This window comes from Peromyscus maniculatus, chromosome 11 (genome assembly GCF_049852395.1).
Source record: "Peromyscus maniculatus bairdii isolate BWxNUB_F1_BW_parent chromosome 11, HU_Pman_BW_mat_3.1, whole genome shotgun sequence".
NCBI lineage: Eukaryota > Metazoa > Chordata > Mammalia > Rodentia > Cricetidae > Peromyscus > Peromyscus maniculatus.
In genome coordinates this window covers 47,041,206-47,113,294 of record NC_134862.1, presented here as the reverse complement: position 1 = coordinate 47,113,294, position 72,089 = coordinate 47,041,206, and the positions used below count along the sequence as shown (strand labels likewise).

At 41.2% G+C, this 72,089-nt stretch overlaps 1 protein-coding gene across 3 annotated transcripts; it reads left to right on the top strand.

Annotated features, from left to right (window-relative positions):
* Positions 1-55,809: 55,809 nt before the first annotated feature.
* Positions 55,810-59,204, top strand: LOC143267791 (uncharacterized). 3 transcript variants are annotated; one of them, XM_076547511.1, is made up of 3 exons: positions 56,050-56,450; positions 57,265-57,706; positions 57,997-59,204. In XM_076547511.1, exons 1-2 carry the CDS (start codon positions 56,159-56,161, stop codon positions 57,414-57,416), a joined length of 444 nt encoding a protein of 147 aa, XP_076403626.1. In that variant the 5' UTR covers positions 56,050-56,158; the 3' UTR covers positions 57,417-57,706; positions 57,997-59,204. The 3 variants fall into 3 exon arrangements, with proteins under 3 accessions (XP_076403627.1, XP_076403626.1, XP_076403625.1); XM_076547512.1 differs by lacking the exon at positions 57,265-57,706 and having other exon boundaries at positions 55,810-56,450; XM_076547510.1 differs by having other exon boundaries at positions 57,265-59,204.
* The last annotated feature ends 12,885 nt before the right edge of the window (positions 59,205-72,089 follow it).

Below are 72,089 nucleotides of genomic sequence, written 5' to 3'. Positions count from 1 at the left end.
ACAATTAGTTTGTATAGAGAAAGAACTTCCTCAACTTCTAAAAGAAAAGCCACTCCCCCCCCAAAAAAAAAAGTGAAGTGCTTCATGGGGAGGAGTGTGCTACAAACAGATATCCCACTTATAACTGTGCATTCCATACTCTTATTCTCTGCAGTTGTAGGTCTCTCTGTGTTAATCACTATCTACTTCAAAAAGAGATTTGTCTGATGATGTTTAAGACATGGGCTAACCTGTGTGTATAAAGATTAGAACTTAGGGGAATGGTTTATTATTATGTCCATTTAGCAAGATGATAGTATTAGGATCTTGCCTAGGGCCTATGACCTAGCCAGTTACAGATTTTTGTCCTAGTTAACCATACTAAGCATGAGTTCTGTCTAGTGGAATGGGCTTTAAATCCCAACAGAAAATAGTTGGTTACTCCAGTCACATCCATGCCACTATTGCCCCAATGGACAAATCTCGCCAGGTCAGTCATCACTGTAACTCACAGAGTTCTCAACTGTGTCAGGCTGTTGGTTACTTTTTCCCTGATCACATTCATGGAACCCTCTAACACTATGAAAGCTAGCCAGTATGGATGAAACTTCTAGGTCAGCATGAGCTTGAGTCCTCCATGTTCTATGACTAAAGTTGTGTGGTGTTTTCAGCTCTAGGATTTTAACCATCAAGATGTGAGGGATAATCAAGAAAGAGAACAGAAAAATGATAAGATTCAGAGGTAGCATAGGTTTTCAGTATTTGCTGGATGTGACTGGGCTTTTTTGCACATAAACTCACAGCAGCACGCACAGACCTGCCTGAGATCAAGCCAACAAAATCTCATCATGGATGGAGGAGCTCATGGGGCCCACCCCTGGCTGAGGAACTATTAACAACTGATGGCTACTAGAAGAGAAAGATTCAGTTTTCTTTGGATGTGTGGCCCATAGGAGGCTGCCCATGCTCCAGTAGATGGCCCTACAGCCATACACACATAGGCAACACTGAGTACACTGTGTGCCTTTGTTAAACGAGCACATGAATTTGAGAGTAAAACATTAGGGGGGGTGAGTTGGATGAGAAGAATGCCAAGGCCTGGATTTGATTAAAACACATAATTCACACACACACACACACACACACACACACACACACACACACATATACATATATATGTATATATATATACATATATATATTTCTCAAATTATTTTTAAAAGTCATCATGAAGAAGTCTTATAGCTTAACATCATACTTAATGTTAAGAGGCTCATTGCTTTCATCCTGGGTCTAAAAACAAGGTAAGGATATTTCTTACTACTTCTAATAAATATCATAGAAGAAATCAAAAAATAGAACATCAGAAGACAACCTAAACAACATCAGTCCATCCAACAAGTTTGATACGTTGTTTTTTTATTAAAACTGAAAACGTCTGCTCTGTTAAGTGCATTCTTAAAAGAATGAAAAGATAAACACATATTATATGGATATATTTGCAAAACCTTCATGTGTTGAATAATTTATATCTAAAATATTCAAAAAATATTCTAAAACTCAACAATATATAAGCAAGCCACTCAAATTAAACCAAAAAAATCTGAATGGGTGCTTAAAAAACATACACCACTGGTAAGTATGAATATGAAAAACTGTTCCACACAGATGATTTGGGGGCTGCCATAGCAGAGAAACAATGAGGCACTAACTATATACCTGCTAGAAGGGCTACAACCAACAAGAACAACAATTTTTAAAAAACAAAGTGTTGTTGACAACATGGAAAACAGGACTCTCTCACTCAACGCTGATGGACAAACTAAGCTGCCACCGCTTTGGGCATCTCACCACTTCTCCACAAAGCTACAGTTGTATACAAGGCAGCAATTGCATTACTAGATATTTATCTGACTGAAGGTCCACATAAAAGCCCTGAGCATGAGCACTTGTGGTGACTTTACTCATAATTGCCACACACTGGATTCAAGAAAGAGATTCCTTAGGCAAGTGGACATGGAAACTGTAGTATGTCTACATAATGGCCATTATTCAGCAAGAAAACAAATTGAGCTGCCAAGCCATGAGAACATGGGGGAACACTAATAAATGAACAAAGCCTTGTGGAAAATCTGTATGCTGATTCTAATAAGTTCAAAGTAAAAATGATGAGTGGATTCTAACATAGATAGCAACAGCAAAAATAGACTCAGGAATATATGTATATGTGTGTATGTACATATATGTATATGTACATATACATTATATATATTTATTTGTGCATACACATAAGTATGTATTACAATATTAATTAAAAAGAGGCTACCAACTTTAGAGTCAGGGCATAGGGAGGTTTTGATGGAGGGGAGCCTAGTGGGCCAGAAAAGAGAAAAGAGAAACCAGAGGTGAAGTAATTCTATTTTGATTAAAAGCATAATTAAAACACAAAATGAGTGGTTTCCACATGTTGGTAGATAGAATGATGAAAGACTAGGTGAGCACATCCTAGTTTAGAGCACTATGAACACTATGAACACTATGTATGCTATCACAATGAATGAGCATGGACATTGCTTATTTATTAACACTAAATTAACTTATTTATTAAGAATAATTAACTTATTTATTAAAACTAAAGTCTATAGATATTTATTATAACATAGCAGTATTAATTATCATAAATGTGTGACAGTGATCCATAAAAGAAGAAACTTTGTTGGAGGAAGGAGCCTACAAGAATCCTCTGTGTATCTGCCCTACTTTCCTATTAATATAAACTGTTTTTAAAATTCATTCTATTATAATTAAACAAACAAATAAGATGGAGCTAAGCATGATGGCAGGTATCTGTATTCCCAGTGTTTGAAAGGCTGAGGCAGTGCAAGAAATATTTTGTATGTCAAGATAACCTTAAATGAATCCAAAAGTGTTCAATTAGTTTCAAAAGTCCTCAGGAGACAAATTGAAGTGGCTTTCCCTAGCACAAATTCTTTAATTTGCTCATCAACAAAAATAATAGTTGCAGTGCACTGAAACATATTAGCATGTTTGTTTTCATGAAGGTATTACAATGTAAACAAAGAGTGTAATGAGTCCTCCTCACATGCTAATATATGTATAATGCAATTTTATATGTATATATACACATATATATATATAACACAGTATGTGCAATGCTAATGTATATTATGTTACATTGAAAATGAGTGAGTAAAATCAAACCTCTCTTCTGCCTTTCTCATACTAATGTGCTGTTGGTTAGTCTAATGGTAGGTCAGAGAGTTTGGATGAGAAAGGGTGGCTAGAAAAAAAATCACCATTTTACTGAGCAGGTTATATATAGGAATATATGCATATTCTTATACAGCTATGCATGCAATAACAATTAGTAGGGAGATGCTGTTGAATACTACTACTTTTGTACACTGGTTTAATAAAATGCTGATTGGCCAGTAGCCAGGCAGGAAGTATAGGTGGGATAAACAGACAAGGAGAATTCTGGGAAGAGGAAGACTGAGTCAGGAGATGCCAGCCCGCCGTCCAGGGAGCAGCATGTAATGGCACAAGGTAAAGCCATGGAACACGTGGCAACATACAGATTAACAGAAGTGAGCTGAGTTTAAATGTAAGGGCTAGTCAATAGTAATCCTGAGCTAATGGCTGAGCAGTTTTAGTTAATATAAGCCTATGTGTGTTTACTTGGGTCTGAGCGGCTGCAGACCAGGAGGGACACAGGAAACCCTTCAGCTACTGGGAGACAAGGGCCATGAATTTGAAGGAAAGTGGCGAGGGGTATATGGGAGGATTTGGAAGGAAGAAAGGGAAGGGAGAAATGTAATTAATCCTTAAAAAAGAAAACTCACCCTTTTGTCCTTCCAGTAAATGACTTGCTGTAAGCAGTGGGTATCTAAGTCTGCTATTACACAAAGGGAGAGAATCAGGCATGTTTTGCCTTCTGATAGAACACTCCATCTGCAAGATGGTCTTGTAAAAACCAAACTGAACATAAAGCTCATCAAAACTCTTGGCTTAACTGCTAGTCCCCCAAGTACACACTACACAGACGGCAGAGAAAACTGCTCCAATACGTAAAACAACAGGGCTTTCTTTCCAACAAGAATCAGAAGAAGCAGAAAATAAAGGAGAAAAAATATGAAGTGGAAAAGGAAAGAAAAAAAGTAAAAGAAAGTTTTTTTTAATCATTTGCTATAAATGGGTCCATTTGAATATTGATTTAAGCAAAATAGAAAATAAATCCACACGCGACATTAATGAAACACTGATGATCTGCATGGTTCTTGGATCTTCGACAGATGAAGAAATTGTTCTTTGATTCAGGGTTTAATTCTATTTTCTTTATATTAATAAGTGAGTTTTGTGGAGAGATACTGAAATGCAGAGAGATGAATTAAGGTGATTTCTGACACTTGCTTCAAAATTTCAGGCTGAAAGTGGATGTACAATGTGTAGCCGGGAATACAGAATGAAATAACTGAGAAGTACCAGTCATGTACTAGGTCCACGGGATTTTATTACTCTATTCTTGTTCATGCATAAAACTCTTGATAGTGAAATGTTTATTTTTCTCTACTTCTGGATGGCGATTTTGTTCTATTCTCCAAGACTTCTTACAAATGCCCCAAGAGTAATACCATCAAACCCTTCAAAATGTTCTCCTCCTGGAATTGGAGACTTGTTTACCCACAAAGCAGCTCACTGTCCTCTTAGCCAGGCTCACATCTGCCCCAAGGAAACAGGAGACAGCGCTGAGGCAAGAATAGCTGCACCCTGGTCAGGGGTTAAGGGGAAAGAGAATTAGAGGTAGCGGCCCTCCAGGAACCTCACTTTCAAGAGTCCACAGACATGAATCTAAACTAAAGTATTCATGATTGATTTGCTGCATGCGTTCAGGAAGGCCCAACTCCCACCTAGGCCTAGAGCAAGTCCGCAGAGGGACGCAATAAATATGGGGACCTGGAGTTCTCCATCGGAAGTCCGTGCTTAATTACTGCACCGTCTTCATTACTATTCCTTAATATGGAACTTAAAGATCTAGCTACTTTAATTGGTGGAGGGGAAACCTTCCCTCATAATTTAAAACACTAATTTGATGTTTTTCTCTCTACTCTCCTAAGCTCTGTAGATAATACTTACTATGTGACCTTCGTAAAGATAAGAATGCTTAAAATTATTAAAAGTTCTGTTCCACTACCCCAACCTAAGATTCAGAGTTCACTGGGACTTTTTGAATCTCCTTTCTCTCTTCCTGCAGTGGACAGCTGCAGGATAATGTTGGCAACTCTGAACCCGGAGGGGAGGGCGTCTCTCTTCCTCCCTTTCTCCCTTTGGTCTTCCTAGTCTTTTTTTTTTTTTTTTTAAAGTAACTCCCTCCTATATGAGATGTACCACACCATTTGTTCCAGGGTGCTTTGCATGATAATGGGTCCCTTCAGTTTCCAGGCTCACAAAGAATCCAGTTGCTGAGGGAACCAGGCAGTAACATCAACAACAAAAAAGAAAATTGCCCGTTTTGGGTTTTTTTTTTTTTTCCCACTGAAACTGCTCTTATTCTTCATCTAATTTTTCAAGCAATTTTATCTTTTTAAATGTAAATACTGGTAAGGATTCAGAAAAGCCATCCAACTATTAACACTTCAGGTGTAATTAGTACCTCTTCCTAAACTCTACCTTCTCCGTGGAGCAGACTCCTTTAGAAGTATTATTACTACGTTCCTTCTTGTGTGGGCCCCTAGACATCTTCAACTAAATGTCTGTAGGTGGGACTCTCTGATTACAAAGGCTGAGTGAAATTAATGTTATTAATGTACCAAGGTGTGAAGTAGTAACTGCAACTGGCTTCCTGAAGAACTATGTAGATTGCGCCTTGGAAGCTACCAATCTGTCCAAAGTGGCGCTGTGACATCGTTTTTTTTTTTTACCAGCTACGAAGAAAATGGGCAACGTTCATGCATTGTGGAGTCGCAGTGCTGGAGAGCAGCTTAACCGAGCTAATGATAGCTACAGCAGCCAGAATCACGGGGCTCTTACACATCTGCATTTCTTGTTCTTTTCTTTATCCTGCCCTCAACTAAAAAAAAAGAAAAAAGAGAAAAAAATGCCTAGGAGCTTTGCCTCGGAGCCGCTGGCTGCCTTTGTGAATCTTCCTTCGCAAGGGAGGCTTGGAGGAATGTGCAGAATGCTTTCTGTTTCTTCTGTGTTTCCCTTACAGGAAGGACAGTCCTGTAAAGTGCTCTTCACGAGCTCTTAGACACGTCTTCTGAAGCCTTCAAACGATGCAGCCTTTGGGGTGCTGATCTAAAGCTACGAGTGATGTCGACAGGTAGATCCTCCTTGGAGTCAAAATTCCTGGAGCTCTTCTGTGTTCCCCCAGCCTAGATCATTCTTGCCAAATTTAGAAAACTGAACTATGTTCAACCCACATCAGTGATCTCAATCATTAATTTAATCACTCATCCATTCATTCAGTTAAGAGATCAGTCAAGAGGATTTACTGACCATCTGTTATGGGCTACCACTATATTAAGTGATGTTCATATAAAAAAAAAGTAAAATCATCCAAACAAAACTCACAATCTAGGGAGGATTCGAACACAGCAGCTTAGACCCAGAGCTCTGACAGCCAGGGAAAGAGTAGAAGGTATTTTTAGGCCATGGAAGCAGATTGACAAAAGGCTACGCTATCCTGGCCTGTAAAAAAGTACTCAACGAAAAGAAATAGTTTTTATGGTGTGTTCTTTATGGTGCCAATGAGGCCTCTCCCTTACCCCCTGCAAAAAGTCAAATCATAAAATAAAACCACGATTATAGGCTGGTAACAGAGCTTTGATCTTTGGTGTCAAGAAATCCTATCTCCCAAAAGTCCCTGTTAACTGTGAAGGAAGTTTGCTCATTAACTTTTACAGGACTCTTCTGTTACATCCCACAACTGGTGTAAATGAAAGGATCATGTTCCGTGCGGAGGGTACACTCCAAGTGTTGATAATGTGTGCTGTTAGTACTCTGGGCCATAGTAACGACTTCATTGCTTTAAGAAAGATTGTTTTAGCTACTTCAGAACTCAGGTAATAGAGGTTGGAGAAAATTAAAAAGCATGTATAATTTAAAACTCTCTTCAGACAACATCTAAGAAGTGTTCTTATTAGAGATCAGCCTGTAAGATTATCATAAGTCAAAATGTCTTTGGGCTACCAGATAAGCAAAAGTATAAGCCGTCCCGGTTACCCGACAAGAGTTTTGGAATCATAATGACTTCCACTCAGCTGTCGCCTACTGAACTACTGAACTCTGAGGTCCCTTTCTCACAGGTATTGCTCAGAGGAGACTGCCTTCTTCAGCCGCCTGCTCTCTCTAGCCATTGTCAACTACTATTGTGCCATGAGTTCAGAAGTGACTAACCTAAACACATACTTAGAGTGATCAACAGCGAGGGCCCCCAAAACTCTTTCAAGGTTGTCCACTTGTTATTTTAGTTGCAAGTATGAAAGTAATTAATAATTCAAAACAAAACAAAGCAAAACAAAAAAAACCCAAACCATTGGATTACGCTACCTTCCCGTGTAATTTGACACTGGATTTATTTTTGACTCAATGTTGGGAGGAAGACCATATTTTTTTTCAGTGTTTGAGGCACTTTAAATGTAAAAGCATGCCCTTCCTTAAGTTGCCTGCAATTCTAAGTCTTTGACTGGAGCAGCAGAATGATCTCATAAATAAAGAGCACAGCTCTGCATACCTGGCTCTGAGAACCACTTCCTGCACCTGAACAATAGACCTTGGACCAATGGAAAATACATTCTCAGCTAGACTGTTAGAGTATGTGAAAGGAAAAGTATCAGTTCAGGACCAGGTTCTCAGGACAAAGGAGAGTTCTTTGCCCCACAGGGACAGAGGGCATGGTAAGGGACAAAGTCAGGAGACAGGGGACAAGGGAGAAGGGGAAGGGAACAGAGAAAGGAAAAAGGGGGCGGGGATGTTTGTCACCCCCCCCCCAGGGGGTGGGGGGGTCGGCAAAGGACCGCCTCTGGATAGAAAGGAGACAGACATGGCCCAGGAGCAAATGATGGGAAGCCCTGTGTTAGGATGAGGTGTTTAATTTTAATTGGGCATGTTAATTAGGTGAACCAAAGGGGGCTTTTGATTGCTGGACTTCAACACTTTGATTGCTGGACCTTGGTGGTCAGCCTCTGGGGGAGGAAGCCGCAGAATAAGGGAAAAGACCTGGGTGGCTGGCTTTAGAAATGGAATCTAAAGGCTCTTAGCAAAGCAGAGGGAATTGGAGAGAAGGGCAAGGCCCTTCAGGATACAGCCCCTGAGGCAGCCGGAAAGCAATCAGCTTTCCCCACAGCTGTGTGTCTCCTGGTACACCTTCTCATGGTTAAAAAACCTTAGCCCCAAGCCTTCCAGTCGCACCCAGGCTACACACACAGTGTGGAAACCGGTCTCGTGGTTTGTCTAGAAGTACTAGCCATATTGTGTAGTTTCCTTCTGATATGGAAAAACTGCACATCTTATGGTGCATTTAGATAGCATGGCATTTCATCAGCGAGAGTGGGCACAACTACGGGCGAGGTAAGAGGGTGCCAGTCAACAAGCACTTCCTCCACAGAAAGGTTTGTGAGGGTTCAGTTAGCCAGAACTTGCTCAATTGTAAACCCCAGTGAAGAAATGACTGGGATAAACACAATCACACACACACACACACACACACACACACACAGTGGTAAACAGCAGTCACATCCAATAGTCTCAGATTTCAAAACGTTCATCCCTTCCTCATTTGAATCCCTCCTTCCTCTCTCAGTTCTTGCTTGCATCCACAGACGCTCTTTACCTTTGCTTCAAATTTCCCCTCACTCCGGCCCGTCACTCTTGCCTCTCTATAGCCACCTCTCTCTTCTACCTTGGAATCCTCTTCTTGTGCCACCTTGATTTCATTACTGTATCGTGAAAGCAGGAAAGAAAGAGCTTGTGTGAGAACAGTTCACGAGTCCTCAGAGAGGATGAAAGGGAAGCCCCGGGAAGTCTGTCAGTCACCTGGCAAAGCTGAAGGAAAGACCCCAAGAAAGTAGGGCATGACAGGCAACTTTTATTTGAGTGTAGATGACACTGAGAACCTGGGAACCACCGAGGAAAGATGCCCACCGGCTCCTGACAACCATAGGAGCGAGCAGAGGTCCAGAGTGTCCAATGTACCAGGACTTGTACAAGCACCATCTTATCTCGTCCTCAGAGCAGTGTGGCAGGGTGGATTTTATTAGTCTTGTTTTGGGGGAGAAGAAATAGATGGAATAATTTTGAGCTAAGGCAGGTTTTGGGGGGATTCAGGGCAAGACACAGGAAGCAATTCCCTGCTCAATTCTTCCCTTCCTCTGATTCTTCAGGAAAGGCTCCCAGTTTGCTTAGAGGTAAAGGAGGTTAAATCTTCATGGTTCATTCTGACAGCTTTAAAACAAAACAATGAAAAAAAGTCCTCTGCCTGCCCCTACACCTTTTATATATTTTGTAGCTAAAAGAGAAGAAAGAGAATCCTGAGATGCAGGCGCTCACATACCTTCCACGTGGACCTAATACAATGTATTTCCATTCCTGCCCTGCTTTCTCTTTCTTTCTACAGCCTGCCAACAGTATTTCTAATTAGGGGCTCACCCTTTCTTCTTAAAATAAGGAACGGTATAAAGCCTTCCATGTTCTGCTTTTATGGAAGGGACATAGAAACACATTAGTTCAAGGCACGCTGCATTCTGTTTTCCATACCAAAGTGATCCTTATAAACCCCAGCTCACTGTATAATTAATGGCCCTTTCCTCATGCTCTCAGGCAGAAGCTGATTACCAGTCTAGGTCAGAGAAAAACATTTCTCTGGTGTAGGGCTGCACAGTTGAATGTGTTGTGAGGAATGTGTGCTGCCCTTTGATTTCTTCTTCTCTGCTCCAGTGGGGGGCAGCATGCTGGGCTGGGGAGGCAGTCACTGCCTTGCTATGACACATACTCTGGTTCTCCATACACTCTGGGAAATGACCTAAGACCCACTGAAATCCTGATCACAAGGGTCCTTCGGATTCTCCTGCAAGGGGAGCAGATGTCCGCGAGGGAATAGTCTAGATGCAGCCAACCGAAACAATATTTTACACCGTGTGAAAGTTGATATTTCTGGGGAAAAAAAAATAATAGAGGAGCCCTTCCTGACTACACTTGCTTTCACTCACAAATTGCTGAGGTATCGTTTCTTGTGCAGATTAAAACTCGCGTTTGTGTTTTAAACTTCAGCAAAAGGAAATCATGTGTCCTCTGAAGCAGAGAGAAAAATCTACAGAATAAATCTGTCACGTAGGACATTAGAATATTAAAGTGAACACGGCTTTCCATGTCTATAAAGTCAGCCAAATTTTATAGTTCAAAGCAGAGCTGTCAATAAAACTTTCTGGATGGTAGACACGTACTATGGCTCGCTCTCCAACGTGGCATCCACCAGCCCCACATGATTGTTAATCACCTAAACTATGGCAAAAAAAAAAAAAAAAACACTAAAATTTCAGTCTGATAACATTGAACTGATATTTGATTAAATTTTAGTTCAACCTAATTAAATTTAAGTAACCACATCTAGCCAGTGGTCCTCATATTGGACAATACAGTTTTAAACTATAGTATGAGCCTCTTATGTAACGAGCATATTAATAGAATTTTAATAAGTCTAATATGGCTTCCTTAGTATTTATTGAGTATCTTTTGTCTCTCAAAACCCTAAGGTCAATGGCATCTGCTAAGTGTCATCAGCCAAGAGGAGCCACTGGGCCTGCGACTGCCTTAAATCTATGGCCCTGCCTCCACGTGACATAACTGAGCCAACAGCCTGAAGAAACACTGGTACTTGGTTCTTTATTCAACTCCACTTCAGTACCGTTTTATGAAACTAAGAAAGCCAAGCACTCAGGTGCAGGCAGGGCCTAAGGGAGACGAGCCTCACATTGCCTGTTTGTACTATTTCCATTGTCCTTAGAAAGATCTGTGTTATAACAGAGCTGAAAAGAAATAAAACCAAGCAATTTGAACTGGATGTAGCTCAGTACTGGGGTGCCTGTCTACATGCCTAGGCTCTGGGTTCAATTCCCGGTTCTGTAGAGATAAAGAAACAATGCTTTGTGGGGGGGCATCCCCCATAACTCCCACACTTTGGAGAATGAGGCAACAGGAATATTGTGAGTTTAAAACCCACCTTTACTCTGTAATGTATTCCAGGCCAGCTTAGACCAAGGAATAAAACAGCCTCAAACACGAAGAGGAGATGCGTTTTATAGGAAGAAATAACTTGGTGATTTCCCCTTTTGTTTACTCTGTTTTCTCTCAATCCTTTTTCTAGACTATTTTCCTCCTGTCTTGCTTGAGCCAGAAAGTATGCCACACTGTGTGGAGAGAGCAATTGTTCAGCCCACGACAATTACAAACAGTATTGCATTACTGTTTTCAGTAGCGTAGACTGAACCCAGAACATACACTAGGCAAGCTCTCTACTTGGTGTTTTGAGACAGGGTTTTGCTATCTAACTTGGGCTAGCCTTGAACTTACCCTGTAGCCTAGGCTGGCCTGGAATTCAGGATCCTTCTGTCTCTATCTTCCCAGTGATGGAAATGGAATCCATTTCCTAACACAGTATTGGATTTTTTTTAAAGGGTTGTGCCTTTCTAGAATTATATTCAGATGCTTCAACTAGCAATAAAGACCTCTCTCTTTGATCATGATCTTTCTAATTTGCTAGAGGCCATCTACATTAAAAAAAAACAAAAAACAAAAAAAAAAACTTCTAATACATAAAAGTGGACTCTTTTATTCCTTCCAATTCATTAATATGGATTAAAAAGTACTATACATCTGCCAAATGTTTACATATAGTTCATCTTTGTCAATATAAGAAAAAAATAACAGAGAGATGGATACTTTTCATGTTTGTGATCTGTATAATCTTAAAGAATCTTTAGGGAAGGAACAAAATCCCTCCATATGTATCTGCTGTTTCAGTGGTACAGCTTTATTAGGTGTGAGTATCCTTAAAGATGTAAACCATTTTCACCAACCCAGCCAACTACCCTAACAAATGTTTTTAAAGGTGTTTTGACACCATTAACTAATGATTATGAAACATAAGGAAGAGTGAAACTTTTTCCAGCAGGCACACTTGCTATTTATAGTTTGTGAAATAGATATTACAATCCAGGAGTGAATACACATTGTTTTCCCATACAAATAAACAAAGGGTATACAATCACATAAGACAACCTTTAGACTGAGAAGTAGTTTTAGGTTAAAAATTAGGGGGAAGATTAAATTGTCTTTAATAGATATTACTCCATTCATGGATTGAAGTATTCAGCCTTACTCAGTCCTATATTTTAAATGAGTACCTTCATACGAACTCAAGGATATATTGTTTGTTTGTTTGTTTGTTTGTTTGACTAAAACTTACTCTTGGTTTTTAAAACTTGCCATACCATTAACATTCAACTGGTAATCAGATAAATTAACCACGTTCCTACCTTTACGACACTTGAATATTTTTGGTAATGCTTCTGAGGGTTCCTAAGGTCATTTACAGTGGTCCCATCCTATTTGTCGGGATACATTCTTGAAATTCCCAAACTGAATCTGAAATAGACTAAACCCTATTGTGGTGGTACTTTATTTGTGCTTTAATAAATAAAGCTTGCCTGGAGATCAGAAGAAAAAGCCAGCAACAAGACAGAAGTCATGCAATGTTAGCACATGCCTTTAATCCTATCACTTGGCAGGCAGGATCTCCGTGAGTTCAAGGCCACAGTGGAAACAGAGCCAGGTGTGGTGGCACACACCTTAAATTCCAAAACTAGTTAACTATGGAGGTCTGTACAGAGAGACAGGAAGTGACCGATCTGGGCAGGAAGAGGATGTAGCTGAACAGAGAGAGCAAATCAGATGGCAATATAGCAAGGCATATAGGTGTGGGTAGACAGGAAATCTCGCCTTTGGAAGCTGTGGAGTTGGTGAGTTAAGGTTAGCTGTGGTTTTCCCTATTTTTCTGATCTTTCTAAGGCTCTCACCCCTATATCTGACTCTGTGTTTTTTATTTAATGAGACCATTTAGTAATGCATCGACAATTGGCACCCAACATGGGATGAATTCATTAAAAAGCTGCTTGTGGGCTTACAGAGCCCCTGGCTCAGGCCTGGTTACACAGCTCAGGCCAGAGCACGTGGCCAGACTCTCTTTGGCTTTCTTTCTCCTGGTGGGTGGCTTCATCTCGTCATCCCATTCTTCTCTGTATCCCATTCTGGACAATAAATAAACAAATAAATAAATGCCCTTGCGTCAAATGATTAACAGTATGTCATATAAACTGGACATGCAGGACCCATAGGAAGGTGACCACTGAACTTTGCAAGGCAAGATGGTCCTTAAGGTTCCTGCTTCACAGAAAAAACTGCCAGACATTCTACAGGACACACACACACACACACAAAAAAAAAAAAAAAAAAAAACTGACTGAGAGACAAGGCCTATGGGCTGAAGATGGATGCCCCAATGTTACAGAGGAACTTGGAATGACTGTCCGCAGGCAGCTGTCTCTGTCATTCTAGATTTTTGGAAGTTGCTTACAATGCTCTTTTTGTTTACTTAGGTAATATTGTATCCTTCTGAGGTCTTTGTTGTTGTTGAAGACTAGATAGTTATAATTATTATTTTCCCTGGTTACAATAAGAGATAAGTTAGATATGAAACCTTGGAGTCACAAATATAGGATAAATAAAATATTTTCTTTGAATTTGCCAAATATAAGTGAACTGGGTATTGTAACTGTGATCCTTGCTTGATAACTGTTCTATTATATGTAATTTTGCTATGTTAAAGTTAAAACCTTCCTTTTTGAAAAAAGAAAAGAGAAAGTGCTGTGGAAGTCTTTCTGCATGCTGCAAATATGTGTTGCTTTGATTGGTTGATAAATAAAGTCGTTTGGCCTATGGCAAGGTAGCTTAGAGGCAGGCAGGAAATCCAAAAAGATAGACAGGAAGATAAAGGAGAGACAAAGCAGACACTGCTACCTGCCTCCAGAAGAAGCAAGATGTAAAGTACCAGTAAGCCACAAGCCACATGGCAAAGTACATACTTATAGAAATGGGTTAATTTAAGATATAAGAGCTAACTAGCAAGAAGCTTGCCATGGCAATAGTTTAAAAATAATATAAGCCTGTGTGTGTTTATTTGGGACCAAGTTGCTGTGGGATGAGGGTGGGAGAGATTCTGTAGGAGAATTTCCAGAGAAAACTTCTGGCTACACCATATATATATATATATATATATATATATATGTGTGTGTGTGTGTGTGTGTGTGTGTGTGTGTGTGTGTGTTATAATGTAACATTGTGTTATATTTTTCCTGTATATACATGTCTATGATAGATATGGTCACAGCGACAGATAAGCATTACCTAACATTAGATAATTAATAACAGCATACTGTAAAAAGGAAAAAAAATATTCCATAGGTGAACTCTCATACCTCGTCATACTGCCCTCATCCTTCCCATAAGATGATACATCACTGTCTATGTGGTGACATGAGGCTAATGCTACAGGCTGTGTGATGTGGTGCTAGTCTCTGTAGTGTTAGTGTAATGTACTCTACTTAAGGGTCACCCAAGCACAACCACTGCCATCTGAGATAGACATCTGGTCACCTAGGCAGCTATGAGGCCAGCAGGGGTGCGGATGGACAGGCTGCTCAGAGAGATGATGTATATCCCAAACACGCAGGAAGAACAGTGCAAGATGTTATCATGCTGCTCATTACTGCAACGGAAAACAGACTATGGAGTGGCATAAATAAAGATAGAATATCTATATATTCTTGCAGGCCAGTGTGTACCATGTTAAATTTCTGAAAAACTGATGGAACATCAAAATCATCATGTTAAGTGAAATGAGACTCAGAATAATCAAGTTTTCTCTCTTATGCACAAACTAGATTTGTGTGTGTGTGTGTGTGTGTGTGTGTGTGTGTGTGTGTGTGTGTGCATGTGTGTGTATGTGTGTGGGGGGGTGGGGGGTGGATGGGTGCACTTGCACATGATGCTTAGGTCATGAAACCAGAACCTAAGAGGGAAGGAGGAAATTTTAACAGGAGGGGAAAGGGGGAATTGGAATATATTCTGCTCTAAAGCAAGAGGGTTATCTGTTGAGAAGGAAGGAGAAGGAAGTGGGGAAGGATTACAAATGACAGCAAAATATGACATATGTATTAAAATGTCAAAATGAAACTGATTACTTTGTGTGCTAACCAAAACATATTAATCAAATCGACAACAAAATTAAACTGGGAATATATATATATATATATATATATATATATATATATACATACTTGTGTATATGTAAATATACGTATGTATGTACATATACATACATATGTATATAATGTAGATTTTTAATAATACACAAGCCACAGCCTATGGGAAAATAATATCATCAATACAATATTATTTGTCAAAAAAAGAACCTTTTGAAAATTCATAAATAGCACTAAAAAAAAGAACAATTTAAAAATGCTATGGAAAATAGGCAGATTAACCCAGTGTAAGACATTTTATAAGTAAAATAGGCAGAATTGATAACAACATTTCAAAGTGATTAGCACCTTAGGAACACAAAGAACAGCCAGAATATGATGTCACTTCACATGGACCAGAAGGCCAGAGTTTAGACAAGAGCAGCCATGTGCATGGGCGATGGTTCTCATTTCCTCCTGGTGGGAGGCCCACCACTTTAGAGAATTATTTCCCATTTGCATGTTGTCCCAAATACCTACTTATGACCAGGCAATACCATTCCTATATTTACCCACTACTCTCCCAGGCTTCCTCACATCCAGCAGTGCTAGGCCTGGACTCCCCAGTGAGATGGAGTTCCATATTGCAGAATGAACACTACACTCCAACAGGAAATCCTTCCAGGAGCGGCCACTGCAATTCAGGACTCTGGGGATTGGTATGATGAAGACTTTCAGACCAGATTTTTGTTATCTCTATTTAACAGTTGAGTTTAAAAATGGGTGGGATGTTTGCAAAACTAACATTTTTATACAACCACCCACAGCACATAAAAGTTAAACTTTACATCCCTGTGTGTCTCTATTCTAAAGAAAATGGGAATAATGTCAAAAATCTGAATTTTCCTATTCATTTTTTTCAACTAAATTTCACTGAAAAGCACCTTTGTTTAGAGTATCATTGCATTTATTTATATTGTAATTTGCTAGGTGAATGTGGATTGTTACAACAAATGTTTTATAAATTATGTTTAATTATATGTATTTAAAATAATTCCCTGGGAGGTGGAAATGGTTCAGTGCACACACACACACACACACACACGAAGAGACACACACATTTGCACACACAGAAAACCCATAAAAACACAAAATCAGAAACTATAATATGCAAGTAAAAGAACTGTAATGTAAAAACATGTGCAGACAAAACATTAGGAAACAAACAAAAAAAAAAACAGAACTCCAAAATTACTAATGAGTTCATTTTGTTGGTCAGCTACTGCTGGGCATGGGGCCTGCCCTTCAGTGGGCTTTGTATATCCTGTGAGACTCCATAGGAGAAAACTAGTTTTCCCTTTGCCAGGGGTTATCAATTGGAGATAGCTTCTGGATTAGGGTTGGGGTTGTGTCTACTTCTCTTCACGGCACAGGGACCCCATCTGGTTCACACCTGTGCAAGCCCTGTGCATGCTGCCACTATCTGTGAGTCCATGTGTGTGTCAGTCCTGCTGTGTGTAGAAGGCCTTGCTTCCTCAGTGTCTCCACCCCCTCTGGCTCTTCCATTCTTTCCACCTCCTCTTCTGCAGGGTTTCCTGAGCGCTGAGGGGAGGGATTTGATGGAGACATCCCATGTGAGGTCGAGTGTTCCAAGGTCTCTCGTTCTATGTACGTCAGGTACTCTAGTTGTGAGTCTCTATAATTGTTCCCTTCCTAGCTTCCTCATCTATAAAGTGGAGGTGATGATAACTTCTTAAGAACTACTTCAGTCCTATGGGATTAATCAATAGCACCTCAGCTGTAAGTGTGTCTCAGAATTCCCGTGTCTAACACCTTGCCAGTTCTCTCTGTTCTGATTACGGTGGCACAGATGTCCTCCTGGTCATGCTTTCCTCACCACCATGATCTTAGATCTTTACCCGCCATCGGGCCATGAATAAATATTAGACTGATGGGAACCTTAATCTTTACATCATGGGAACACAGTAATAATGCTTGATTTGTTTTGTTGTAATCTTATACATAAAACATTGTACTGTTTTGAATGTATTAAGTCATTTAATCCTTATAAAAAGATATTGGTTGTGTTAGGACCCTCACTTTCTAGATGGAAAAATGTAAGAATTTTTACAAACCCATCTATGAATAGGAAGCCAGATCATAATTTAAAATCTAACCCCAAACAGTTTGGTCCAAGAAGCTAAAAGCTGCATACAATGAGCCTCAACAGGAATAATAGTGTTCTTATATTTTCCAACAAGAGAGTAGGGGTTAGCAAAAGTAAAGGAACAATTTCTGAGAGCTAGTGAGCACCCATCTCCACTGAAGGACAGTCACAATACTTATCTTGAGTCCACCTGATGGCAGCAGGGCTCCTGATCCCCAGTGTCTCAGAGACTTGGTATAAATGATGTGCTCACAGACGAGGGAGTTGACTTGGTGGGTAAGAGGCTTGCCATGCAAGTATGGAGACCTGAGTTCAAGTGACCAGAACTCGGACTAAGCCAGACACCTAGAGCAAGCACATATAATTCCAGCACCCTTTACAGAAATATGGAAACAGAGACTGGAAAATCCCAGAAGCCTATGGGCCAGCTAGCTGGGGAACACAGGAGAAAAGCAACAGTGGTTTTGTCTCAACCAAGATGTGAGGGAAAGACCAGCACTCAAGGTTATCCATGAACTCCACACATGCACACACTCACATATGCACGCATGAATGCAGCATGCATGCACACATATATACACACCATCAGCTACGTGTGCATGTCATGTATGATGAACTAGCTTCCTGCTGAGAACAAAGGTCCTCTGAATTTCCCCATGAGGACTAAACACGCCTAAACACCAGGACATAGTGTCTTTCAGTGAGACTCTTGCAGATATGCATACACCTTAATCAAACAAGTTCACTCTCGCAAGGGAAGAGGGAGCTTTTTTCCTGAAGTGTTGATGAATTCACCTAGTGAATGGAGACTGAATAACTAGCCAGGTCTGACCCACAAAGCCACCCTTTCTGGTGTGCCTGGCAACTTCATAGTAGCAATCTACAGGGACTAAGTGATAACGACCGAAAGCGCGGCAGAGTATTCCAGACTCTTGTGGCTGGGGAGAACACAAAGCATGATTACTACATTCCATTTCTACTGAGGTTTTCTTTTCTATTATCCTTTCCCTGGGAGCTCCTTCTCATTCTGTCTTTTGCATGGGCATATGTTGTTTGTTAGAACCATGTCTCTAATTAGAATACTAAAAACCAAGGAAATATCACCTTAAACTTTTAGACATAGCAATAAAAAATATGAGGGTGAAATTGAAAACTAGAAAGGGAAAAACTATATGCTCATAAATAGTCCCTATCGAATAAGTTCTTCATGGCGGTGACAATTATGCCTAAAGGGCACGAAACATATATGAATTACCAGACATTCCTTTAAGAAAAGCTACCGCTAGCCACAGTTTGTAGACAGCACAGGAAATGTCCCAAGGTCAAAAGGCCATGAAATGATGGGTCCCAGATTCAAGCTCTATCCTTTGGAATCCAAATACCACAACCTCCTCTGGAAGACTGGTGCTGGTGGAATTGTTACTAGAGAGGGGGGTAGCATTTTATCTGCCATTTAACGTTTTCCCAGTGACCACATTTCAATCCAACACCCGATTGTCATCACTAGGTGACAGCTGCATGATTCTTCTGGTTCCAGACCAAGTACAGATCTGCCAATGGTCAAATGCATGCTGTCATCGCTTCCTCCGTTCTGTGTGGGAGTGGCTGCCAGGTCAAAGCATACAGCCATCACACATTTTCTACGCAATCCAGGATTTGTGTCCCTAGAAGACAGTTGCTTCAACTGAGTCAGCCCCAAATCATGAAGAGGTAGAAATTCTTTCAGAGGTTGCAGAGAGAGACAGGATCAGCCACACTGTGGAATTTTTGTCCTTTCAGTTACAGTGATTCATAAGACTTTCAAGAAAGTGTTTTATGAAAGGCTTTTATAAACAGATGCATCCTGGCTTGGTGTATGAATGAACACCTCCCACAGATTCTGGGCAAGAAAATAAATTTCATACAAGATGATCTGCTCGTTTCCAGATACCACTTCTCCTTCCTACTCAACAGTGAAAGCAGAGTCACTAAGTTGCCAAAAGAAGTAGAGGCTAGTCCTTTCAAATGCCAGCCCTAAGTCCAGAGTACTCCAGTGCACACTTTCATGCTCTGACCAGCTGTCTGACTTTAGAAAAGTTACTGCTCTTGCCATGGCCTCCATTTCTTATTAAAATAGTAATAGATCATTTAAAATACTAGAAAACATTTCATAGGTCTTCCGTGAGTGTTCAGTGAGTTCTATGAAAACGACACACAGCAGTGCCAGGAAAAGAAGTGGCATATAATGATTCACCATTACGGTTTCATAGATGAGGCCTGAAGACAAAGAAGAATAAACATCTTGCCTGGAGACCAGGAAGCCAACAAGTGAACAGCAAGTAGGCATCACATGACTCATTTGCTTTCTACATACATCATCTACTGTTTTATATCTTGTCTTTGACACATACAAAAGCGCTAATTAAGAATAAATGTTTAAGATCTTTCTGCTCCATCTTTGGCTATGATCCCTGCATCTTTGGTGCAGGAGCTGTGTTGTCGCTGTCTTAGTCGGGGCTGGGTACCACATGATCGTGTGTTCTTTATCGTTTGATTACATGTAGCTTTCTGTAATGGTCCCCATCTGCTGTTGCAAAGGGATATTTCTTTGATGAGAGATGGGACCTATACTTTAGAAATGTTTAGAATGTAGTTAGAGATTATACTGGTTCAGTAGAGTGGTGGTTATACGGTCTCCTCCAAGATCTATGAGTTCACTAGTCCTGAGAAGTTGGCTAGCTTTCCAGGATCAGGCATGGTTTCCCTCTTGCCGAGTGGGTTTTAAGTTCAATTAGAGAGGTGTGGTTATCACCATGGTATGTGTACCACGTCTGTGCTTTTAGGGTTATTGTGCTGTGCTGGTCATTGTTGTAGTGCATATGCTTCATAGCTAGGTGAGAGTATTGATTGAGTCCCTCATTTGGAAGCTTGCATGGTACTCTTCCGCACCGTGAAACTAATCCTCAGGAAGAAAGCCTTCAGATCCATTCCAGTTCACTGGGCTTCTCGGCCCTATGTCTAAAGTACATGGTGTCTTATACCTCTCAGGAGCAACCAAGGGCAAAAGCCTGTAATGTTTTAGAAGTCTCTTGGACAACCCTGACCAACAACTAAAAAGATGGTTTCTCATATTGGGGTTTTTGTTTGGTGGTCTTTGGCTGTCAACCCAGATGGGAAATTTTCATTTAATCGATATATGTATGTTTATGCACAGAATTATATGTATTATAATAGTTTTTTAATAGATTGTTAATACTATAATTCCTATGACTTTTCCAGATACCCTTATTTCTATCTTAATACATAAAAAAAGAGGGAGAAGGGTTTTTAAAAAGTTATTTGAAAAAAGAATAAATGTTTAGGGGCTGGAGAAATGGCTCAGTAGTTAAGAGCATGGGCTCCCTTTGAGAGACAGGATTCATTTCCCAGAATCCACAGGATGGCTCATAACTATATGTAAATACAGCTCTGGGGGACCTGATGTCCTCTTCCAACCTCTAAGGGTACTACTTGCATGTGGTGCAGTTACATACATGCAGGCAAAGTCATAAAATACATATAAATAAATCTTTTAAAAATGTTTTAGAGAACAAATGTTTTAAAATGTGCATTACATGAGGGGGAAACTTCATCTGCCTTTAATATATAGCATAATTTAGGTCATAAGTATTTCCAGGTATGTAATTGGAGGACTCTGAGAACAGTGCATGAGCCACGTCATATTTCAGAGGCTGTTAGCCTCTTGATGAGTGCAGTGTAGGACATGTGTCTTAGATTTCTGAGATTATGATTTCATTGCTGCGCATGAGTGAAAACTGATTTCTTTCCTATTCAGCTAATTTCCTCTGTAAATGGGCATCAGCAGAGATCCTCTTAATAAAGTATGGAACATAAAAATGGAAAACTGACTATTTGTTTCAGCCAAATAGATGAAAAAGAGTGTAGTCACAAGCACTAGCCACGCATCCATCAAAGGGAAATGTCAAAATCAATGTGTGTAGCCGTGAAGGATGCTGCAGTCGAAGGCTGGCCTTGCTGCATAAAGCAGGACATATGAAAGCCCAGGACACCATCTGTGCTATGAATTACCTTTCCTTTTCCTATTCACTACCTCCTGCCTTTTTATTTTAATGATAATGAAACTCTGAATTAGGTATTACATGTCAACCTGAAGCATGTCTTGAGTGCCCTTGCATTTATCACCAAATACAGGGTCCATCGCCTCAGCACACATTTACAGGCTGGGCTGCATCCCATCTACAACAATGCACAAGGACAGAGCAGGAAGATTGGAAGCTGACAGTAAGCACACTGATGTAATATATATACTGTGTCATGCTGTCAAGTCAGAAAACACTGAAGGGCCCAAACAACACTCTTCACTGAAGCAATGCTTTTTTTTTTTTTTTTTTTTTGAGATTTTCAGAAAGAGATTGATTTTTAGATTGTCTGAAGGTATATTGTTGGTATCACTTCTGGAGAGATGCCAGAAATTGATCCTTCATAAGTATTTTCTCAACCATTTAGTTATGATTCTAACATATCACTTATATTAGAATATTGGATTAGTTCTGTCTTAAAATGTTGTATAAGTTATGTCATTGAATACAAAGAACCATAAATCAAAAATAGTCATTAATTACTCTAAAAGTATCAGAATGTCCCAAAATAATTGCCAGTGACATTCAGTCTCTTCTTCTGCTTATATATTTATACATTCATCTACTCAAGTCTTTAGATCTTGGTAGAAAAACAAAAATCCACTTTTCTCCCCATGGTGCTCAATGACTAAGGAAGGTAGTAAATATATCCAAAAATTTACAATGTATAGTTCCTATAGCATAGTGATCTCAAATCATATCCTTGAATAACTGGTCACTGCAGTCAAAAGATTTCCTGTATCCCGCCCGGCCTATGGTCAGGGCAAATCTCACTCACCCATGGTCCCACAGTCACTTATAAAATAACCACTCAGAGGCTTAATATTAATCACAATTTGTGTGGCCTATGGCTAAGAATTCTTGCTAGCTAGATCTTTCATTTTAAATTAACCCATTTCTATTAATCTATGTATTACCACGTGGTCATGGCGTTACCGGTCTACTGGCATGTTTCTCCTTGGGCAACAGACTGGTGTCTCCTCTACCTCTGTCTTTCTTCTTCCTGTCTCTCTCTCTTGGATTTCCTGCTTGGCTATAACCTGACTCTCCATAAGCCAGAGCAGCTTCTTTATTAACCAATCATAGCAACACATATTCACAGTGAACAGAAAGACATCCCACTGCAGGTCACTCATAAATTATTAATTCAGCTTCATAGTTCATATAATGTAAGCATAAATATAATGTGAAGTGGAGAAAGTGTACCTCCATATCAACAAATGCTGGAAGATGTGAGAAGAAGAGGTACACACAATATGCCCTGAAAGACTTATTAAAAGAGTGCGAAGCAGAAAAGACAGCAAGCAATTCAAACACAGATGCCAACAAAATGATAATAAATGCTGGGGAGAAGGCCAGGACTGCTGGTGATGGAGTAAACTGGTACAACCACTGTGCAAGTCAGTGTGGAAGTGCCTCAAAAAGCTAGAAATCGATACAGTACACCACCCAGCTACACCATGCTTGGGAAGACACCCAAAGGACTCTACTATAGAGACACTTGCTCATCCATGTTTATTGCTGCTTTATTGACAATAGACAAGTAATGGAAACAGCCAAGACATACATCAACCTGTGAATTGATAATAAGTATGTGATATATTTACAGAAAGAAATGCTATTCAATTTTTAAGAAAAACAAAATTATGAAATTCACAAGTAAATGGGAGGGGCTGAAAAGAATCATTCTGGAGAAAAATACCCCAGACCCAGAGAGACAAACATTATATGTCTTCTCTCATTTCTGGACGTTAGCTTTGAAGCTTCAGGTACATGTGTTTCATTTGGAATACACATAGAGGTCAGAAAATTAGTGAGAGCCTGGGTATAGGGGGACGTTCAAGTAGGGTAAGATAGAATTCATGGCCATAAAGGCTTAAATGGGGAATAAAAGATGGGGTTAAATTGGGGTGAAAGCTGGGAGGACAGGGTAGAGGAAGGAATACAAGAGGGGATAAAGAACACTTTTAAAAAGTCATATGGAAATCTATCTAATACTGTAGAAGCTTCCATATGTGTGTATGTGTTTCTGGGGCTGTGTGTTTTAAACATATGTATGTTAAAAATATGGAGCTACCCTATAGCAGGATGACAATGCCCCTAAAAATATCATAATCTAACTAATAAAATACTGAGAATTGGTTACTTCTTTAGGAATTTTTAGCCAGTAAGGCCTCATAAATTCATAAATGCCCAAATATTACAAGCTACTGCCATTGCTCCTGGCTACCCACTAGAACCTGACAGTAAGACCAAATTGCTGAAGACATCACATACTTGACTAACACAATATGGATATTGTGGTACTGACCTGGAAGCTTTGTTCCTACTGGCTAGTTTTCATAGTGCTGGAAGGTATTATATACAGTATTTGAGATAGAAAAGTAATTGATGATACTTACCCAATTATGAACCCTGAGAATTAAAATAACAATTGGTCTGGAAAGACAAGCCCACTGGTACAAGGATGCTATAAACAACATGGGAATGACCAACAACTTTCTGGCTAGAGTTTAGTCTCATTCCACAAGATGATATCTACACCTGGCACCATTGTAGGCCAAGAACTGGTAGCTAGACGGGCCATAGACCATATGGGAGAACTTACTACTATTATTCTGCCAGATGTACAAAGTAGTAAACTGACTCTTAATGAGATATCACTGTACTCTTAGAGTAGCACATATCTCAACCCTCATGAGAGAAGCTTGTATTTTCAGTAGGTGGTGATTAACACAGAGACCCACAAATCCTCACGGTCCAGAGAATCACAGACTGCAGAATTGCTTAGCTATAAATGGAGCATCTATATCACAACCCTCCCCAAATCTCAAGGACCACTGTGGAAGAGAGGGCAGAGTGTAAAAGTCAGAGATGGTAGATAACTATCAGAAAATATTGTCTTCCAGGCATAGCAGGGAACATAGGAACTCACAGCAATTTTGACAGCATGCACAAAGCCTGTGCAAGTTCAAGCCAGATCAAACTCCAGCATGAAGAAGGAAGGTGGTCACAAAGTCACATCCCTAGCTAAGCAACTGATAGTTGCCTAAGAGGATGGTCGTTGGTAAGTTGACTGTGCTCCAGCGGAAGCCACACATCCAAGAATCTATTGGCAGCACAAATTGGACCTGATGGACCTATTGGGGGGGAAAGGGAGAAAAAGACACAAAGTTGGGTGAGTAGGGAAGGGAAGGGGTATAGGTCTGAGAGCAGTTGAGGCAGGGAATGAGTATGGTCAAAACATGTTATACAAAATTCTCAAAGAACTAATAGAAATATTTTTTAACCAGAAGAATGTAGCACAGATTCTAATTGGTCTTATATCAGGGTAAATGCTGAAAGATCAGAGGAAACAGGCCACAGCCACTTCTCGCCTCAACAACTCCTCAGCCGAAGCAGGGAAAGCCTGTCTCCACGAATTCTCAGACTGAATGCTCCTGGGTCCTCAGCCGAAAGGACTGAGTTCCTGTCTCCTCCCACCTTCTACACCTTTCTCTGACCAGCCATATCACTTCCTGTCTCAACCTTTCTCTAGTGCTGGGATATTAATGGTGTGTGTGCTTCCCAAATACTGGGAGCAAAGGCATGAGATCCCAAGTGCTGGATTAAAGGTGTGTGCCACCACTACTACTGCCTGGCCTCTATGTTTAATCTAGTGGCTGGCTCTGTCCTCTGATCTTCAGGCAAATTTTACTTGTTAGAGTATGAACAAACTATCACCATATTTCCAGGTTTTTGTTATGAGACCAATCAGGATTTGTGTCACAGAAGATGGGGGAAAGGGATGTGAAACTCTGTCCTCTCTGCATGGCCGAGCCAACTTAATCATGGCTTTACAATAGCTACAGCTCTCTGCAATGGGCCCACGTAAGACTGAACCTATCAGTAGTCCGTCATGGAGGAGCCCATAGGGCTCTACCCCTCCCTGCTGAAGTATTTGATATTGATGGATTCTGGGGGGAGGAGGAGTCATTGTCTTCAGTTGGGTACCAACTAATGATCCACTGAATTTTAATGGATCATTCAAAGCCCATGGTCGTATAGATAATCTTGCTTAAACTCAATGGGTCTAGGGGAAAAAAAGAAAACTTTAAAAGGGAATTGCATAGTGGGGGGGGGGCGGTTAATGGGGTGAATGAAAGTCAAGAAAAGATGGGGCATTCCAGTCAACAGAGTGCACTTCATACACACACGAAATTGCCAAAGAACAAATTCAGTAAATGCTTAACAAGTAATAATCAAACTATCTGCCACTGAGATGCTATGAATTTGATCTTATTTGGAAAGTGGTGCTGATGCAGTTCATTAAGGAACCAAGCTAAGATCATCCTGAACCAAGATGGGCACCCAATGCAATGAGAATGGCCTTCCGAAGGGAAGGGAGAAAACACACAAACAAGACACCAAGAGAAGGGGACTGCACGGGATAGAGTGAAGTATCAACACACCAGGGGGTGCCAAGGGTTGTGGGCCACCAGCAGACACCCAGAGGGGGACCGGGAACAGCCTCTCGTCTTCAGAGCCTGCAGAAGGAACTGATACTACCGAAGCTTTGATTTCAGCCCAGTGCCACCCAAGTGGTGAAATCATGAATTTCTGTTGTCTCAAATCACCCACTTGGGGCAATTTCTTGCAGCAGCCACATGGCTCAGCTGTAGAGGGCTTATTCCAGCATTGGAATTAGCAGTTCTCAGCTGGGCATTGTAGAAATGTATGCTTCATATTGGTGGTGGTTTTGAATTGAATTTACCTTACTTGCATGATATGATTCAATGTTTCAACTAGGAATGAAAATTTTTAAATGCCACGTTAATTTTCTTTCCCATATTTTCCTTAGAAAATACTGCCAGAAGTCCATTTGGGTTTCATCAAAGGCTGGGTTGACTTAAGATTCAGTCTCTTAGGGAAGGAAAAACAGAATGGGGAATTAGCTTGAGGGCCCCTTCAGTGCCTGAGCTAGCCACAGCAGAGACCCTTTTTGTGACAAGGCTGCCCTCAATTTTACTCTTACATTTATGACTCCCATTACCCTTTCCACTTGTGACATTCCTATTTGCCACTAATTGACCAAATTAATCAGTGGGATGGGAAATAATCGCTCACTAGCTGTCAAGCAAACCTCGTCACTTTGTGACTTCCAAGGGCTCAAAGCCATTCAGTTCAATTAGCCTCATTGTTTTACACACAGTGCAGTATGATCACTGGCAAAATTCCTTCATGCTTTGTTCTCTCTTTCTCCCCCACGAGACAATGAAACATCTTAATAAATATGCCAAAAATAGATCCAGACCTGACCATGGTGAAACTGCTGCCTTTGAAGGACTCTGTGATCTGAGATTATCCACTGAAAAATGTCTGTCCTTTCCGAGCCCCCTTGTAATGTCTTCAGGGAAGAAAGAACAGATTTTCTGGTTGTCCTAAAAGATCAGTGGCTAATTACAGCTAATTGCAGTCAACTTTCACCTATCAGTGCTAATGGAAGGCATCCCTGATGCTGAAAATCCCCACTGGGCCACTTTCCATTAGGTTTCAGCAAGTAAAAGCACAAAGGACATTTATGGCACAAGGCATTTCTCCTAGTTCTTTAGGAAACTCCTGAGCAAGTCAGGGGTTAGCTTCTAGGCTGTCTGAAGGTAACATGGATACATTCCTATTATCCCCTTGGTCAACACATCAGCCTTACCATTACAAGTACATTCAGACTCAAATCAGAACATAATTCACAATCCTTAACAGAGAGAGCTAAGAATAACTGTTAAATAAATAGATAGATAGATAGATAGATAGATAGATAGATAGATAGATAGATAGATAGATAGATAAACAAACAAACTTCCAGGGCACATGTGACCTTAAGCCTGGAGTCTGACTCGAGATTGATGGTGATAATTATTAATTAATAATCATAATAGCAACAACAGTAAAACTTCCCATTGCTGGGCACCTTTTACATACCAGGTACATACTGGAAATAATCCTGCAAGGTACTGTTATCTTCCTTTTACAAACAAGGAACTGAGGCTCATGGAAGTTATGAAACTGACCTTGTGCTACCCAACAGCATATGACCAAATAGCTTACTCTATTTAAGCAGCTATACTAAAATGCTTTGGGGACTCCTTAACAGATTTATTTCTCACCATTCTGAAGAGTCCAAGAGTGAGACACTGGCAAATTCTGTGTCTGGGTGGACCTATTTATTCCTTTATTATTTCTTATAGACAGCACCTTCTCATTGCAAGACACATAAATCTCATTGCAAGACACATTGCAAGATACCTATTTTTAAAAGGCACTAATTCCTTTCATGGGGGCCCCACCCTCATGATCCAATTATCTTCCTGAATGCATACATTCTAATATCATCACATTAGTGAGTAAATGTCAGCATACGAATTTGGGTATAAGACACTATGAATAATTAGACCATTCTAACACTGAGGTAAGATTCAAATGGGATCTTACTCCAACTGAATGAGATCTTAGTTTCTCACTCAAAACTATTTTACTTAGTTTCCTTTCATGAAACTGGGCAAAAAAAAAGACTGAACAATGTTTCCTGATCAGTTTGAATCCCCCATTATAAGTACACATGCTTGTTACATGACCAAATGATACTAGACTTACAATAAGATTGTATCTCAATAAGCTCATGCTAAATTGATGAGTAACTGTGGCTGGCTGATGTTGCTCAACACTGAGTCTATGATATCACATACCTACAGCCTGGTAAAACAGAAATTCAAATTTTGAAGTATGATTTCTACTAAATGCATCTCATTTGCACCAAGGTAAAATTAAAAATGAATAAGTCAAGCCACGGTCAGTCAAGGACTGTCTATCCTAATTAAATCACATTAGAGAATTAGGTGCTTGGCTAATACAAGCATATTAACATCTCTCTAAAGGACATAATTTTTTATGACAGATGGAGCTTGAGGGTTTAGCAACTGAAATTTTAAAAGACTCTAGTTAAAAGTTGTTTTATTTAGAAGGAACTGACAGGGATAGATCCTGAAAAGCCCATTAAATTAAGACTGCTACATAAATGTGTCAAAATCTTCCTCCCACATTAACTTAGACCACTGCCTAGTTAATACCTCAAGGGAAATTCCCACCAAACAAATTCAGTACATGTGTCCTTGCTTTGAATATAATTTCTTCTTAAAATATACCTTTTTTAAAATAAACTTAAGTTGGATATTCTAGGAGAAATGATAAATATTGGAATATCAATAAAAAGTATATTCTTTCAAAGTGAAAATTATGATGTACTATAATTTTTATATTCTATAATAAGATCATTATTCCTTAACAATATTGATTTAACTAATAATTTCATGCTATGATAGTGATAATTAGATTACTGTTAGTAAAGTCTACTCCAGTTGACAGATTGATCTAACCAAATACTGTGCTACATTCCAGAATCAAGAAGTGATCAGTAGTGCCCGCCCACCCTCAGATGGAGAAGATACACATATACACAAATAATTATTTCTAACAATACAGTTACTGTTAGCAACCTGACCATTCACAATGCGTCCAGATATGTGAAATCATTTTGTATATCCCTTACTCACTGGAACGTCTTATTCTATCATCTATTCTTAACTATTTAATCATCTGACTTTATGAATTTTCTCCATTTGGTCCAGTCCACCCACCCCCACACTCATTCCTTTGCACAGACTGATGCCATCTCTCTCTCACCCGGGCTTCTGTAGTAGTCTGCTCCCAATCTCTTTATGGTTAACTGAATCCATTCCCAGATTTTTTTCCCACAAATAATTACTGGGCCAAAGTGAAACCCCACACTGCCTACTGAGTTACCAAATACATTTTCACTCCAAAATGGGATTTGAATATAAAAAGTTAAATCCTGGATTTTGATATTGTAAATGCATGATCTTGAGTGCTACAGACACTCTTGGGTACTAGTTTCTGTCATGTGGCTTGTTATTAATAATTACTTGGAAATCTTGGGAATAGTGAGAAGAACACAAGTGAAACACAGGATTGTAGAAATCACTCTGTGAGAAATAAATAATAATCATGGTTTCAAGCTCCTTGGCATTAACTGTACAGATCATTTTGGCTTTAGCATCATAGAAATATTGATAGTCACTTGCCAAAATCAAACTTTCCTGGACCACGGTGATATTGCATGTTACTGAAATGATAGCCCTTTGGGGGCAATGATCAGCAGAAAACTACTCACCTGACATCACAGTCTTCCTAAGGCAAACCACATGCACTGAATGAATTATTTGGAAATACAAAGGCTCTGTTTTCTTGGCCCATAGCACAATAACTTTAATGGGCAACACTTGAGAATTCCATGTCATATGCTTGAAGCTTTGTTACAGTTCGAATTTTTCTCTGCTGAAGGAACATTGATTTCCTTCTACTTAACAGTGTAAGTACTTACAAAATGCTTGCAGCCCAGTCTGCCTCAGAATCTTTTACAGACAACTGAATACATGATGCTTGTGTTTGGACCTGGCTTGTTCACTATTTGCCTAACACTGAATTTCTGTCTCTAATGGTAAATGGGGAGCAAGAGATGGCCCGATTGTTAATATGCTACTAAATTGGGATACGTGTTAGAGAAAAGGATGTGAAGATGGTTCCCAGAAAATCTTCATCTCATGTGCCAAACTGGACCCTCTAGAACAGCAGTTCTCAACCTGTGGGTTACAACCTGTTGGGGAGGAGGGGTGTCAAATGTCGTAGAATATTAGTTTAAGATGTGTTAAATTCATTTATACTGTGGAATATTTGCTTAATGGTGCAAAGATGTGTTGCATTCTTTTGTGTTGCATTTCTTTAACTCTGTAAAGCTGTGTTACTTTACATGTTTAAAACACCTGATTGGTCTAATAAAGAGCTGAACAGCTAATAACTAGACAGAGGAAAGAATAGGCAGGGCTAGTAGGCAGAGAGAATAAATAGGAGGAGAAATTTAGGCTCTATAAGAGAAGAGGAGAGTGAAGAGAGAGAAAAAGAGGAGAGGACACCAGGGCCAGCCACCCAACCCCACAACCAGCCACAGTTAGTAAGAAGGGAAGAAAGCCATATAGAATTTTAAAAAAGGTAAAAAGCCCAGAGGTAAAATGTAGAAGAAGAGAAACAGGTCAATTTAAGTTAAGTTAGAAAAGCTGGCTAGAAACAAGCCAAGCTAAGGCCAGGCATTAAGTAAGAATAAGCCTCGCTGTGTTTATTTGGGAGTTGGGTAGGTGGCCTCCAAAGAGTGAAAAAAAAACCAACTACAGTCAAATGACCCTTTCATGGGGGTCACATATCAGATATCGACATTCTGATTCACAAGAGTAGCAAAATTACAGTTATGAAGTAGCAACAAAAACAATTTTATGGTTGAGGATCACCATAGCATGAGGAATTGTATTTAAAGGTCACACCAGCATTAGCAAAGTTGACAACCACTGCTCTAGCACTTAATGGATAACTGTTGACCAGGACATGGCTAATTTTTTCTTGCAGAAGAAGATAATAGATATTTTTAGTTATGTGAGCATAGAGGTAGTAATGAAGATGTATATTTCTATTACTAATTATGTGTACTAGCCCAACACAAACTGGACTCCATTAGAATCCACAGTTATAAAGCTGGGTGGTAGAGACGTGTGGGAGGATCTGAGAGTTGGAGGAAAGGAATGAACATGATGAAAATTTATTGTATGATACTCTCAAAGAATAAATAAAAACATTTTTGAAATCTTCTGTTATCTTTATTCATTGAAACCGTCATTACTTTCCATTTTGATTTTTATCAAATCCTTCTCTTTATTTAATTTGTGTATAATTTGCACTTATTTTTAATTTTTAAAAATAAGATCTTAGGTAATTAAATGACCTATTTTCTTTTCTAAAAGGCATTCAATAATATAATTTCTCACTTAGTACTTCTTTAGCTATCTTGTGTTTTAACTTTTATTTTCTCATAAATTTCTTCTTACTCATGTTATGTTTAGAAGTGTTTTCTGAGGAAGTATATTTTTCATATTTGTTAAAAATTATAAATACACCGACCACAAAGATCAACCAACCCAAGCAACCATGATGGTAACTGTGTAAAGCTAAAAATAAAAAGCAAGCAGACCAAAGTCAGTTTAACTCAAATCTCCTAAATTGCCCTGTGATAAAAGAGAAAGCATTAAAAAGTAACCAGAGAAAAGCCTAATTATATAAAAATTAAAGGATGGATGATTGCAGGTTTCACATCAGAAACAGCCACACAAAGTGGTCAAGTAATATTTTAAAAATATTGAAGGAAATAATTGCCAATCTAGAATTCTACACCCAGAAACAAAAACTTAAAATCAAAGGGAAAAATTCAAAGTATGAAAGATTGTGTCATAAGCAAACCCACAATGCAAAAAAAGTTAGAGCATTTCATGGTTTTCCTCTTTTTACTCCTATCTCTACAGGGAGAGTTAATGCAGCCCCCTATAAATGCCACTTGACTTTTAGAAATCTATATTATCCAAAACAGTGTGATTTTGATAAGACAAACAGCTCCATCTTTGGAACAGAACATAGAATTCAAACAATATATTGACAAATGTGGTCAATTAGTTTTGTCAGAAGCTTCAAGGCAAAATGAAGAGGACCTGAGAATTCTCCAATATATGATATTGGAACAATTGGGCATCCATATTTAAAAAAAACGATAATCAATCTATATTAATGGCTTATGCAAAAATTAACTACAAATTTACTACAGACATTTATATAAAACTACATTACAAATGGTTTACAAGAAAATGTGGGTTAAAATGATGTTGCCCTTGAGTTATACGGAGAGTTCTTAGCATGAAAATCATGAACTAACTTGAAAATCACCCAAATCTAAAACCTTTGCCTTTTAAAAACACATGAAGGGTGGGGAAAACACACACACACAAACATAGTAACAAGCAACACATAACAAAGGAATTTTGTCTCAAACAGAAAGAACTACAAGAATGAAAACCCAACTTTAAAAGGGATGAAGGATCTAAAAAGGACAATTCACAGCAGAAGACATGGACATATAGAGATGAAACCTACAAAATATTTAAGGATAGAACAATGCTCATTCTGTACAAATCCTTTTGGAAATCTGAAGAGTGAGAAATATTCCCCATTTCATTAAAAGTACAGCATTACTCTGCAATGAAACAATAAGGAGGTCCTCAGAAATGACAAGCAAAGAGTCTAGAAGTGTGAATTTTATGACATATAAAAAGGATAATCGGTTATGAACAAATGAGATTTATTCTAGGAATTCAAGGTGAGTTTAATACATGAAAATCAAGCAGTGATGCCGCGTAGAGTAGCTCAACGTTACAAGCCTGTCACTGAGGAGGGTAACACAAGCTTGACCATGACATTGAGGCCAGCCTGGGCTAGATGGAAAACTCCTGTCACAAAACCTCAACCAATATAAGAAAGTGATAAACTGAAAAGTGTGTGTGTGTGTGTGTGTGTGTGTGTGTGTGTGTGTGTGTGTGTGTGTGTGTGATCATCAGAATAAAAACAGAAAAGCATTTAGTAAAGTCTTTTTTTGGTGTTTTGGGTTGTTGGTTTTTGTTTTTTTTTTCAAAACTATTGCTTATTTAAAATTTTGAAATCAATGGTGTGTTCTGTTTTTCTACAGAAAAAAAAACCCTCTTCATTCTCCTGGACACATAATGATCAAATTAAATATGGATTTGTAAATATACAAGTTAAAATCACAAAGAGAAAGAAAACATCAGCAAGTAACCTTTGACTTCTGCAGTGAGCATAGAATATTGCTGTGGCTATGACATTATTAGTAGAAATAAGACTAAAACCTGAGTATCAAATTTATGGATTCTATGTAGTCTAATAGAGTGAAGCCAAGCCAAGATATACTGTGGTTTTGTAAGAATTCGGGTGAACACCTGACAACACATGAGAATGAGAATGAGAGAGTAAAATGTTAATGGCCAACCGAGTCATACCAGGCTTATTTACCAATGCCAAGGTGTTCAGAGGAATCATATTAACAAAGATGAAGTGAAAAATCCTCACAGCTCACAACCTTACCATGAGAATAGATGAAATTCATTTCTTCCCAGGTGAGAGAGCAGAAAGGAGAGCCTATTGAAGAGAGACAATATATAATTGTCCTATATGTTACTATCCTACAGTTCCATTTACCCATACTGTTTTCCATAGAAATCAGATGCAGTAATCAAAAAGGTTAAATTAAATGACTTAAAGACTAACTCTAGACTTATTCTAGCCCAAACAAATAGTAGCTCTAATTACGGCAGCTGTAATTAGATACAGCAGTGATGAACATGGTTCATATCGTATGTATAACACTACTCGAGGTATTTACAGAACCATTAATTTGAGGGAGACTCCAAAGCAGTTCACACTTAAATGGAAAGACACCAGAACTACCATTTTCCTGCTAGACTGTACCATTCTACCCTCCTCTGTCATTAGCAAATGCTTCAGAAATCTGAACCACCTGGATTCCTGCAGAATATTACTGTAACCTCTTATAAAAACTATGTCTGGTTGCTTGAACAATGTAGTCCTTAGTAATCTATACAAAGTATACATACTGACTTCGAAAATATGATAGTTTGAATGTAATTGGCTCCCACAAGCTCATAGGGAGTGGCACTATAAGGAGGTGTGGCTTTGTTAGAGTAGGTATGACCTTGTTGGAGAAAATGTGTCACTGTGGGGGTGAGCTTTGAGGTTTCCTGTGCTCAAGATACCACCCAGTGTCTGAGTTCACTTCCTGTTGCCTTTTGAACAAGATGTAGCCAGCATCATGTCTGCCAGCACACCACCATGCTCCATGATAATGGACTGAACCTCTGAACTGTAAGCAAACCACCACAATTAAATGTTTTCATTTATAACAGTTGTTGTGATCATGGTGTCTCTTCACAGCAACAGAAACCCTAACTAAAACAGAAAGTCCCCTATATGCTACTGTTCCCGACAGGAATACATGAGTTAGGAAATCAAGAGTTGGAACTCGGAGTGATCTCACCTCGCATTCCTCGGGAAGAGTCACTGATGGACCCCAAAGCTCTAGGCTAGAAGTCTTGATCTTCAGTGAAACACACCTTCTATGGAATGTTCCAAGTCTCACACTGAGCTATAAAGTGTAACTTCTCCTCGGGAAATCTTGACTTATTCCCCGGAAGAGAGTAGTAATCATGGCAGGGCATTCAACAATGATTATCAAAATGTGTGTCTATTTCACTCACTTCAGAACTCAAGTGAGGACCGCAGGCAGAAGCAGGTGGTTGGCTCAGATACACGGGAGATTATAGCTCCTTTGCCCAATAGGTTACTGTAAAGAGAACTGCAATTTCAGACAGGTGAACTATAAATCATTATAGCTAAGACCAACCACATCTTCACTGATAAGAATAGGAACCATGAACTTTTGGGTGCGAGTTAGGTTTTGGGAATTGCTCAGAAGCTCCTCTGAGGTCCAATTACTGAGCTGGTCATCGCTGGTTACCTCATATAATCCACTTTTAATTGCACATCGCAATTCAATTAAGAAACACTTCATTGTTATTGCACAGAATAACAAAAGTGTTGTTCAAAATGACTTTAGTTTCCATTTCCCGTGGCACCCACTTATGAAGCTTTTACACCATTGAGTTTGCAGAAAAAACTGTTTAGTCCACATTGAACTCTTGCCACATTGCATGCGGTAATAAGACCGGCTTCAGTGATTGCTCTAGATTGGTCATTGTCAACTTCTCATGGCTGGGCACTCACCCCTCATCTTCAAGGCTCTCATCATCTTTGCAAAACTTCTTGAACCACCAGCAACCACATTGTTCTTTCGCTAGCAGATCCTGTGCTGAATGCATTGTCGATTGGAATTGTCTATACTGACTGACTACTCATTTTGAACCTAAACAAAAAAATTACTCAAATTTGTCTTTTGTCTAACATCATGTCCATAGCATAAGAGAAATATAAACTATCAGCAGTAAGTCACTGACAGTGGGCGATCATAAAGTGGACGATGTGCGTTAAACTCATGTAACAAAACCACATTTATTACAAGTGCATTGCAATACCAAAGGGCAAATTTCCCAATGCAAAATCTGCAGTTATTTTCATACCAACCTAACACTAATGAGAATGTGCAGCAGCCTTGTTCTAAGGAAAGTTATTATGACCTGCGGTTCAAAACGTCAGAAAAGAGGGCTTGGATCACATCATCAACTGAACTGTGAAGACCTGTGTAGCTCTGCCCAGCTGCTGAGTCTAGGGAACATTTACAATGAACAGTGGGCAAGAATGAGAACCAATCTCACATGAGACCGACTGCAGCAACAGGCCTGTGTATCCTCATACCCAACCTGCCTCTCCCTTGAAAGGCTTAAGGGAGGAATTGCATCCTAAACATGAGTATGACTCTCAACAATATAGTGAGAGGGGGTTTGTCGAGATTGCCACGCAGTTGCTCTCTCCTTCAGGAGAGAGTCTGCCAAGAGGAGAATGGCTAAGGAGTTCTGTTCTCCAGCTCTCTCCCAGCTTTTGCCAGAAGGATGGAGTACAGTGGGTACTGAGCTGGAAGAATTACTGGAACCTGATCATTTCTGCCCTTCAGTAGGACTATTCTATTTGTAGTTTTCTTCTGGACCTCCCCTTGTGTCTGGACAAGAAATCCCCAGAAGCTTACTGTGAGTAAGGCTCCTCCAGTCCCGTGTCCCTTCTTGCCTTTCTCTACAGCATACTGAGCACCGTGGAACTTCACAATGCTGGATATTGTTTAGGGATGAACGACTAGTCACAAAGAGAGAGAATGGAAATAAAAACTCATCAAGAGAGGACACAGATAGAAACACTGGGAATAGAATTCACAAGATCACTGATTCAAAAGACACCCAGCAACACTTCCTAAAGGTACCCTGGAGTTTCCTAAATGAACAGGGTGGGAGTTACTGTGGGTCCTGACCCTCTTGGATGCAAATCTTCAGAACACCCGTGTCTAAGCGTGACATTCTTCTTGTTGGCAACATATTCGGTCCTGGCTGTATTGGAGCGGAGGCCATTGCTGCATGCTGGAAATAACCCAAGCCAGATGAGGCCAGACACAGTAGCTCCCCCGGCTCTGAGCTTCATTTGGGTTAGTGATAAGAAGTCTTCCATCTCGGGGCAGGTTGTGGCATGGCATCATTTCAAGTGCACAAAGACAGAAACATGAAAGAAGCCCACCTTAGGACTGTGCGTCTCCTGAGTTCTCATCGGGCTCTGAGCTTACTAAATTCTTACACAGATTTCTATCAGCTTGACCTTAGATTTGAAGAACTGTATCCCAGAATTTCTCCTTGCTTTTAGCACTATTGGACTCAGTGGCTCTGTCTTCCACTTGATTTTCCTACATAGACTGTATATTTGGGCCTTTATTGTATCCCAGGTATTTCTATGCCCATCTTTACATTGAGTATATATTCTCCACTATTAACCCAAGAAAACACAATATTCATCCTCATACTTACAGAAAAAAATTTCACCTGATAGTGAAAAAAACATCATTGCAGTAATAATACTTATATTTTTCAAATCTATCATCCAGAAGCCATAGGATTTTCATTCACGTTTCAGAACTGTAAAGAATTAAATGCATGAGTATGCACTGAAGCCTTCCAAAGCAACAATGACTTGAGAGCAGTTATTATGAAGCCATCAGGAACTGATGTCACTTCAATTAGACACCAAAACTGACATTCCCAGGCCTGTAGCTCAATTGGTAGGTTTGTCTTTTTTTTTTTTTTTTTTTTTATTTTTTTTTTTTTGAGACAGGGTTTCTCTGTGTAACCCTGGCTGTCCTGGAAGTCACTTTGTAGACAAAGCTGGCCTCGAACTCACTGAGACCCGTCTCCCTCTGCCTCCACAGTGCTGGGGATTAAATTCATGTGCCACCACCACTCAGCCAGGTTTGGGTCTTAATCTATCCCTTTTTAATAAATTCTCAGAATGACATTAACCAAAAAAAGAAGAAGAATGCCAGAATGTGGAAATGTTTTTTCCCACAAACAATCCATCCTCCTTCCCCATGCAAGGTCCCTCTGAAGGCTCCACAAGATATGGAGCTGGGGATGTGAAACCCTTCTGCAGGACCTCTGTGCGGTCTGTGCAGAGGCTGAGAGCTGGGGATGGAGGTCGGAGCAGCTTTCAGGCCTGGCTCACCCCACCGTAGGAGGTAAACAGCACAGGAAGGAGCATCTGTGGCTGAGGGAGAGAACCAAAGAAAAGAAACAGCAGGTTTAAAAGAACGCGCTAGAGGAGGACCTGGAAAAATCTTACAGGACAATAAATTACAGCCCACAGCCCGATCCAGATGTCGGTTCATGGTACTGCAGTAGCCACAGCATGGGGAGGTTAGTGAACCACATTTACCATGTGTGCGCTGCTCTGTAGTTAATGTTTAAGCTCTTTAATTCTTTGTGTCTATGAAAAGCCTCAGTCAGAAAATCCAGATGGACTATATTAATCAGAGCACATAATTTTAGTGGTAGACATGCTTATTCCCAAAGCCTGGATGTATTCCTAGAGCTTTGCAGACCTTCGTTGTCTTGAGGGAAAAAAAATGCGCTTGGCTCGGCAGCATTTGTTAATTTATGTAAGAAGGAAAATGAATCACATATAAACATATGGAAATATCCAAATGCCAATTTTTTTTTTTTTAGGTTAGCTCCCTGAGTCCTCATTTTCCTTTTAGCCTGGGATTGGTGGTATCGACTTTTAACGGTAAACAGACTCCTTGCTTCCAGTGTGTGTGTGTGTGTGTGTGTGTGTGTGTGTGTGTTTCAGACTGAGCAAAATTAGTGTTTTCTTTGGATAGAAAACTGACAAAGAACAGGAAATCCTTACTTTAAGATATTACAGTTAAGGGTCACAAACATTTGAGCAGGGGTTACTGCCATCCAGAGGCAGAAAGCCATGAACTGCCATATCCCATTACAGCTCCACCATGAGGGAAGGAAGCCAAGAAAAATGTGTAGGTTGTTGCAGTTTTGTTCATTAAATCATTTTTTTTTAAAGCTGGAAAATACCAAGCTTTGAACATCAATGGGTCTCTGGTCCTCCTGTCCTCATGAATGACGGGGTCTCCAGCACTCTCCAGAGCTGGTCAGAGTGAGAAAAAGAACAGTAGCCTTCGAATCTCTACCTGGCCATCGACACAGACTACCCCAAGTGCTGAAGTCTGTAACACCTTCACAGTGAGCACTGCACATGTCTCTGAACACATGCTTCTCTAGTTTTAAAGCTATGATGCTGCAGCCCATTTTCCTTCAGCACAGGGAGAATGCTCTATTTCCCGGCTGTCAATTGTCTTTTTGAAAGTAAAGACATCCATCCTGTATGATAATGTCCAGCATTTGGACGAGAGCACATGAATTAGTGGCATTAACACGTGAAATCCTGAGTGGTGGCATACCTGAGCACTGTGCAGTTACTTTAAGGAGCTCTTGGCCACGCAAAATTGGGTGCAGAGAAAAGCAGATTCATCTAAGGGTCTGCCATTGGACAGTACCACTAACCTGCTTAAGAGCAATTTCATCCCAAAGATGAATCTAGAGATACTTACATATCCTAGGCTTGTTTACACATTCGTAGAAATTCCAGTTCAAAAACTATGTCAGCTTACGTTTTTAACAACAGGCACAGTGGTTATAGTTTCCATTTATGAGTATTTTGTACACTCATGATAGATGTAACTGTTTTGGAATAGGTTTTAAAACTTGGAAAACACACATACACACACACACACACACACACACACACACACACACACACACACACACACACACAATGTGAAATATAAACCAAGTAAAAATACAATGTCTCTATGGGCAAAGCCTACTTCAATTTTCTAGTCAAATCCTGTACACCTGAATGCAAACATTTTGAGTCAAATAAAATAATTTATCATTGCAGAAGAAAAATAGCTTTAACTAGTTTCGCTCTACCAAAAGTACTTAATGCAGTGCTAGAATATTTGGGGGAAGGCACTCTCAAACATTCGAAAGGAGAAATGGGAAAGGCTACGCCCATTAGTAATAGAAACAGTTGTGAATTACAAAACACAGACGTGAATGAAAGAAGCTTATGCTTCTCTGGGTTCCCTCCCTGTATGAACACTGGTCCCCTTCTGTAGGGAGCTTTCTACTAGATTTCTTCCATGTTCAGGGCTACCAGTGCCCTCTGCTGGTTTTCTGCTTGAAGTGAGAGGAAGGAGAGAGAGAGAGGAAGAGAGAGACAGACAGACAGAAACAGAGAGAGACAGGGTGAGGCAGAAAGACAGACAGACAGACAGGCACTACAACGATCATTGCAAACACTTTATGCACACAGGACAGGGAGGGTGAAACACTGTACTTTTTTTAAATTCATTTTTAGATTTTCAATTACTACTCTTTTGGAGCAAAGAAGAATCAAAAAATCAATTTTCCTAAAAACCTACTCTAGATAAATGATTTAAATGTAGTGTAGGCTCAGAAAAAGATTTTTAAAATCTATAAAGAATGTTCATCACCCACTGAAAGTGTCTTGGCCCCCCTTATCATCTTCCATACCACAAGACTGGTTTCTTGGACAGACATTTCCCGTTAGCACATCCCATCCCTCAGTTCCAGAGCCTGCATCCCATTCACGCTCACTTCTAAACTTACTCCAGAGTGTCTTCCCTGGGTAAAATCACCTGACAGAGTTACTTCCTAATTCTTCTCCTTAGTATCAGTTCTTGGAGTGAGATGATTCGTATTCACAGACTTTATCGTTAACAGAATGTGGTGATATTGTGTTCCCCAAAATATTGTGCACCCTAATAAACTTATCTAGGGTCAGAGAACAGAACAGCTACTAGATATAGAGGCCAGAAAATGGTGGCACACACACCTTTAATCCTAGCATTCCAGAGGCAGAAATACATCTGGATCTCTGTGAGTTCAAAGCCTCATTGAGAACAGCCAGGCATGGTGACTCACGCCTTTAATCCCAGGAAGTGATGGCAGAAAGCAGAAAGGTATATAAGGCTTGAGAACCAGGAACTAGGCTGGTTAAGCTTTTAGGCCATTGAGCAGCAGTTCAGCTGAGATCCATTTGGATGAGGACACAGAAGCTTCCAGTCTGAGGAGAAAGGATCAGCTGAGGAATTGGCAAGGTGAGGTGGCTGTGGCTTGTTCTGCTTCTCTGATCTTCCAGCATTCACCCCAATACCTGGCTCCAGGTTTATTTTTAATTAATGAGAACTTTTAAGATTCCTGCTACAACAGAACACAACAGAATTCCAAATGTTACCTAATAATAGTAACTAGGTTGTGAGAGATGCAGATGGGTTTAAGTAGAGACCAGAGGAGGAAGGTTCCTTCCCCAACAGAATTGTGGATTCACAATTTTAAAATAAATTTTAAAATTTAAAGTCACATTACTTCCCTGTCCTTCTTAAGGGGCATGTGTGTATAGGCACAAACAGTTCTTTGTGATGTGTATATTTTGTGTTGTAAATATTCTTTCTTTTGTCCATGTGTGAATGGAACATATGCATGTCTACCAAGCCTTTAACTACTCACCTTTGTCTTTAATGCTGTTATCACTCCCTACTGCTTAAACTCAAAACATAATGTGGCAATTATTATCTATACACTTCTTTCTTTTTTCAAATGTATTTTTATTGATTATTTGGGTATTTCATATCACACACCCTATCACATTTGCCTCCCAGTTCTTTCCCTGTCCACCTCCCCCTGCCCTCATGACTTCCCCACAACAAAAATTTTTTAAAGTCCAATTTTTACTTATATACTCACTGGAATGTATTCAAACTCCCAATGGTCTGCCCCTTAAATAGAACTGAGTCCTTCCCCTCTCACATCCCTGCTGGAAACCATCTATTATGAGAGCAACACTTCAGCACCTTACCACAGTTTTTAAGAGTTCTCTTCCATGGCTTCCTGTTTAGGGTATTAGTTTTGCAAGTGAAAGTGGAGGCAGGGATTGTCACAGAACTCTTCCATGTCCCTCTTTCTCAACTGTGCATCTGCAGTCATCAATATCACTGCCAAAGTAGCTTATTCACTCTTTATGGTCCTCAGGAGCATGGTGTCAGAACAGACCATGAACAGGGCTCCTATCTGCAGTATGGCCATGGACCCAGACAAGGCCCTTGAATGCAGCATGGCCCATGAACATCAACATGGCTGTAGGCTACAGCACAGACTACAGACATCCACATGGCCTTCAGTGGTAACATGGGCCATGGACATCAACACAAACTCTCACTGTAGTAAGACCACGATGGACCCAGACATGGCCCTCAATGGCAAGATGGACCCAGATCACCTTGGCCTCAGGTGGAGGTACAGGCCACTCAGATCAGTATGGTCCCTGTTGGCATCATGATCTATGGACATCTGTTGTAGAATATTACTTTAAGGTGTGTTACTTTTGTTTATGTTGCATTTGTTTAACTCTGTGAAGCTGTGTTACTGTGCCTGTCTAAAATACTTGATGGTCTAATAAAGAGCTGAATGACCAATAGTGAGGCAGGAGAGAGAAATAGGCAGGGCTGGCAGGCAGAGAAGATAAATGGAAAGAAAAATTTGGGATAGAGGGAGAAAAGCAAGAAAAGGAAGAGAGGAGGACATCAGGGGCCAGCCATCCCACCACACAGCCAGCCATGGAGTAAGAGTGAAAGTAAGATATACAGAAATAAGAAAAGGAAAAAGCCCAGAGGCAAAAGGTAGACAGGATAATTAAAGCTAAGGAAAACTAGCTAGAAACAAGCCAAAGCTAAGGCTGGGCATTTATAATTAAGAATAAGCCTCTGTGTGTGATTTATTTGGGAACTGGATGGCACCCGCCCTCAAAAGAGCAAAAGCAAACAGCAGATGTCACCATGGCCTAAGGTGGCAGCAAAGATCACGGACATAAACATGGCCCTCAGTGGTAACATAGGTCACAGACATCAACACAGGGCCCAGCTCTAGTAATGACCAAAGACCCAGACATGGCCCTCAGCAGCAGTACAGGCTGGGACATCACGACGTGGACCACTTCTTAGAGTAGAATTTGAATCACATTTATAGCAGACAAGACTTTTCAAGTGCACAATAATAATTAAGGAATAAGAAGACATTGATTTGAGAAGGAGTTGGGGGGACACAGAAAGAGTGTGAGAGAGATGGAGAGGGGAATGGTAGAGATGCCGTCCTCACGGATGAAATTCTCCACCACTGTGTCATTCCTACACTACCCCACCCAAAAAAGTTGCATACACATTCGTTGCAAGCTCATATCGTGTATTACCAAGACAGGCTACGCTCTTTGCCCTTAAACACATACACACAGAAAAACAAACAAATAAATACTATTTAAAAATGAATATTCTCATATCACCCTAGAACTGAGCTAGAAATTAAAAACAGAAAGCTAGGGGAAACATCCAAATGTTTGTGGAGCAAACAACGTATTTTCAATGTGTACCAGTAAAGAAGCCACAAGAGAGACTAAAGGATATCTTAAAGTGAAGAAAATTTTAACTTAATAAAAATGTGTTGTGAGCAGTAAAAACTGCTTGGTGGGAAATGTAAGATAATGGCGAAACTGGCTGTGGCTATATCATTCACCCCAGCAACCATATTTTGAGGTGTTTTCTCAACTTCTTTTGTTTTTAATTTTTAATTGTGTTTGTGTGTGCGTGTGTTCGTGAGTGAGCACAAGCGTGAGAGTTCGTGTGTGTGTGTGTGTGTGTGTGTGTGTGTGTGTGTGTGTGTGCACAAGTGAGCATAGTTGCCCATGAAGGCCAAAGGCATTAAATACCCCTGGAGCTATAGTAACAGATGGTGGTCACCTGCCTGACATGGATGCTGGGAACCAAACCTTTTTTGTTTGATTGCTGTATTTTTTTTTTTTCAAAACAGGCTTTCTCTGTGTAGTCCTGGCTGTCCTGTAACCCACTCTGTAACCCAGGCTGGCCTCAAACTCACAGAGATCCACCTGCCCCTGCCTCCCAGGTGCTGGGATTAAAAGCATATGCTATCACTGCCTAGTTCACTCAACTTCTTGAAAGCCCAAGTTCATACAAAAATTTACATACAAATTGTTGTAGTGCTTTTAGACATGGAAATTATACTTTAATATATTTAGTTTTTAAAATCCAATATATAAAAAAATCAATTTTATTGTTACAATAGTTCAAATTGTCTTCATAATAGACCTTAAATAAGTAATGAGATGTATTATGTTCAAGAAATAAAATATTCTTTATTAAGTTGCCCACAAGCTATCCATAGTTCAAATAAATACAATGCGTTAACACATAAATAAAGTAAATAATAAAGGATAGTCATTAATATAAGTATACAATATAAATGACACTTACATAAAATTGTTGTATAAGGGAAAGCCTCAAACACAGTTTGGTAAAATTTTATAGAATCATTTTTAAAATATACACATGATAATAAGGACAATGGTGGTGGCATTTTGTATTAGGAAATTAGTTATTCCTGTTGTAAAACTTTATTATAAAATTAGAACAATCAAGTAATGGCACATGAGTGATCAAGTAAACCAACAGGGGAGAAAGCCCAGACATAAGTGCATTTGTGTGTAAATGGTCCACAATAGCTTGGCACTGCAAACTTGTACAAAAAAAGAGTGAGGCAGTCACGTGACACTCAAGGACAACCAGATCTGCATTGAAAGTTAGGTTTCAGCTCTCTAAGAGTCTCAGAGATCAATTCCAAAGATGCTAAATCACTAGTTGTGAGAAGCAAAAAGTAAACTTAAAAGCAGTAGAAAAGATGTCTTTATGATCCTAGCGTCCAAGAAACTTTCTAAATGAAAGGATGATGATCCATGAAGATTGACTTTCTTATATTCAAAGGAAATGTCTATTCACCAAGAGATACAGAACTCAAGTTCCAGAAATAAGCAGTAGTCTCAGAGAAGATGCTTTCAACATACATCATGTAAAAACAATTGGTAATACAAAATGGACCACCAGGCTCTCTGGTCCCCACATGGTGGCGCTGTTCTGTTGGATGGAGGAGGGTTAGTGGGGTGGGGCCTATCTGAACAAAACTAGTGGTTGAGGATACACTCTGAAGTGGTAACTCCTTACTGACCCAATCTTGTCTTTGCTGCCTCCACCATGAGGTAAGGAGCATCCTTTGTCACACCTTCCCGCCGCCATAATGTTCTGCTTAAAGACATGGGTCAAGCAAACATGGGCCAAACGCTATGAGAGCATGAGCCCAAATATAACCTCCCCCCTCGAGCTGTTGTACAAAATGTAAGTAGCACAATTAGTAGTTAAGGGTGAATAGTTTTATAAAACATCAAGAAAGGTGCAAACTAAACAGTGGGTCAACAGGAAAATGTTTAAAGTATGTCTGCAGGGGAGTTTACAGAAGTCAGATCACATGAATCTTTTAAAGTGCTAACCCTGCTCCCCCATCGCCTGTCCCTCTCCACCTATGGTGGGTGGGAGAGCTGGCCCTGCCCTTTACCAACTGCAGCAGGGAGAACAGGCCCTGCACCTTGCCTGGGAAAAATAGTAGAGCTGGCCCAGGTGATGTGGGTGCAGATGACCCTGCTGAAGGGTGTGAAAGCAGAAGAACTGCTCCAACTCTTCACTGCCTGCTGCAATGGGTAAGCTAGCCTGGGCAGTGCTAGAGAGATCTTCCTGTTGGTGTCAATAAAGGAAAGCTGACAGGCTGACCAAACCAGTTACCACCGAGGTCCAAAATCAGGGCTACGAGTTGGAGCCTCCCCAACATCCACCTCAACCATGAACTGCTGGAGCATGTGAAGGATCCAGACCTGCAGATCCAAAGCTACAGGATCTCCATGACACAAGGCAACAACAGGATATCCATGAGAAGTACCAGTGAAGGCCCAGTATGAAGGGTGTTGCAGAAACCAGAGGCCTCCAACTGAAACAATGAGTGATTACAATGAACACTTATAAGGAAAGATGTATGGACTAAAGGGTATATTGTGTGAGTCATTCCATCACACTACAGTTTCCACACCAAGATATGTGTGTGTGTGTGTGTGTGTGTGTGTGTGTGTGTGTGTGTGTGTGTGTGTGTATTTGGTTGTTTGAGTTTTGGGTTTTCTTTTTGAAATTTATTTTGCTTTATTTTGAGGGGGAGGTTGCAAGGGCAGAGGGTGGATATGAAGAAATAGGGAGGTGAATGGGATCAGGATGCATAATGTGAAACCCACAAAGAATCAATTAATAAAAAATGTGTGGCAAAAAAAAAAAAAAAAAAAACAGTACCAGCCCTGGGAGAGTGGAATTGTAAATGAAGAAAGTGCTGAGGAATCACTTCCCAGTTATTTACAGCACTACACTTTCTGCAAAGACTGACAGCAGCACAAGACATCCAACAGCAGGACCAACCTTCCTGAGGATACACAAAGGCCCGGAGCCCAGCAAAGTCATTTGGACCATGTCCTTAACCTGAAGATGCATATCCCTTACACACCAGGACATGATTTTCTGGCTCCATTTGCCACTGCTTTTCTTTGAGTATAAACATATGGATCCCAGCTCTATATCTACGGTTACTTTGAACAAGTTAATCTGTCTGCACCTCGGTGATTTAAAGTGAAAAATAATTATGATGATGCCTAACAGAGTGATGGTGTGAATCTGTGAGTTTCTGTTAGCAGAGGAAAACACCACGGGGTCATGTGAAATGCAGAAAACCACTCGATAAACGGAAACAATTATTACATGGGTGCAGCACATCGACACCCTGGAGAGTTGTCCCTTGAAGCCAATTATCCTGAAACTATGCCTGTATTTGTAGTGCAGATGGCATTTTCTCAAGAGGACACATACCGGCTGCCTAAAGCCTCTGAGGCCCTGGACTCCTTGTCACTTGTGTTTGTGTGGAGGACATGTAGCACACGTCCTCAATAAAGAGACATCCTGCCAATATTTGCACATCCAGCACAATTGTCAGAGAAATACCACTTCTTTGTTATTGGAGGGTGTGTCCTCTCTAGTCTGGGACTAATTCTAGGCTAGTTTTTAAGTGAAGTGGATAAATGGGTTATTCGAGATGCCTCGGAGGTTTTTAATAACTGTCCTCTGCTGCTATAAACTGTTGCTCTTGGACCCACTTACACTTTGTACCACCCGGCAGCCTGGAGGTTCTTACTGCACTGTGTTGCCTACAGAAAAGAAAAGAAAAACTAAACACCCCTCCTTATTAAAGGTAAGCAATGAACACAGGATATCCTTTTTACCTTCATCCAATCTGGCCCTCCAAAACATACCGCGCAGTAACACTGAAGGAAGGCCCTCCACAGCTTCACAGCCACTACCAAATTCACATTTTTACCCCTTTTATTCCAAATTTGACGATTTGTACTCGGAAAAGGAGGAAATCGTTTGTAAACAATTAGCATGACATATGCCCTAATAGTCTTTTCTCTTTGGTCTGTTTAGTCATAAACAAATATATAAAACTGACAAAGAACTATTAGAGAGAATGATCTCTAGAGATACCGCTGTTGGGCTGAATTCCAATGACAAAAGCAGAGATACCTTCTTTCTGGCTGGCGAGTCAAACGCACGCTCATCTCAGCCTACTCCCCCACCCCAGCCAGAGAAAATGACAGATAAAAAGCCTCAAAAGTCCATATATTTTGACTTAAAAAAAATCCTAGTTTCTAGTTTATGTTCCTGTTTTCTTCATTTGTCTTCACTTTTCCCATGTTTTGCTCTTTTGAGACAAAGAGAGACTTTCCCAGGCTTAAATTGTATGTTCTGGTTAAGTAATTGAGAGAAAAACAGTATGACCTGTACAGCAACAGAGCTTTTAAAGCTCGGAACAGGTTACAATACAACCTAGTGGCCACACTAGAAATAGCATCAGCTCAGGTGAGGCCCTTTCACAGGCAGGAGGCAGAGGGGAAAAAGAAAAATCCGTCCCACCTGACTGCCCACACCCTAAGCCAGCTGCCTCATTTTCAAGCCTGGCTGAGTTCCTTTTCAGTCTAGTGAAGCTGCTAAGGTCACAGGGCAAAAGTACAACACTCAGATGCACATTTAAAAAGCAACAGCAAGAATTGTTCTGCTGATATTAGAAAAGCTAGGAATATAGCAAATGTATTAAGGGACAAACAACATAATATTGAAGGCTACAGTTCACAGTGAAGAATAAAACTCCATATCCACATACCCCATAGACATCAAATCATTACATATAGAAGAAATTGAATGAGATACTAATTATAAGGAGTTTAAAATGCATATCTTAACACTAGACAGCTTTAATGCTGGGTAAGTTGGTAAATGAAGAACATACCTGAAAGTCATACTCGATACTTTTCTCATTGCTGTTCCTGCATATCTGACGAAAAGCAACCTACGTGGGGAAGGATTTATGGGTAACTTGTAGACTGAAGGACTACAGTTCATCATGGCAGAGAACGCATAGCAGCAGGCATGTGAGGCAGCTTGTCACATCTGTCCACAGCCAGGAAGCCAAGAGCGAACAGGGGGTAAGGCTGAAACCTCGTCCACAAAGACCTACCTCATCCCATAAGACTCCACCTCCTAAAAGTTCTACACCCTTCCGTGATGGCACCACCATCTGGGAACCAAGTGTGTAACACGTGAACCTGCAAGGCACATTATACATTCAGACTACAGTGGGTACATTATAGGTATACACTATAACCCAGAACTTAGAATGTACTAGAAATAATTGTTGCTTTCAAGCAAACATGGATCACATAAAAATTAACTAAACTCAAGCTTGGATAGAAAATCAATGAGGGCCAGCAATATGACTCATCAGGTAAAGGCACTTGCTACCAATCCTGAAGACCTGAGTTCAATTCCCTGAGCCCACATACGGCACGTGGTGGAAGGCAAGAACCAGCTCCTTCAAGTTGTCCTCTGAATCTTACACACACCATAGCGTGCACACTCTCACACACATACACATAAATGCATAAATAATCATAAAATAAAAATCAATCAACAAATATTTAACGGAAATATCTTTACAATATGAACATAAATGATATAATGTACTTTGGCCCTAATACAAATACTATGAACTAATACTGATTGTTTTAAGACAGTCTTCTATTGGCAATGTTTTCAAATGATGTTAAGTGACTTTTGTATTAAAAGAGATTTAAAAAAACCAAACTGGTAGGAAACAATGACAATGAAACAATCGATCTATGGACTATTGCCAAGTTATAGCTCAGAGAAGTAATAAAATATTGTATCAATAGTAATCCAGATTTACTCATTAATAAAAACTTACCTTGAAATGATAGAAAAGACGAACAAATAGACAAAACAAATCACATGATCAAAAAACAAACGCTTAATATCAAAACATCAGTGAAATAAAAAGCATAAAGTGAAGAGAAATCTAAAATCATCAATAAAACCAATTGTGTGTTTGTGTGTGAGTATGTGTATATGCACATGTGTATCTGTGAGTGTGTGTGTGCATGTGTGTGTGTGAAAGAGAGAGACAGAGACAGAGAGACAGGCAGAGAGAGAGAGGGAGAGAGAGAGAGATGCTAGGGATAGAATCTAGGGCCTTGATTATATTAAGCAAGCACTTGACCACTGATCTACATCCCCACTCCAAAATCCAGATTTTTTTAAAATAGAATATAAAATTTATACACAAAAGTAAGAAATTATATAATCAAAGTATATATAATTTTTTAAAGAAATGATTTTTCATGACTCTTGGCAAGTAAATCTTTCTTCTTTTTTAATTACTTATTTATTTTTTACATTTTTCATACAATATCTTTTGATCATATGTTTTCACCTCTCCCAATTCCTCTCAGATCCTTTCCACCTCCCTACCCACCCAAATCCACGTTCTTTCCCCATCCCTCCCTCCCTCCCTCCCTCCCTCCCTCTCTCTTTCTCCCTCTCTCTTTTCCAAAAATTGTAAACCACAACAAAAAAGACACAAAGTCTGTTTTGTGTTGGTCAGCTACTCCTGAGCATGAGCTCCGCCCTGAAGCATTGTTGATAAACACAGTGTCGCTCCATTGGAGAAAAATGGTTTTTCCTCTCCCAGCAGGTATCAATTGCAAATAATCTCTTACTTAGTGGTGAGACTTTGTGCCACTTCCCCTTCTCCATGCTGGGAATTTTTTTCTGGGTTGAATTTTTGTAGGCCTTGTACATGCTGTTATAGTCTCTAATTCCTATGTTTGTGAGCCCTGTTTTATCTGGAAGACACTGTTTCCTTGTAGTAATCTACCACCTCTGGCTCTTACAATCTTCCTGCCTCCTCTGAATATTGAGGGGAAGCATTTAATGAAAACAGCCGAGTTAGAACTGAATACTCCAAAGTCTTTTACTGTCTGTCATTGTTCAATTTTGGGTCCCTATATTAATGACCATCCACTTTGAGAAGAAGCTTCATAAAGAAAAAAGCTAACATACAGCAAAGGACTCCATCACTCAAGCAGAGTAACAAACTAACGAATGGGAAAAATTTTAACCAACTATACCTCTGACAGAAGGTTAGTATCTAGAATATACAAGGAACCCAAAACACTAAACATCAAGGAAATAAATAACCCAGTCTTAAAATGGGGTACAGAGAATTCTTAAAAGATGAAACTAAAATGGCTGAGAAACACTTTAAAAATGTTCAGCATCCTTAGCCATCAGGGAAAATGATCAGTGCCAAAATAGAGCTACTTTGAGATTTCATTTTACGCAAGTCAAATGGCTAAGATCAATAAAACAAATGACAGCAGATGCGGGTGAAAACTCAGGAAAAGGGGAATACTTATTCCTTGCTGGTGGGAATGCAAAAATGGTACTGCCATTTTGGAGGCGGCATGGCAGTTCCTCAAAAAGATGAAAATCAATCCACCACAAGATCCATCTCTACCACTCCAGGGCATATACTCAAAAGACTCTGCATCTTACCACAAAGATATTTATTCATCCATGTTCACTGAAGCTCTCTCTATTCATAATAGAAATTGGAAACAGCCTAGATGTGGATAATGAAAATGTGCCACATTTACACAATGTAATATTTTCAGCTGTTAAGAAAAAAAAATGAAATTACAAAATATGCCTGTAAATGGATGAGTCTAGAACCATCATCCTTGGCAAAATAATCCAGACCCAAAAGGACAATTATTGCATATTTTCTCTTCTATGTAGATGATACCCTCTAAGCTATAAATAAGTGTGTTTCATTCAGAATATTCACAGAGTTAGGTGGTTCATAAGGGAATGGGGGCTGAAGAGGATCTTTTGAGGAAGAGGAAATAGAACATAGTATTATAAAGAGATAAGGGAATTAAATGGGAACGGGGGAGTAGATCAAGGTAGAGAAGGGAATGGAGACAGGGATCACAAGCAATAAGACCTTTTGAAAATCCATATGGAAACCTAGTACTTAAGAACCTTCTTAAACTATAGACATATATAAAAGGAACTTAAATGAGCTACCAGAAAATTGGGGAGTGATACCTCAATTAGACGTCATATCCCCAGAACCAGGAATGGGTTACATCTTGTTGAATCATTGGCCAAAGTGGTTCCATGCACCGCCCCTCAAACATAGGCTATTGCTAATACTATTGTTTACCCTCCACAACTTGGGGGTAAGGCCTTATTGCTGAAGTAACCACTTATTTATGTCATTAAACATGGAGAGATTAGGAAGTGTGCAACTAGAATCTTCACCTCTAATGACTAGTATTCATAGTGGTGGAATGAACTATACACACTACTGTAGAACAGCAATTATCAATCTCGCCCAGCTATGAACCTTTGATCCTACAACAACATACTTGTGAGTTACACTGGCACAGCCATGGAACAAATGTTGTGGGAGAAACCAACCACCTTTTATTGGATTTAAGGTCCACTCCATAGATAGAACCCAAAACTGGCACTGCTAAAGCAGTCATGGACCTGAGACTGGGTAGGCCATAGGTCACAGGGGAAAACTTACTACTGTTATTCTAAATGAACATAGCAATAAAATGACTTCTAATGACATACTGCTATACAAATAGAGCAGATCATTGCTCAACCCTTATCAGAGAAACAAGCAAATTTTTATAATAGATTTAATAGATTTGTTCTTTAGCCAAACTGACTCCAGACAGCATGATCTGTTCAGAACATTTAAAAACTCATCCCCTTACAAGAAAGCACCAGCGGGATTATATAGGTTTTAACTGTAAAATAATAATAATACTTAAAATACAATTAAAAACTTAAATATAGAAGAAAACTTCCCAACATTTTGAGTTACATGTTATTGACCAACAACTTGAGAAAGATTGAACATTACATTCCACCCCCTTCTCTCTCTTCAAACATAACACAGTAGTTTAATTTATAAATTTATGGAGAAAACGTAAAATATTAGTAACAACTAAAGGTAAATTTTCAAAGAATGTGTCATAATCAAGTAAGAATGCAAAGGTAGTTTCACATTGAAGCAATAAAATTAATATATATCATTAATACATGTATATAATATATATTACATTAATGTGTATACATTAATAGATTTATTTTGAATTATGTCGTTTCTAGAAGAGTAATTGACAAATGTTAATGTCTGTATCATTTAAGATAAAATTTAATTATATGTTTGCTTATGGGCATCCTTCATCACAGAAGACCAACAGTGTGGTTGCCCATAAGCAAATATATCACTGTTGCAGAACTAAGATGCCCACTCTCTTTGTATTGGAGGCATTAGCTAATACAATCACATTTAAAGTACTTAATAACACAGACTAGAAAACAGAATGAATTGAATGCCATTTCTAGTGCAGATTATTGTGAGTATATACCTAAAAAAAAAAAATCCAGAGAGAATCATTGAAAAAAACTCCTGGAAATTATGAGAGTTCAATGTAGTAGAAAGATATAAACTTGTTAGTTGTATATGATTAGCCTTCAAACAGATGAATATGTTGCTACACTATGTAATGGCTGAGGTAAGTCCATGCATAATGCTTAAAGTTCAGGGTATAAATATAACATAGAATGTGCAAAAAAAAATCTATGAAAAAATAATAGCTGTTTTTAAGTATACAATTTTAAGGCAATTTTCTTATAATTAACTTACAAATGTAGCATGATTAAAATAAAAATACCACTCATTTTAACCTAAACAAATTGCTGATAAAGTTTATATAAAACAATAATGGAGCACTGGGTAGTGGTGGCACACACCTTTAATCCCAGCACTCGGGAGACAGAGCCAGGCCTGGTCTACAGAGCGAGATCCAGGACAGGCACCAAAACTACACAGAGAAACACTGTCTCGAAAAACCAAAACAAGTAAGTAAATAAATAAATAAATAAACAAACAAACAAACAAACAAGAATAGCCTAAAACATCAATGTTGCACAGGAATAACCTTTACGAACATAAAAGCATATTATAAAGAAACTAATTAAAATGAGACAGTATTGTCTAGCATAGAGCAAAATAGATTGAGAAATGAAGCAGAATTGAAAACAGTATAAATTGTGATTATAAACAATAAAGGAGGCTTTCGGATCAGCAGCTGAAAACCTGACTTTTGAATGGTGTTGGGTCAGGTGAAAAGCCAGAGGGCAAATTGCACACTGGCTTCTGTTCCCACGCAGCACTGGACACGCTTCCAAGAGGACAAGAGGGGCATGGCGCACACGAAGGGGGTACCCCCAGCATCTGAAACAGGTTAAGTCAGGATTACTCCCACGCAAAGAGGATTACTGTGACAAAAATCTACTTTCTGCCGGAAGTCTTGACTCTGGGGACCCCTGTCTGCAAGTCACAACTCTGTCTCTGGTGTTTTGGGGACTCTCCACCCCCCGGGCTTTCTGACAGTATGTGGAGGGTCCACCTTACATGGATTTGCTTTTGCCATACCATCAGAATACTGTGCCAAGTTTTCCAGCACTGTTTCCCTGATCCCATGGAGCATGAGTAGGCTATTGTAGATGAGAGAAGTACCCTGCTCTGCTGAGTATGTCCATGTCTCTACTCCAGTTCCTCTACTCTTTCCACCTCTTTCTGTACACCGACCTGTTCCCTGTGTACTCATCCATCCCTGGTTGTGGTCCCTGCAGCCTGGAACGTCTCTCTCCGGTTCTGGTAAAGCCCCCCAGTGAAAGAAACTGCTGGTGGTTGCAGCTTTCTCCAGCCAGTGGTAGCAGTATTTTACATCTGGACACTGGCAGCTCAGCTGTCTCTCTTTTCAGAGAAATCCCCCTCTAAAGGGATTTCTGGGTGTTTGGGGATTGTTTTTCCCAGTGATCATTTGTCTGTTTAGCTTTCCCAGCATGAATGTTGTATTTTTATCTTAATTTTTTTAAATTTGACCAGAAGGTTCTAATCCACCATCTTACTCTTCTCCAAATAATTGTAAGGCATTCTAAAGGGCAACTTGTCACTCCCCCTCCCCAAAAATTTAAACATGTCATCAAAAATGGATTGTGGAGCAGAGGAAGACATGGAAGCTGCAAGGTCCTCAGACTCAAACTCTGAGACACTGAAAATCATTAAGGAATGTGTTTATTCAGCATCACAATATACAATCTTACAATAATAAATAGATTGTGACTGCCATCATTTAATGGTTAAATTAAAATGATTCCTTTGCTCTGAAAGACCCCCGCTCCATTATGAGGATATGGGGCGTTGGGCCGATGTTATGCCCCCCCAATAACTTGGCCTTAGAAACGCCATTCTGCAGGAATCAGAAAAACAGGAGTTCACAGCCATAGCCAGCTACCCGGCCTTGACAGAGATAGCTATGGCCAGCCTTGAGAGAGATAACTGTGGTCAGCAGCCTTGGGAGTAAGACAGTTGATATTTTATGGCGGGCCCCTGGCCTTGAGGAATAAGCAGCTGGCCTGGACAAGGCCAAATCAGCCACACACATACGACCCCAAGTTCACCCTGGCCTTCTTTGAAACAACCAATAGGGACCCTGTAACTATGCTTCTCGCTTCTGTAACTGCGCCTCTGCCCCTGGGATCCCATAAAAAGTCCCCCTTGCCCTAAGAAAGCGCGCAAGTCCTCCAAGAGACTTCGCCCCAGGTACCTGGTCTAAATAAACCCTCTTGCTTTTGCATCTGATCTGTGGTTTCGGTGTGTTCCTTGGGTTTGGGGTCTCTCCCGGAGAAAGATCTCAGCCGGGGGTCTTTCATTTGGTGGCCCGTACGGGGATTGAGACCCCTCCCTGGGACCACCGACCCACCATCAGGAGGTAAGCCGGCCGGCCTTGATTTATGTCATCCCTGTCCAGTCTGAGGGTTGTCTGTTTGTCTGAGTGTTAAATGTTGTTTGTTTGTCTCCGCGCCTGCGTCTGATAATCTGTCTGTGTCAGTGGATCTGAAAGGGGGGACCGACGGGTCTGGACTTCGCCACTGAACCCTGGGAGACGTCCTAGGGGAATCTGGGAACCTGGAAGACGTTCCACGGTTCATCTGAAGTGCCCTCTGTGGCACGGTCTGAAGACCCCTCTGGGGGCACGGTTTTTCTGGTTTTGCTTTCGGTTTGGAACCGAAGCCGCGCAGCGAGTTTTAGTCTTATTTATATTGGTCTGTCGTTTTTTTTTTGTTTTCTGTTTAACCGTTCTCCTCTTAAAAACAGCCATAGGACAGACTGTCATCACCCCCTTGAGCCTCATGCTTAAACACTGGTCAGACGTAAAGACACGAGCCAACAACAAAGGAGTCGTAATCAAAAAAAAAAAAAAAAAAATAGATCACTCTTTGCGAGGCCGATTGGGTTAAAATGGATGTAGGATGGCCTCGTCAGGAAACCTTTAACCTCAGTCTTATTTCACAGGTGGAAAAAAAAAAAGTTTTTGCTTCCAGTCCCCATGGCCACCCGGACCAGGTCCCATACATTGCCATGTGGAGACTCCTGACAACAGAACCTCCCCCATAGGTTAAGCCGTTTCTCTTCCCCTCAGCCCCCCGGCGGCAGCAGCGCTCGCCGAATCCCGGGGCCGAGGAAGCCAGATCGGCGGATCCCTCCCACTCCCTGTTCCTCCCTAACCCCACACCAGCGAGTCTTTTCCTCTCCCCGCGGGCCGCTGCTCCGGCGCAGGCGGGCGCGCGGGCAGGCTTGCAGGCGGGTGCGGGAAAAGAGAACGCGCAGGCGGGCGCGCAGGCGGGGCTGCCGGGAAGCTAGGGCGCCGGGACGCCCCCTGCCCAGTCCCCGCAGGCCGTCAGCGGTGATGGCGGTGGCGGCGGCGGGTGCCGGAGCTCCCCGCGCCTCCTCCAGTCCGCGCGGCCGCGGCGCGGTCGCGGGGGCCCGCGGCGGCGCAGGCGGGGCCAGGGGCGGGGCCGGCGACCAGCCGCCATGGAGCGCGGCAGCCCCCGGCGCGGCCGGCCGGGACCCGGGCGGCGGAGAGCCTGCAGCGGCAGCGCCCCACAGCCTCTCGCTCGGAGGGGCGGTGGATAGCGCGATGGGCGGCCGAGCGGCACAGTCGGCAGCGGCGGCGCAGGCGGACACGGGATGTGGCAGGGGCACGCAGGCGGGGCCGGGGATGGGGTCGGCGAGGGACCGCCCCCTGGCCGGCGACCCGCAGCGATGTGCCACGACCGGCTCCGGCCCAATATGGGGAAGGTGACTAGGGGGCAGCGTCACCCGTGGACGCCGAGTCACCCCGCCCCGAGTGTTACAACCCCCCCAACAGCGCCGGAGGGACCGGCGGCTCCTGCAGCGGCCCCCAAACAGCGGAGGATGAGTTCCTGCTTCCTCCCCAATTGCCGGTCGCCTACGAGGAAGGCGGGACAAAGCAGCGAAGGTAGGGAACACCTACATCTCTGGCCAGTTGCTCTTAGCGGGTCTCCAGGGGCTCTAACCCCCTACCGATTGGGCTCAGGTTACCAGAAAGAGACGCCGGCAGCGCGTTTTTAAAAAAAAGACTTAGAGAGACACGGAGGGAGAAAAAAAACAAACAAAAAAAGTCCTGGCCACTGTAATGTCTCAGGGACAGGTCAGAGAGGGAGTTAGGAAGTTAGGACGGGAGATCAAAAAAGGACACTGCTTGACAAAGACAAAGTGCTTACTGTAAACAGAGAGGACATTGGGCTCGTGACTGATCAAAAAAAGCCTCAAGGGTCTCGGAGACCTAAGCCAAGGGTCCTCAATCTAGAGGACTGGGGAGGTCAAGGCCAGGAGCCCCCCCCCCCCCCCCGCCTAGGATAACTCTCAAGATTGGGGGGGCAGCCAGTGACCTTCCTAGTGGACACCGGGGCTCAACATTCAGTCCTGACCCATACCGGAGGCTCTCTCAGTGACCGCACAGCTTTGGTCCAGGGGGTCACAGGTAACAGAAGGTATCAAAGGACCACCGAGAAAAAGGTTCAGCTGACATCTGGACAGGACCCAAAGGGACCCCCCTACAAGTCCTAGCCCTTTAAACTGTTCGTGGACGAGAACTCAGGCTTTGCAAAAGGAATGCTGGTACAGAGACTGGGGCCATAAAAGCCCGGTAGCTGCAGGATGGCCCGCCCCCTGTCTGCGCGGGGTAGCCACTATTGCTGTTTTGCTCAAGGATGCAGGGAAACTGACTTTGGGACAGCCATTAACTGTGTTATCCTCCCATGCGGTGAAAGCTCTGGTCCAGCAGCCCCCAGACCGAGTGATGTTCAGACCAGTTGTCTCCCTCAACCCCGCAACCCTGCTGCCTGGCTCACGGATGGGAGCAGCTTCCTCCAAGAAGGAAAACGGAGGGCCGGAGCGGCCGTCACCACCGAATCGGAGATAGTTTGGACCTCACCACTGCCACCTGGAACATCGGCCCAAAAGACAGAGCTGATCGCGCTGACCCAGGCCCTCCGGATGATGAAAGCCCAGAGGACCAGGAACTAACAAAAGAAAATGGGGGCGGAATAAAGCCCCGAGCGACACGCTTACATCATAGATGGACAGAGGCCTTGCCTACCAAGAAAAAGGACCGCTAACGTGGTAACCAAAAAACTCCTAGATGACATCTTTCCCAGGTATGGAATACCCCAGATATTGGGGTCAGACAATGGGCCCGCCTTTGTCTCCCAGGTAAGTCAGGAGGTGGCCAGGCTACTGGGGATTGATTAAAAACTTCATTGTGCATACCGCCCCCAGAGCTCAGGACAGGTAGAACGTACAAATAAAACCATTAAGGAGACTTTAACCAAATTAACGCTTGCAACTGGCACTAGAGATTGGGTGCTCCTACTCCCCCTAGCCCTTTACCGAGCCCGGAACACTCCTGGGCCTCATGGCCTAACCCCGTTCGAGATCATGTATGGGGCTCCCCCACCAATTGTAAATTTCCTTTACCCTGATATCTCCTCTTTTGCCACTAGCCCTCCAATTGATGCAAAAGACGGTGTAAAAACCCCTGCCTGCCGGGAGCAACTGAACCGCCCGGTGGTGCCTCACCCATTCAAGATTGGGGACTCTGTCTGGGTCCGACGCCATCAATCCAGGAACCTAGAGCCGAGGTTGACGGGACAGCGGCTTGGGTCCACACGTCACATGTAAAGACTGCCAAGGAACCCGACGAAGCTGAGGGCACCGAGACATCTAGTTCAACGCTCTCCAAACCCACTAAAGATAAGACTCACCCGGGGGTCCCCTTGATCCCCCTAATAGTCCTCCTGACATAAGGAGGGACATCACCAGAGAGCCTGTTTCCCTGACGCTGGCCCTGTTACTGGAAAAAAATTACCATAAACAAAATAGCTGCTGGGGTAGATACAGGGACTGCAGCCCTTATAGAGACCGGCCAATTCAGACAGCTCCAAGTAGCCATGCTCAACAAAAATGATTTAAAAGATAGTTCCAAAGGTCACCATGGTTTACGACCCTTGTCTCCACCATTATGGGCCCCCTAATCGTCCTCCTGCTCATTTTATTGTTTGGGTCATACATCCTCAACAGATTGGTGCAATTCATCAAGGATAAGGTTTCTGTTGCCCAGGCTTTGATCCTAACCCAGCAATATCAGAGGCTCAGACAGTCAGAGATAGAGTTAACCCCTTATTCTCCATCCTAAAATGAAAGATTTCATTTGGTACAAAAGAAAATGGGGGAATGAAAGACCCCCGCTCCATTATGAGGATATGGGGCGTTGGGCCGATGTTATGCCCCCCCAATAACTTGGCCTTAGAAACGCCATTCTGCAGGAATCAGAAAAACAGGAGTTCACAGCCATAGCCAGCTACCCGGCCTTGACAGAGATAGCTATGGCCAGCCTTGAGAGAGATAACTGTGGTCAGCAGCCTTGGGAGTAAGACAGTTGATATTTTATGGCGGGCCCCTGGCCTTGAGGAATAAGCAGCTGGCCTGGACAAGGCCAAATCAGCCACACACATACGACCCCAAGTTCACCCTGGCCTTCTTTGAAACAACCAATAGGGACCCTGTAACTATGCTTCTCGCTTCTGTAACTGCGCCTCTGCCCCTGGGATCCCATAAAAAGTCCCCCTTGCCCTAAGAAAGCGCGCAAGTCCTCCAAGAGACTTCGCCCCAGGTACCTGGTCTAAATAAACCCTCTTGCTTTTGCATCTGATCTGTGGTTTCGGTGTGTTCCTTGGGTTTGGGGTCTCTCCCGGAGAAAGATCTCAGCCGGGGGTCTTTCAGCTCTCAGTGTTCATTGAAACTTGGGGTCAAAGGGCTAAGGAAAAGCACCTGTGGATCCTCTAATGTGTGAGGTTGGGATAAGATAGATTGTCCTGACATCACAGACAGCCCTAAAACCTCATGGCTTAGCACTGATACTTCCGCTGTGATCTACGCTCAATGCAAATCAGTGCACTCAGACTCTCAGCTGTCACATGTGGATCAGGTGACTAAGCCGTCATAAGGATGGGGAAAATAGACCAGACACGCTTGTCACTGTCTTTTGTATCTAATAAAAATAAATTAAAATAGAACTGGAAAACATTGTTCCTTCTGTGTTAAGGCTTCCTACTTAGTGTAAAAATTATCAGTGCTTAGTCATCCCATGAGTAACTCTGAGATACGGCATCTAAAATTAATGTAGAAGATCAGCACACTTCTTATTCCAAGTGGACTTCAAGAAAGATGTTCAGTTCTGGGGGATGCAAATTCACAAAACCTATCACAGCACCATCCTCAATGTCTCATCTGTACAGTCTGCATTTGAGCACTGCATTTTGTCTTTGGGAGGGCACTGTGTGTGTGTGTGTGTGTGTGTGTGTGTGTGTGTGTGTGTGTGTGTGTGTGCACATGCTCATGTTTGTGCATGTGTGTTCATGTATGTGTGTGCATAGATATTCATGTGTGTGTAGGTGCATATAGGCATGTAGGGGTATGTGTGTGTGCTTGTCTGTGTGTATGGACATGCATGTGTATGTTCATGTATGTATGTACATGAATGTTTGTGTGTCTGTGTGTGCATGGATGTTTATATGTATTTGTATGTGTAGAGAAAGAGAAAGAGAGAGAGAGAGAGAGAGAGAGAGAGAGAGAGAGAGAGAGAGAGAGAGTATATACAGTCTCTGGAGAAATGAGGAATATGTATCTTTATGTTTCTGGTAAAGATCTTGTTGGAGACTAGACAAAAATGTGGTCTAGCTCACTTGACCTTTTATGCTGAACTACCCCTCCCCTTCACGAATCTGTTCAATCAAGAGCTGTAGTGCCTGCCATACACGATGCCTGACCTGGAGGTATAGTACATAGCAACAGAGAGGTCCCACATCCAGTGACATCTGTGCATTCTAATCTGTTTCAACTCATGCTTTAGGAAACAGATTGTAGGCCCTTGCAGCATCTACATACTGTTTGCTAGGACAGCATTGATTACAAAGTGAGACCAATCCTATGGGCAGCAGGAGAAGACTTTCTACAAAGAAACAGAAGTGTGCTCTCTGAAAGATTCAGAAGAATATATGCATGTTCGCATCATAGTAAGCACTCCAAGTATGTTTTCTAATTAAATAAATGTAAAGGTCTATTTCCACATTTTACATATCTATATACATATCATTGCTTACTGTATGCTTTGATGTCAAGCCAATTAGCTTGTATTTTGCATGTAATCAGAAAAGCGTAAATCAATACAAAATTTGTTAAATCATTTAATTTTCTCTTGCTAGTTCAAGAGGTAGGCATCAATCCAAAGTAACAAAATCCTTTCAAAAATCCTGAAATAGACTTTTTCTTGCTTTCTCAAGGAATAATTTTTTGTTAGCACATCATTAGTAGTGAACACAGCCAATATTTAACACTACATGCTGTCGATGTGATAAGAGGAAACACAGCAATGTACACCTATGTGGAAAGTATCTAGCCCCTTGCTAAAGTAACGGACTAGATGTGGGAGTGTATGGATTCACTTAGCAGCATTGCTGTTCATATAGAAAAATAAATAAATAGTATAAGCTCTCCAGATCCATTCCTGATTATAATAAATCACATGGGAGACTAATGAGAATACATGTCCCTCTCAGAAGGAAACTGAAAGGTCTAGTTAAATTTCAGATGCTGGGCGACGGCTGCCCCTTCCCTTCTCTTTCTGTTCCTGCTGATTTGCTCTGTCAGGACCTGTTTACCTAAGAAGAAGTTGAGGGAGAGACAAGTTATTCTGAGATATGATAACTGCTCTGAGAAAAACCTTTGGAGACAGGGAAATTGAACTCACTGGAGAGAATGGGTCTGATTGATTTACGGCAGATTCAATATGTTACCTATCCCTTCAAACATAGCCATCATTTATGGGGTGTTGACTCAAACAACTGTAAATTTTAAGAACTTTAGTACAATCAAGGGTATACTGTAACTAGGAAAGGAATTCCTTTCCTGGTCCCCTTTCTGTTTGCTTTGTCCTAAAACCAGTTTTGGAATTGTTGTAAATTATATACATTGAACCAGATAATAGACAGATGGACGGATAGATAGAAGACAGACAGACAGATGTAAATAGATTTTAAACTATGTGAAAATGTCATTTCGTAAGTCAAAGTAGTTAATCGTGTATGTGGAAGTCCTCCTATGGCTATATTAATAAATAGAGACAAACTGATATAATATAAGCCTCAAAAATGTCGAACAACAATTTCCCAATTAACACTTACAGATAAATTGAGACATTGACACAATCAGATAATAGCTAAGTCTAGTTGCAAATCATTTCATTCCAAATTTATTGCGGGTACTAAACTGAAAGCTTAATTATATAGACAGCATATTTAGAATCACACTTCCATCTAACTTACATTTTCATTTTAGGATCTCAAAAGCAAAGCGTCCTTCAAATCTATAAAGAGTATATTGACTTCCAGGTAAACCAAAATCAAGGGTACCAGAAAACGCCCCCTCCTCTCACCTGTTTGCAAGGGCAGTAACAAGAACACAGTTACAGTGTGCCTTTCATTGAGGCTCTAAACTATGCCACAGACAGGGAAATCCAGCATTTGAAATAAAAATCCTGTGCCTCCAACTTACTCAACAAGCGAGCCTGGATTCTTAACCAAAGGAGTCTGGATCTTCTCAAGCCTCCGTGACCAGTATCATCTGTTGTGTGAAGAAAGCCAAGGTTCAGGAAAGGAGAGTGACTCCGATTATGAGTTCTCTACCAGCGACCAGGTTTATTTTCCTGCTCCTTAGATGGCATTTCTTTTAATGCCACATAGGATGGACAGGCTTCTGCAGATGGACCAGATGATCTAATGATCTCTGTTTCTTAAGGTTTTTGTACAGCTCCACCTTCAGGCCACTGTGTTACATTTGCTCAATCTTTTTTGTTTAATATTCTGTTTATTATTCATGCACAGATATAATGTATTTGACTCCATCTACCCCAACTTGTTTGCCTCCAGTGTCCTCCCACATCTGCTCCTCAACTGCGTGTGTCTCAGCCCTCTGTATCTGGCTTATGAGGGTCAGGCACGAGACGTTTGGAGGCCACCTTTCATCTATGTAACTTTGTTCATCAGCTATTTCTTTAAAACAGAAGCTGTATGGGGTAACAACTTGTAAATGTCTCTGAGAGAGAGAGCACTGTTTTTCAGTGATTTTTAAAGCAGTGAGATAATTCCACTGAAGACCAGAATTCAACACACTCATCCAATATGGATATAGCACTCTTCTGTGAGGGGAAATGTAGCCATGCACAAAACTGATCTCCCCACTCAGTAAGACATCTGGTGGAATATCCTATTGATTTCACTTGAATTCCCACATCAAGATGCTAAATGTAGTCGGGAGTCCTATAGGCTAAGACAGAGGAGGTGAGGCCCAAAACAAACACCTTCAGTATAAAACTTTGTCAGGGTCCTCTCTATCCCACCTGATCTGTGTGGATAGTACATGATAAACAATCCATCTTGCCGATGATAGGTAACTGTGGAGTAATAACATCCAGGAGGGGCGTGAGCAGACGTCCCCAGAGCACCCACTTCTGGTTTCTATGGCTAAAAACAAACTTCTATGGAAAGCTAAGCCTGTAAAGCTTTATTTTTCCAACCCTTATTTTTATATTTATATAATCTTATATTTTAAAACTCACATATGATGATCAGAGATTAAAAACAACGAGGGATTTTACTACATATAAACTGAGGCCATGCCAACAGGACACATGACATTGATGGCTGACTCAAATTCTCAGCTGTGATTTCCCAGCCCGTTTGACCAGCTTTTATGTTCATATACATAAAAACTTTCAGTAATAGCTTCCACAGGTCTGCAGTTTTTAAAATATTGTCAGAAAAAAAAATGGAGGAAATCTCAAAAGAATGAAGTCATTAGAGCAAGTTGTACTTGTATATTTTTAGACAGTCAGTGCCTTTCTTTGAAGGCAGTTTGCGGTGATAATTTTATACACATTTCTTATATTGCCTGTGCCTGGAATCTGCCCTGGTCTGGCTGCCACTGCTCTCCGGTAAACATTGTAAAAACGGACGGCTGCCACAAGGAATTGTCTTCGAGACAGGCCACTCAACAGAAGCATGTGCCGCAGTGGTAGCCCAAATGAGGGGAAGAAAACAAGTCATCTCATCTGAGGAATGACTAAGTGTACTACGCTGCTTTTCCTCTTAGCAGTAGAGATGACGGGGTGAGTAATAATTACTATTACTGTTAATATTTTACATTGAGCACCTAACCAGCGCATCTTGATGGAAGAAGCCCTGTATTGAGTGTGGAGTGTACTTAATCTCTTCCTAAACAGCAAGCGGTACAGTGTGGTGTCAGTCTCCCAACTTCGCACGGGAATGAACAAAAGCCACTGGAGGGAAAGACTGTCGTCACCCATAGCCTCACGGCCTGGGGCCTCTCCCCAGCCATATTTGTCACTGGTAAAGCTTGACATTCTGACTCATCCAGCAATCAGGCAGCTGACAGGCTCCTAAAGTGGGCAGTGGCAGTCAGCTGAGTCCTGAGCAAAATAAAGCACGCTAGAACAGAGCTTTCACAGGTACCGATCAATACGTCTGCCCATGGTCTGCGCGTGGGCGTGCCTCCCAAGAAGCTAGTGGATGGGTCAACCAAAACCAGAGAATGAATCAGTGTGTGAAATGTTACACAGGCATGAAAACCAAAACGGGAATTTAACTGTAATTTGAAAAAAATTCTAATCCTATTCAGGTAAATTCTGTCTTTCCTTGATGAGTGTGGATGATGTCTGACATCCAATAACAAGACCAGAAATATATGAAAGATAATCTGAGATAAACTAAAATGTGACATAATCTACAGTGACTATAATAAAGTTTGCGCTCAGTGTTCTGCATATAATGATGCAGTTTCAACCAGTACAAACTAGTTTTCAAGCAAAGAGCACTAGCAAGAAAGATGAACAGCATTTTAAAATGTCACTCCAGCAGCAACGTTTCTGAATTATTCAAAAAAAGTGAGGCCTAACTTAAATGTCTTGCTTCATTCATATATGTACTCACTCATTGCATAGTTATTGAAGCTCACGATTTGCTAGCACCTGAGAAAGAGGAAGGGGACGAATGTGTACAGAACCGGGTCCCTGCCTGTGAGGAACTAAATGAACCCAGGGATATCTAATTGTCATTGTTTAACTTTTAACATAAAAAAGTCATGCATTAATATACACAACACGCTCTGTTTTGTGCTTAGACCACAGATGTTCTCCTTCACATATGCTAAGAGTATAAAGAAGGATTTCCAGGGGCAGTGAATGGGTACAGGAGACCTAAGTGGGGCACGCTGCAGCCCGCAAGACTGAGGTGGGGTGCGGACAGTCTAAGGATGTCGCCTAGGGCAAGTTTGTGGGACGGTTTGCTCCGCAGGCCACGCTGTGATTGGGGTTTACAGTCAGAGTGAAAATCATCCTGTCGAGAGACGTTCATAGACAGCAGGCAGCCTAGGCTTCACCGCAGCACCCTGTGCTGCCAGGGACCAGATAGCCAGCACCATGGTGTTCGCATCCCCAAATATAGACTGAGAGAACCTGAACTGAATGATGGGCAAGCTCCCTTTAAGTCATTCAAGCAATAGAAAGTCTGTGCTCTATTTCCTCCAACAGAGGTACGGAAATACATTTCTAATCTGATGTCAGCAGTTTAACTTCCCTTAATGGAAACATTTAAGAACCCAGGAATGACTTTACAGTCTAAAGAATTTTTTAAACTTGTTCACTAGTAGTAAATGAGCTACATTATAGGCAGAGTGTAGCTTCAGAGCTTATTCTCAAAGCATAACAAATAACAGAGATATCATCTTAGTCTATACCACATTGAAACACAAATGTCGAAAATAACAATTTTATTGATTATTCGGTTTTATCAATACCATGCCTTCCAGAAATGCCATGCTTCTTATCAGGTCACAATCAGGATCTAAGGACTCTATTCTTAAACTATGTTCTTAAACTCTATCTGGAATTCTCCTGTTACTGTTTAGATTTTTTTTCCAGATAACACCCTTTCTCTGGGATTTCTCACCTACGATGCAAATGTCCCTGAGAGAGTTCACTGCGGTAAGCCACAAGCCATGAAGTGAAAATGCAGGTGTTGTAAAAGGTCACGATCATGAAAGAAAAAAAAGAAAGGAAATGTGAAGTGTGCTGCTTTGGGGACACTTGTAGCACAGAGCACCCCCGGGCAGAGGCCAGATGAAAGTCCCGCATCCACGAAAGGGAGATTTGGCAGCAGCAAGAAGCCGGACTGTGAGCGGACTGGGAGAAGCGAAGCAGCTTGTCCTTGTTATCGCTGCCCCAGGGGTGAGTCCTGAAGCCAAATGTTTCTAGTCAGTAAAGCCCGAGGTGAGCGAACCCTTCCCAGTTAATCCTGAAGCATTTAATTATGAGCCGCGTTCATGGACACGTCAAGAGCATTTGAAATTAAATGAGATATTGCACATGAAATGATTTGTATCAGCTCTCGAGTACGAAACAGATGGTATTGTTTTCATCTGATAGAGAAAGCAAGGGTAAAGGGCTTTGGCGGATAAAGGGAAAGGAAGTAGCTGTGTAAATATACAAAACTGTAGCTGGCAGCGTAAGCTAATTTAGTCCAAAAAGGCAATTTTGCCCTTTCTTAATCATAACATCAATCTTTCCTTCTGAACAGAAACATAGGTAGACCTGAGAGCCTTTCCCTGCCTGAAAAATAGCAGAGAAATAGAACAGAAACAGGGTCCTCCCAAGGCAAGAGGCTGTGGCGGTTTGAACAAGAACGGCCCCAGAGGCTCATCGGTCCGACTGCTTACTCATCAGAGAGCGCTGCTATTGGGAGGTGTGTCCTTCTGAGGGAGGTGTGTCCTTCTGAGGGAGGTGTGTCCTTCTGGAGGGAGGTGTGTCCTTCTGAGGGAGGTGTGTCCTTCTGAGGGAGGTGTGTCCTTATGGAGGGAAGTGTGTCCTTCTGGAGGGAGGTGTGTCCTTCTGAGGGAGCTGTGTCCTTCTGAGGGAGGTGTACCCTTGTTGGAGGAAGTATGTCACTGGGGGTGGGCTTTGGGGTTTCAAATGCTCAAGCCAAGCCCAGTCTCTCTGTCTCTCTCTCCCTCTCTCCCTCTCCCTCCCCTTTCCTCTCACTCTCCCTGCTGCCTGCCAGTCAAAACACAGAACTCTCAGCTACTTCTCCAGCACCACATCTGGCCATGATGAGAATGAACTAAACCTCTAAACCTGTAAGAAAGCCCCAATTTGGTTTTCCTTAACAAGAGTTGCCATGGTCATGGTGTCTCCTCATAGGAATAGAACACCGCCTAACAGAGGTAATGGGACCAGTAGATGTCAGAGTGCTCAGAAGACACTAGGGAGCCATGTGGGGGGGGGTGATCTATGTTTGGGGTAGAAAAAGTAAGTTCCAAATATCATATCAGCTGTAATTAGTTCCAAATATCGGATAGAATATAGAGTAAGCTCCAAATATCAGCTAGAATTTGCACAGTTACCCAGCATCCATTTACACAATGACCTGAGGGCAGGCATTCTGAAGTCACCTTTGAACCTCCCATTTATAGGTTATGAGTGACTTTCCAAGTGTCTATACAGCCATCTCTTCAGCAACAATTAGGAAGTGACTTTAAAACTTTCTGTTTCTGAATGCCATACATGAACCTGACTTTGGAGTCTTGAAAAGCAATCCTCCATTCTCCAATAGTTGCTCTAGCCAGTCTTTGAAGACTTTTTATTATCATGAGTCATAACAGGCATAAAGTAAGCCCCTTTCCTAAGAGAAGGAAAAAAATCCTAGCTCATGTTGGAAATTTGAGTACTTGCCCTCCATAATCTTCAGGTAACACAAACTGAGGTGTGTGACACTTGATTTCATTCAATCACATGAGACCAAAACTCAGCCTCCAAAAATACTGCACCACTCAAAATTCTAATCCTTTTAAAAATACTTTTACTCCAAGTAAAGAAAAGAAGCAGAATGAAATGAATTATGCAATACCATATGCATAACATAGACGACAGGTACCCCAAACCACAATTTAGATTTAACAATGTTTGCAAACGAAAAGATTCCGATTACACCACACAAAAGCGGCGAATGAGGCACAAGAAGAAAACAAAAGTAAGAAATGGGGATGGAAGAGCAGAGGAAAGGAAGAGAGGGGGTCCTAACTAAGAATCATGGTAATGGACTATAAGCTCGTGTGGGCGTCTGTCCGAGTCCAGCTCCGACCTCGGCAAGGTTGGGCGCAGCCTCTGGAGGTACGTCAGTCCTGCTCTTACACGCACTCTGGCCGACTGTGTTCTCCTCACCACAGCTCTTTCTCTGCAGAAAGTGCGCAGATCCCAGTGCTCCTCGCACTGGCTTTCTCAGCTTCCGCTGCAGGCCACTGGATGATGCCCCGGGGGTCTCAGCTGCAGATGCTTGGTCAGTCGCTGTTCCCACTGCTGCTGCAGCAGTGGGGGCTTCTGAAGCCCACGCTCGCTCTCGGACTGCTAAGTCAGCAGTGGCTGCTCGGCCCCAGATGCCGCTCTCTGCGTCCCAGGTCCCAAGCTGGGGAAAACCTATTCTAGTCTAAGTTTAACCTTCTGTTAAACCTTTACCGTATCCCTATACCTAAAGCCTATCTTTCTCAGACTTCACCAAAACTTTTTTACAACTTTAAACCTAACTTAGTAAATAGAGAGAGAAAAAAAACAACACAGAAACAGAGACAGCGAGAGATACTTGCTGCAGCCTAACATTAACTACTCGGCTTTATATTTCCAATTTTACTCCCAATAGAATATCACCACACTCAATCAATTCCGAGCATGCCCACTTCACCCGCGGTGTTCCTTATCTTTATCCTCTGTACCTAAGTTCCACATCTGGGTGGCATATGTGGTAATCTGCCGGAGTCCAACTCCGACCTGCTCCCACCTTTCGAAGGGTTCTTGGGTAGAAGAGAGAGGAATGAGGAAATATTAGATAGAAAGATAGGAAGAGACGATAAGAAAGCTAGAGATACAGAATAGCTGTGGGAGGGCCCTGGGTGAATACCCAGCCGCCCAGAGCTTTATTCAAAAGGCTTTTTATAATATGCCAAGGGGAGAGGCAAAAGACCTCCCCCTCGCAAGATCAAAGCACAATATACAACCAATTATAGACCCTTCCAAACACTTGGTAAACCTGCCTGTAGCCAAATCATCCCATTATGCAGCCCAGCTGGGTAAAGCAAGCTCAGATTCTCTGACCTTGAGTAAGGTCTCCCTAAGGAAGCCTCTGTGGCCCACCACCAACTAGGAAATGTGTTGAATGTCATCATCTATATGAGGTCAAACATTTCTTCTGTCCAGTTTGACACACATGTGGGTTTTCTCCATTTGTTCTTTTCTCCTATGCGTCAACAATCTATCTAAATTGATATTAGGTCATATGCTGATCACTGACGTCAGAGGGGTGCTGATACAGTGCCCTTGATTTGATGATCCTCTCACAGAAGCACAAGGCTCCCCACCCACACTGGGATTCCCAGACCCAAACCTGAATTTCTTGTTCCGACCTTCTAAAACCGTTGTATTTCAGGCTAGCATTATAACCAAGGGGTAGAGTGCTTACCTGGTGCATGTGAAGTCTGGAACTTAATCCCCAATGCAATAGAAAACAGAAAAGAGAGGACAGGAGGACAAGGAGGAGGAAAGGAAAAGACAGAAAGTCAACGGAAGATATAAAAGATAAAAAGAGAAGAATAAAGAGAATAGAAAATGAAAATCTTTCCTTTTAAAGCTGGAAAAAGACTAGTTTTCAAACTCTTTTATCTTCTGATGAGATAGATTAAAACTACCTAAGTGACAACTGACCACTAACTACTTAACTTTAGGAGATTTTTTTTTCCTGCACAGTTTAGCAAAGAATAAATTGCATTGCCTTATATAAATTTGCTGTATTTCGTCTGGCATTTTTTGAAGACAAATGAAGGCAATGTCTTATTTGTCTCTCTCATTGTGTCCAAATCAACAAAAATTCATAACAATAGTCTGTCATTCTAAAATACTGGTTGTTCTACCCTGCACTACAGAAGTTGCTGGGCAGTAACTGGAAGGACCAGCTACCTTCTGTGAGTGTATTCTGCTGGCCATAATGAACCCTGAGTTCATAACAGACCTTTATGAATATTACTTGATATTTGATTAAATTTGCAAGCCCAAAATGTACTGAGAAACCAAACTGTCTCTCTAAGATTACTCGTTTTGCTCAGTTAGTTCTTCCCTGGAGCACAGCGAATTAATTAAACCGTAACTCAAGACAGACATCACTATGTGATGATTTGTTAAAGCTCTCGATCTAATGTTGAATTAACCTCCCAACAGCCTTGCCACATTGATTTTCCATAAGTACTGTGCCCTTCCCATCACACAAGAGGCGGCAAACACAACTTTAAAATACTCTAGCAATAGCAGCCCTTTTCATAGACCTGCATGCCATGTTGACCTACATCTCTGTTTTGACATCTTCCCCAGCATCCAGTAAGAGCCCAAACTTTGGTTCATTCTCACTTTTAAGACTGAACCCAACTATCATTTACCCAAGGAAACTCCTGAACCCTCACTACATGCTTAGGAGATCATCTGCATATGAGCATGTATTCTAATTCCACAGTTCAGAGCTCCAGGAATGGAGAACTCGGAATGAATTTGTCTTTCATTTCTTTCAGCAGGGTCTGGATTCTGGACTCACAGTGTGAATTTGATAATTAAACAAAGGAACCAAAAGTGCAAGATCATAGACCCAGTTAACTCTTTTGTGTCAGCTAATCAAAAGCGTGCTGTGCCACTGACCAGGAGAGCCACAGGGAGGGGCAGGCAAAGAGTACAGCTAAGTTAAACACAGGAGGGAAGACTGAGCTGCTTTCTCAACTTAGAATATGGAATGTGGTTCACAAGCATAGATCTTAAGCAGGAGGAAATGGATGTTACTGAGGCCATGAACATGAGAATCAGTGTCAAAGACTTGGGCAGGTAGTTGGATAACAAAGGGTTCAAATGCCAGGAAATCAGAACTGGATACAGAGCTGGGCCAGGGCTCCCCATAAACATTAAGCCAATTACAGACGTTGATGTGGAAATAAGGTAGTCAAAATAAGTTGATGGTATGGATGGAAAAGAGCAGCTTCTAAATACTATCTGTATATCTTAGCAAGATCATTGAGGCAAGGCTACATCTCAATGTCTCTCCCAAACACCTAAGACTAAAGGTCTTATACAAACACAATTTCAGCACCACATGCTCCTATAAAATCTCGTGACTTTGTTTCAGTGCGCACTCATACAGAAAAGTAATGGCATCTGTGCAAAACATCGGTATTGCAGGGCTACAGAGGATTGGAGGTACCCTCCCCAGGAATGAATAACAAACATGTAAAGTTGTGGTAGTTTGAATGTAATTGGCCCCCATAAGCTTATAGGAAATGACACTATTGGGGGTGTGGCCTTCTTGGAGGAAGTGTGTCACTATGTGGGCAGGCTTTGAGGTCTTCTATGTTCAAGATATGCCCAGTGTGGATACAGACTCCTTCTGCTGCCTAGAGATCAAGGTATAGAACTCTCAGCTCCTTCTCCAGCACCATGTCTACCTGCACACTGCCATGTCCCACCATGATGATAATGGACTAAATCTCTGAAACTGTAGGCCACCCCAATTTAATATTTTCCTTTGTAAGAGTTACCATGGTCATGGTGTGTCTTCACAGCAATCAAAACTCTAACTAACACATAGGTCATGCATCTGTTAATTAACTGCACATAGCCATCCTATCATACCAACATATTTCAAAACAACAATTGTGCAGAATAAATATATATGATTTTTGTCGATTGAAAAAATAAATATAAAAGACTAGTTATAGTCACCCTTTGGTAGCCACAGGGAATGACTTTCCTTGAATAAAATTTGGTAGTTTTTTATAACCTATATACATCCTCCCAACCACTTTATTCCATCTCTGGATAACACCTTGTACAATGTAAGAGATGTGTAAATTGCTGTTGTATGGCACTGACAGGGAATGAGGACAGGAAAAAATATCTGCCAGTATTCAGAATGGAAGTACGTGGGAGATTCTGTTTGTTCATTTGTTTGCCTTTAGAACATTTTCAAAGGTCATTGTATCTGCAGATGCCGAGGCTGTGGCTGCAGTTCTGACCCTGGATGTCATAGAAGCCTTCCACTGTGCTCCTAGCAAACACGGTTCTAATTCTACGTGGGTAGAACTGTGTATTCAAATGAAATGTTCAATTTTTAAGATGTGTTTTTCTTGTCACAACTTAACTGCGCATGCCTTCAAATATTTACATTTACATGAGCAGTTTTATCAGAAAACCAGACTTAAAGGTGAAGTAACAACTTGTAAAAATTCTGAGGAATCGCCAATGAAGTCACAGTGCTTGGATTTTGTGTGTTTGTTTCATTAGAAAGTTGGCTTCTTCCACGGACACCTTAGTTTTGAACTTTGCTGATGGATCAGCCCCTGACAGTAAGCCTCTCAAGAATACTGCTGCTGCTGGCAGGTTTTCCAGGAT

Coding starts and splice junctions, on each gene's coding strand:
- LOC143267791 (XM_076547511.1), top strand. CDS start 56,159: ATGTGGCAGGGGCACGCAGGCGGGGCCGGGGATGGGGTCGGCGAGGGA. Junction 56,451..57,264: donor GGCGGGACAAAGCAGCGAAG/GTAGGGAACACC, acceptor ATGCGGTGAAAG/CTCTGGTCCAGCAGCCCCCA.